At 41.6% G+C, this 71,303-nt stretch overlaps 5 protein-coding genes across 5 annotated transcripts; all 5 read left to right on the top strand.

Annotated features, from left to right (window-relative positions):
• The first annotated feature begins 7,151 nt into the window (after positions 1–7,151).
• On the top strand, positions 7,152–8,051 carry LOC129339930 (vomeronasal type-2 receptor 26-like). Its single transcript, XM_054994496.1, has one exon. It carries the CDS (start codon positions 7,152–7,154, stop codon positions 8,049–8,051), a length of 900 nt encoding a protein of 299 aa, XP_054850471.1.
• An 8,398-nt stretch (positions 8,052–16,449) lies between these two features.
• Positions 16,450–24,783, top strand: LOC129339928 (vomeronasal type-2 receptor 26-like). The gene is made up of 3 exons (XM_054994495.1): positions 16,450–16,740; positions 23,509–23,635; positions 23,882–24,783. The coding sequence occupies exons 1-3, from the start codon at positions 16,450–16,452 to the stop codon at positions 24,781–24,783; spliced, it is 1,320 nt and encodes a 439-aa protein (XP_054850470.1).
• A 5,570-nt stretch (positions 24,784–30,353) lies between these two features.
• On the top strand, positions 30,354–39,523 carry LOC129339927 (vomeronasal type-2 receptor 26-like). Its single transcript, XM_054994494.1, has 6 exons — positions 30,354–30,644; positions 31,221–31,371; positions 32,033–32,084; positions 34,612–34,705; positions 36,384–36,510; positions 38,622–39,523. The coding sequence occupies exons 1-6, from the start codon at positions 30,354–30,356 to the stop codon at positions 39,521–39,523; spliced, it is 1,617 nt and encodes a 538-aa protein (XP_054850469.1).
• A 5,621-nt stretch (positions 39,524–45,144) lies between these two features.
• LOC129339926 (vomeronasal type-2 receptor 26-like) lies at positions 45,145–52,671 on the top strand. Its single transcript, XM_054994493.1, has 3 exons — positions 45,145–45,435; positions 50,098–50,224; positions 51,770–52,671. Exons 1-3 carry the CDS (start codon positions 45,145–45,147, stop codon positions 52,669–52,671), a joined length of 1,320 nt encoding a protein of 439 aa, XP_054850468.1.
• Positions 52,672–62,620: 9,949 nt separating this feature from the next.
• LOC129339925 (vomeronasal type-2 receptor 26-like) lies at positions 62,621–69,953 on the top strand. Its single transcript, XM_054994492.1, has 3 exons — positions 62,621–62,911; positions 68,077–68,203; positions 69,052–69,953. The coding sequence occupies exons 1-3, from the start codon at positions 62,621–62,623 to the stop codon at positions 69,951–69,953; spliced, it is 1,320 nt and encodes a 439-aa protein (XP_054850467.1).
• Positions 69,954–71,303: the final 1,350 nt, after the last annotated feature.

Here is a 71,303-nt window from a genome sequence, read left to right as displayed (position 1 = left end):
CTGTTACATGTATAACTCATTGGAAAATAAAGGCAGGAACCTAAAAAATAGCTGACCACAGCAAGCTATGCAGCTGGCGAGCAGAACAATCGGGGCAGAGCACCTAGTATTATAAAAGTTATAACATAGATCACACATTTAAATAAACTAATTACATGCCTTCTGTTGTGTTGTGTTGCCCGGGAAACTAACCAATATGTGATCTTTCTCTGTTAACAAGGACTTGAAGCAGTCTATGGGTTCCTTAGCAGCAAGGACAGTGCTATAGCTGGAGCCCAGATCCTGTCTGCTGAAGAGCACTGAAGTCAATATTGCATTATCGGTAGCTGTGTCCAGACTTACAGTTACCAGAGAAGCATAGCAGCCCGGCAGAGCAATTGAAGGAAGAACATTCTCTGCTTAAATCAAGACTTAAGTATCCTGAAGAGCCACAGCTGGAGAAGAAACTTTGTCCTGTAAAGGGTTATAGATAACTGGAATCTGGGCTGCCAGCCTGGCATTTTGTCTTCATTGAGCTGCCTCCTCACAGGCTCTCCATCCCTGCCAATCCCTCCATGTCCTTGGGGTTGGTGGTCTGGGATCGGGTGCTGCAATCATGGTGCCGAATGCTGACATTGATGAAGCACCTGTGAAATGGTAATGCATGAGATAACGGTGGTAACTGGCAGATAAATTGTGTGCCCCTGAGGAAGCACAGTGTGAAGTCAGCACGTGTGAAACGGAAGCGGCCGAATGACCGTAGGGCAAGGACGTCTGGGAGCAGACGCCGGCTGAAGGACACAACACCACCTGCCGTCTACTTTGCACTTTCTGCACTTTATTGACTGTTCATTGACCATATACATTTGCAGATAAAAGTGGTTGGTTACTGTATCTGTCAGAGGCTGTATGAATATTGTATACTCATTTATGGATTATATATTTATGAATTTATACTACCAGCTGTGATTTATGCATTGCATGCACTTTGAAATTGAATAATTTTTGGTTGATTGGTTAATGTTGTAGAGGGGACTCTATTTTTCTCAGCTGACTGCACATCCCCTAGATTTGGTCTTTTTTCTTTGTCTTATAGCAATCATAAAGTACAGGGGATTGAAAAACATGACAGTCGAGGTGCCCTTGGATTGCAACACATTTCTGTGGGGCAAGAAAAAAATGGTAACTGTGTTAGTGGGAAAGTGACAGGGAGAAGGAAATGTTCTTTGAAATGATAAACAGTATTTCTGAAGTGATAAGCAATGTTAATTGGGAAAGCATGCATGGCTAATGATGTCCAAAATTGATCTAACAATGTAAGACTGCCAAGTCATTGGGGTGGTCACCTGCATGGACCAATGTGTTCGCCAATATTGTAATTTGTGCTAATGAACCAGAGGGTACAAAATGTCTTGCACAGCTGTTGGAGCCTTGATGAACGACGGGCACAGAAGGCCCTTTACTTTCTGTGTACTTGTCCTCCTCCACGTTTAAATAAACATTGTAGACTTGCACTCTCTCACAGGTCTCTTTGTGAGACTCTTGAAATTGGCTAAGGGACATTCGGTCCACCAGTTGCGTGGAACAAATCCAACATGGCCAACTCCTCTGGATCTCTGAATTCCACTGGACTCTTACTTCTGAATAAGCATGCTTAAGAATGCACTCCATATAAATAAATCATGTATCATATCAACCTAAGGGCTTTTTTTTTACTCTGTCAGTTGGTCTTTGCTCACCATGGAACTGTGAAAGCCAGAGGCAAGTTTGAGCCCCTTAGGAGCAGAGAAGACTTGCATGGTCAGATGTGCCAGAAAACACAGAATTCCCCTTAGAATTATCCAAATCACTATAATTTATCCATTTGAGTCAAATTGTGACTCAGTATAGTCAAGACTCTGTCAGTTTGATCTCTGGTGTTTTGCTGGCTTTAAAACCATTGTTGATATTTCAGAAAACTGGCATTACCAAGTGGCACTCTGTTTCTATTTCCGTCGATAAGAATAATGATAGAAGTATATTGACAATAGCCACCACCATGGAAGCTAAATTCAGACAAGCTGATGTTATAGATGGACAAAAGAGAGGCTACAATTGGAGGCAAAGGTTCAGATGTTGAGGCAACTGGTGTTGCTGCTGCTTCTGCCTCACACCACATGCAAAACAGATATAAGAAAGTGTACCATGAAGGAGATTCCTATTCCACATGAATGGCACCAGCCGGGGGACATCCTCATTGGAGGAATTGCTTCTCAGATCATTTACCATTTTCATGAATTGTCCTTCCAAGATTTTTCCCGGGAGTTGTTTGATGTTCCAAAGTAAGAAAATTGTTTTTTTCTTACTTTCTCATGACCCTAAAACCAAACGAGACTTGGTCCAATCTAGCACTTCTGTTTTTCCATGACTTTCTGAATCTTATTTGTCTTTTCTGTTGGCCTTCCATATGGATTTTTCTTTTCCCATAATGCCAGCACTTTGGTTTTTTTGGTGTACAGTGAGCAAGCAGAGATATGCAGTGTATGTGTGTGTGTTTAAATGCATTGCATTTGCATGTCATTAGATGGGCATATGTTTCATGATGCTGTCAACTTTGGGAAAAATTAGGGAAATATACGAGCTTCTGAATTCAAGTGTATGAAAATAATATGGACTTGTTGAGGACATTTTTTGAAAAGGATCCTCAGCTTGAAAACAATTACGTGTGCCCAGAGTTATGAAAGAACAGTCAGGTTATAACAAATCTATTAAGAATATTTATAAAGACTAAAAATTTGGGAGTCAGGGTAGGTCGATGGATGGTCTGTGGAAGAACTTGTGGAAGCGACCGATGTAAATAGACATTTTTTCTTAAGAGATGGTATCTGCTCCGCAGATTTCTAAGTGTTACAAATAACCTGGGAAAAGGGCTTCAGTCAAAACAAGACCCTATGCTTGTTCAGCATCATGCAAGCAAACTACTTCTAGAGAGAATATACTGTTTCGTGTTGTATTCCACAGGGATCCCACAATAATATCCAAGTCACTCAAAATCATTGCTGCTTTTTTCCCTGTGAAATATTAATTCCTTTCTAGATGTTCTAATCATTCTCTCTCCCTCTCTTTTCACTTGCATATCCTACTACTTTCTGGACAACTCTGTGTGCATTGTTACCCTGGCCAATTCTGTGTTCTCCTGCTCCGTTTCTGTACTTTTTCTGTTCTTCGCTCTGCATTTTGTTCACATTGTTTCCTTCTTTATTCTAACAACCATGACAGTTCAGGGTGTTTGTATATTTCTACATCAGACTTAATTAATTTTATTTATTCTTTAAAAATTAATAAATAATAAACTAAACTCATAATATTTATTTTAAATACATGTTTTATTTGCCCTAACCAATCCCAACTCCGTCAGATTTTAGAAGCTAAGCAAGGTCAGATGTAGTTAGTACTGGGATGGGAGACCACAAGGCAGTCTAGAATTGCTAGCCTTTAATGGCAAAACACCTATGAATATCTCCTTTGAAAACTCTATGGGGGTCAAAATAAGTTGGCTGAACCTTGTGGATAAAAAAATATCATATTTTAAAATATGAATTTGAAAAGTCTTTCCTACTACAATTAGATTTTAGTATTTATTACAAATACATATCTAGGAGAACTTTATAGAAAAGGGAAGGGCAATCGAATGGATTTTTTTAATGAGTGTTATTGAAAAAATGAATTTTGAATCATGAGTGTATTATAAAGCGAAAGTTTTGGAACAACAGATAAAAGGGGGCATGAACTGGGGCATGAAATGGACTGCTGACTATGAGTAACTAACTATTTTTTAAAGCATGGTGACAAAGTTTTACCAGCCTTTTACCTCCTGGCCTTGGCATTTGCTATTAATGAGATCAACACGAATCCCACGATCTTACCGAATGCTACTCTTGGTTTCCACATCTATGACAACTACTATGTTGATATAATGACCTACCGTACTACTCTGGATCTGCTCTTTAAATCACAGAGATATTTTCCCAATTATGAATGTGACACTCAGAAAAACCTAATGGCTGTCATTGGGGGCCTTGGTTCTGACAACTCCTTCCATGTGGCAGATCTTCTAAGTCACTACAAGATTCCACAGGTAGCCTGAGAGCATAGAAAATTGAGAGATTTCAATAAGTATATGCCTTTCTTTCTGGGAGTGACTCGAGGAGGGATGGATATATCTGAAGAATAAAAATCATGCCTGATGTATTAAAGAAACAAAGCCAAATACAGAGTTGCTCCAAAGTGGCAACAGGTCTGGGGGAGAACAGGGCATTTCAAGATGTTTTAGCAGGTTCCTTTCCTTTGACTAGTCTTCAGAAATTGGACTATATTCCTGTTACTGTATAAACAGGCACAGCCACTCCTGACAACTCATTTCTAAAATGTCTCACTTGTGCCTTTAGCTCACATATGGGTCATTTTCACCAGAGGACAGAGACAAAACAAGGTCTTCCTTTTACCGAATGGCTCCCAACGAAGCCCATCAATACACAGGGCTTGTGTTGCTACTTCAGCATTTCAGATGGACATGGGTCGGGCTGTTTGTATCAGCTGATGATAGTGGAGAACATTTCTTGAAGGTCCTGGAGCCGCTGCTTTCCCAAAATGGAATCTGTTTGGCATTCATAGAAAGAATCCTAAACCAAGCCCACTGGGACAACTTATTTGACATTTGTAATTTCATTTCAAATACTTATCGGCCTTTTACAGATACCAAAACCACTACATTTATCATCTATGGAGAATCCTGGACTATTGTAGCACTGATAACTTCTATATTTCTAGGTAATTCTGAATTAAATGAAAATGCTTCATTTAGACGGGTGTGGATTATGACAGCTCAGATTGATTTTGCATTGACAGGCCTTCAAAGGGCCTGGGGCCTGGAATTGTTCCAGGGTGCCATTTTCTTCTCAATTCACTCACTAGAGCTTCTAGATTTCCAGAAATTTCTTACGAACATAAAACCTTACTGGACACAGGGAGACGGATTTCTGAAGGAATTCTGGGAACAAGCGTTTGACTGCACACTTCCAAATTCCCAGCAAACAACTGAAGTTGACAGAACCTGTACTGGGGAGGAAAGGTTGGAAAACCTTCCTGGGCCTGTCTTTGAAATGCGCATGACTGGCCACAGCTACAGCATCTACAACGCCGCCTACGCCATAGCACACTCTTTGCACATCATCTCCACTTCTAAATCTCTCCTCAGAACCGTGGCAGGTGGCAAAAGAGATGTCCTTCAATGTCTCCATCCTTGGCAGGTAATGTCTCCACCATGAAATATTTGCATTGCCATGAACTTCAAAGTGACCATTTCTCCTACTTTCGGAGACCTGAAATCCAGAAAGTGTCTATTTTCTATGGTACTTTATAGGCACGGCCCTTGTCATGATCCAGGAAAGTCTTGTTGGGGCAGGAGTTTGAACAACAACAACAAAATTGTGTCCACCCCCTGATCTGCACATTTCTATAATTGCAGCATTTAAAAAAAAAAGACATTTGTGGTTAATTTTTCCCAGTACAGCCAAATACCAGGTTTGATAAGCTATATGGCAGTGAAACAGGATCGTATCAGAAAATAAAGCTGTCTCTAAATCTCAGCATGTTTCTCCAACTTAATATCTTTTCTCATTTTCCCCATAGCTCCACCGTGTTCTCCAAGGCATTTCATTTAACAACTCAGCGGGAGAAACAGTATCTTTTAATGATGATATGGAAATGGGAGGTGGATTTGATGTCATGAACCTGGTCACATTCCCGAATACCTCCTTTCATAGGCTGAAAGTTGGAAAGGTGGATCCTGAGGCTCCAGAAGGAGAAAAAATGGTCATTTATGAGGATATGATTGTGTGGCACCAAAGTTTTAACCAGGTCTGGGTTCTGGGGTGTTCTCAGAGGCTACTCCATTGTTGCATTGGGTGTTTTTCAAATTTGGGAAATTTCCCTTTGGTACACGAAGACACCATCATGGCGCTTTTACCCCCTTGCCCTCCAGCTTGCCAGTTCTGCCTTCAGAGCTGCAGTCTGCTTAGAGATGTCATAAGGACCTGGGACTGGGATGGGAAAGGCTGCTTAACTCTTTGAACTGCAGATTGTCATCTTTTTTGGAGGGGGGGGGGGCTCGTAGCTAATTTCCCCCCTTTTACAAGACTGTCATCTTGTCTCTGCTTTGTTCCCTGGTTTTGAGCCATGTTTTTTTTAAGCTGATCCCCCCCCCCTTGTGTATGGCTTCTGCTGGCATTTTTTTTAAAAAAAATTCTGTGGTTAACATGGGTGTGATCAGGATGTGTTCTGCTGTGACTGAATTTTGAGTGATTGTGTTCATCTTCATTTTTCTGTGGTGCTCTAAATTTTCAAACCATTTTTATTAAAGCTACTAAAATTTTGTAGGTTCACGAGAGTGTCAAATTACATTTGTTCTACAAGATGAATCAGACCATTAGTCTAACAAGGTCGGTAATGCAATAGGTTTCAGGCAGAACTTTTTGCATTTCCTATTGTGTGATAATTTAAGTGGTGTTTGCCAGAGGTTGATGCTTGCCCGACCTGCATGCAAAATATGTGGCCTCCCATTGAATTCTCATCCTGAGAATTCGGAAACAACAGAATAATATCATGTTGTTACAGGAATACTGTTCTTTCTTTTCTCTTTCACTGGCACCCCTTTACAGTAAATTGACAGTAAAATTCCTAATTTCTTCCTTTTATACTCACATTGTGTTTTTGAATAGGTGCCACCCCTCTCTGTGTGCAATGACTTCTGCCATCCTGGTTATCAGAAGAAAAAGAAAGAAGGGGAGAAATTTTGCTGCTACAATTGTGCTCGGTGCCCAAAAGGGAAGATTGCAAATTTCATGGGTAAGAATTGTACTCTACTTCAGTTTTTAGCATACTGATGATTGTTTACAAAACAGTAATTTATGAAAGTGTGCATAAGCAGTGGTCTGTGTCATTCTGTCCAAAATTTAGGGGAATAAGTAATATATGTGCAAAAAGTTTAACACATTTTATGTGATAGTATCCAAACACGTAGTGAGAAATGGCCTCAGAATTTTCTGCAACATCAAATGTAACTTGACCTCAATCTGAATTGTGTTGGAACTGAACTTTCCTTCCTTCCTTCCTTCCTTCCTTTCTCTCAAGATATGGAGGACTGTATCAAATGCCCAGAAGATCAATATCCAAGTAAGGACCAAGATCAATGTATTCTCAAGAAAATCAGCTTTCTGTCTTATGAAGAACCTTTAGGGATCAGTTTAGTTTCAGCTGCTATCTGTTTTACTCTAATTACTGTGTTCATGCTGGGAATTTTTATTATGCACAGGGATACCCCCATTGTCAAAGCCAACAACCAGGATATCACCTATGCTCTCAGTGTGTCTCTTCTGCTCTGCTTCTGTTCTTCTTTGCTCTTCCTGGGACAACCTGGGAAGGTGACCTGCTTCATTCAACAATCTGCTTTTGGCATTATCTTCTCAGTGGCTCTTTCTTGTGTGCTGGCCAAAACTATCACTGTGGTTGCTGCTTTCATGGCCACAAAGCCAGGGTCCAGCATTAGAAAATGGATGGGAAAAAAACTGACCAACTCCATTATTCTACTTTGCTCTCTTCTTCAAGGAGGCATATGTATGTTGTGGCTGGGAACCTCTCCTCCATTCCCAGATTTTGACATGCAGTCTCTGAATGAAGAAATTGTTGCAGAATGCAACGAAGGGTCTACCATCATGTTCTATGTTGTCCTGGGTTACTTGGGATTTCTCTCTCTCATCAGCTTGATTGTGGCTTTCTTCGCCAGGAAGCTGCCAGACAGTTTCAACGAAGCCAAGTTCATCACCTTCAGCATGTTGATCTTTTGCAGTGTTTGGCTGTGTTTTGTTCCAACCTACCTGAGCACCAAAGGGAAATACATGGTAGCTGTGGAGATCTTCTCTATGTTGGCCTCCAGTGCTGGTTTATTGGTTTGTATCTTTTCCCCAAAATGCTACATTATTCTTTTGAGGCCTGAGTTGAACAACAGAGAACAGTTAATACGTAGAATAAATTAATACTATCTAGGAATTTGCCTATGTTCCAACTCCACCATTATTTACTGTTCACTATTTCGAAGAAGCATTTGTAGACTGTAGCTAGGAACTTGTCTCTTTCCAGGTGTTGTCATATAGCCACTGAGAAGAGTAACTGGAGCACAATATAAAGAAAAAGTGGGGAACCTATAAGGACTTGCAGGAATCAAATTATTCTTCTCTGTATACCCATCCTACTCTATTTCCATTGTTTTCCTCCTATAGGCTCTCATATCCATTCTGTTTCTTTTTCTCCTTCCCACCTACCAACCAAAACTTTCTTATCTTTGCCCTATCCTAGGGCCAAACTACAAGTGATGCCTGACACTAGTTGGACACTTGTCAGCTTCTCTCAAGTTTTGATGGGAAATGTAGGCATCCTGGTCTTGCAGCTTGGCTCTTCGACTGCTGTCCAATGGACTTTTCAACTGTCACTTGTCCAACATTCTGCAAAGTTGCCTACATTTCCCATCAAACCCTGAGGAAAGCTGACAAGTGTCCAACTTGTGTCAGGCGTCACTTGTAGTTTGCCCCTTAGTCTGTGGCTTTATTGATCATTTTTTCACTTTCTTGATTACTTATTTTTCTCCTCAACAGGGACTCAAAGCAGATTACACCATTCTGCTCTTGCCTATTATATCCTCAGAACAACTCTGGGCCAGGCTACACATGATGAATGACACTTGAATGGCAAGTGTATTTCTCCCTGTTCACTTGCCCTCCACTCAATCCACTTGCCGTTCAAGTGTCATTCATCATGTGTAGCTTGGCCCTCTGTGAGGTTGATTGCCTAAGAAAGTGTGACTGTCCCTAATCCAGCAACATGGTTCTTAAGTGACATTGTCTTAATTCTTTTTTGCTGAATTTCTCTCTGAAATTCAGAAGTCTATTTCTATATTTCTTTTTAATAATCTGAGGCAGTTTTGAACCAATTCGTATTTTGTAATGAGGAAAATTGGATTAGACCTCAAAGATGTCATGTATTCTAACCACTATACCACACTGTTGTTAGCAGTTAGACTTGCCCCCACAATATTAGAAGGCTTATGAATGTAGTTATGCCATAAGCCCCTTCTCTAATTGTGCTTCTAACACTAAAACTGTTGTCCAAGCAGGCAGAAAACACGGAAGCCGGATCTCAGCTGGGAATGTATAAGGAATGAGAAGTGAGTATAGGGAATGACAAATGGGGCCAGCTCACCACCTCCTATGTCCTGGAGCTCTTCCACCTTGGCTGTTTCCACACGGCTTACCTTTGCTTGGAACAACTCAGAACATCGCGCAAAACCTGTGGAAGATCATGTTTTCTCGCGCGAGATTTGCGCAATGTTCCGGGTCATTCCGAGCAAAGGTAAGCTGTGTGGAAACGGCCCTTGACATATTGGATACTCAAAGCTCTCTCTCTCCTAGAAGCCCTCTTCTGGATGGCAAATATCACCCAATAACTTAAACTATGTACAACTTTCAGCACTGCTTTCCAGTTAACTCTGAGTATGTGCTTTGTGTGTTTTGTGTGCTGTTGATCTTTGTTATTCTCAATAAAAAATCCCCTTTTGTGGTTGAAACCTCTGTCTGGTCATTGAAAGAGTCCTCTAGCAAGGACAATCCTCATATATACAGGTGGAGATGCCTAAGTTACCCCCTGCCGCTGCCCTCCTTACACACTAATTACCCCCAACTTGCAAGGAAACCTTCCCATTGTTTTGACAATCTCGAACCCGCATGAGACGCTACAAATGTTACGGAACATCTTGCAAGATTTTGGACCTTTTCTGGATTTAAAGTTAACAGGACAAAAAATTAAAATAATTTCTAAATTTTAACAAGGCAAGAAGAAGAAAGAATTGAGGAAATGTTCGGATGGGAAATAGCAGCAAATCCAGTGAAATATTTGGGCGTAAACTTGACAGGACAAAAAGAAACATTATTTAGAGACAATTATGAAGCACTTTGGAGGAGGATTCAAAAAGATCTTGAAATAGGGTCTAAATTAAAACTGTCCAGGATAGGAAGAATTTCTACAATCAAAATGAATATATTACCATTTTTTTTTATTTCAAATGTTACCGATCAACATACAAGATAAGACACTGAAAAGTTGGCAAAGACAGATAAATCAATTCATGTGGAACGGCAAAAGACCAAGAATAAGGTTTAAGGTACTACAAGAGTTGTCTAGCCTGGACAATGCTCATATATATTGGTGGGGATTCCTAAATTACCCCCTCTCGCTGTCTTCCTTGCACGCTAATTCCCCCCAACTCACAAGGAGACTTCCTATTGAGTAACACTATCTCTGATAGCTCACTGAAGTCCTTAACTCACCTTTCCATGTTTTATCTCTGATCAGGGCTGTATATTTAGCCATCTCTGCTAACTCCGTTATTTTCTCAATCCAGTCCTTGATTAAAGGCAATATGTACTTTCCTATTTTTGCTCATATAAATGCCTAGTTGCCATGGTCACATATAGAAATAAGATACCATGTTTATTTTCCAACTGTTTATCCATTAGTCATGACTCCCAACAAAAAGGCTTCTGGTTTAAATTGTATATTTATCTTCAACATTTTTTGTATTATCATATGAATTTGTGACCGAACATTTTTAAGCAATCTAATTTCAAAAAGTTTCTTCTTCAAAAGACTCAAAGGTAATTTCAAGATCAATCATTAAAACATATAGATACAGCATGTTTTTTCTTGTCAAGAGTGTGAACTGCCCCTGTCCCTAAACCAGCAATGTGTTTCTTAAGTGGCATTGTCTTAATTGTTCTTTGTTGAATTTCTCCCTGAAATCCAGATGTCTGTTCCTAAACGTCTTTTTAGGAATCTGAGGAAGTTTTGAATCAATTCATATTTTGTAAAGAGGAAGATGTGATTAAACCTCAAAGAAGTCATGCATTCTAACCACTATACAACACTTCTCTGATAGCTCAGGAAAGTTCTTAATGCCCTCCCCCATCTTATCCTCACAACTGTGTGAGATTGGTTAGGCTGAGAATGTGCGACTGACCCAAGGTCACCTAGGAAGCTTCCATAGCTGAGGTGGTAGTGAACCCAGTACAACTTCTTAACCACCTCACCACACTGTCTCCATTTGTAATATCACAACAATGCTGAAAGGCGTAACGGTACATAAACCAACATTTTGTGATATAAACAGAAATGACACTGGTGGTGGAGAGTGCCCTCAAGTCAGAGTTGACTTATGGGGACCCCCTGGTTGGGTTTTCGTGGCAAGAGACTAACAGAGGTGGTTTGCCATTGCCTGCCTCTGCAACCCTGCTCTTTGTTGGAGGTCTCCCTTCCAATTACTAACCAAGGCCGCCCCTGCTTAGAGTCTGAGATCTGATGAGATGAGGTCTATCTGGGCTATCCAGGTCAAGGTAGAAATGACACTATCATATGGTAAAAACAAAACAAACAAACAAAAAAAAACCCCTCCAAAATGGATTAATGAGAATTCAAATTCTTTTTTTGAACAAGGAAAACAAGAATATGAGGAACCATTATATCTAAAAAAAAGAAAATTTCAGGGGAATTCACCCCCCCTCCCCCATAACAACCCTACCAAATAAGCTTCTTCATCAGAAGGGGGATTTTAACATTGGTCTCCAAAAACTTAGTCTGACAATCTAACCAGTACACCTCAGTATGTCTTAGTTTTCTGCCCCCATCCCTGGATATGTTTGTCCAAGTTATTGAAGTCAAGCGGTAGCTAGTTGCTTAGGCGAGTTGTATGGTGGCCGCTGCCAGGCTCAGTGAAATTGTAAAAAAAAAAAAAAAATGTGATGGCTGCCACTTGGCCCAGACCTACTGTCGTCCAGTCATATCCAGTGCCTCACGTGGGTGAATCATGCAAGTTTCCTGTTGGTTGCTGCAATGCATTCTCTGTCCAGGGCTGGAGAAAGGGGTTCTCTGCCCCTCCCCTGCCTCTTACTAACAGAAGACAAGGTTTAACTCTGGCAATATTGTGGTTGCCTAGTACCTTCAGAATGGTGACTGACAGCTCAGAGAGCCTAGAGTTATTAAAGATAGAGGTGCAGCGTCTATTACTTTCAGGGCTCATTTTGAGGGGGAACGTGCATGAACGCAGTTCCAGCAGATTCCCAAAGAGGTCACATGTCAAGTGGCCCCACCCACCTGACTCTCGGTCATTTTGGACCCATTTCGGCCTGGATTGGGGCCGAAATGGCCCAGATCGGATCTCTGATGGGTGGTGGATCACTCTCCCACTCAACAGTGACCTGACCTTGACCATTTTGGACCCCTTTTTGGCCATTTTTAGCCCGTTTGCCATTTTGGGCCCAATTTTGGCCCTGAATGGCCAGGATTGGGTCAAAACAGCCAGGATAGGTGATGTCAGGCGGTGTGGCATATGCAAATCAGTTATGCTAATAACACACTTCCAGTGATGGCAAAGGGTATTACATATGCTAATGAGTTATGCTAATGAGTTCCTCCAGCTCTTTTTCTTTGAAATGATTATTTTAGTTTGCAAACAATGATGGAGGGAGGGTATTTCTGGCTGATGCAAGTGCGGAGAATAGATCTCTATTGCCTGGGAATCACTTGCAATTCCAGCAGGTCTTTAGGCCCCATATGGAAGTTGACAACCCTATGACCAGCCCGTGCACTGCCTGCCAAGAGCAGACACCTAAGTGGTGCACCTTGTATTAGGAAGGCCTTTAAGGCTCCCCATTCTTTCCAAGTAATGCACCAGGGTAAATCAAAGACTGAAACCATGAGGGTCTTGCTTTTAGAATGCAGGTCTCAGATGCAAGCTAAAAGCCACACTTGGAAATTGAAAACAATCGAGTAACAGGACCTGGGTCCAAGAAGAAATCAGGAAGGTTTGGTGGCTGGGCTGTTGTTGTGATATATATCAAGATAAACTATTACGTGGACAGAGAGCTCAGAATCATCCCTGACATCTAGCATCCACCATGATCACAAAGATTCATTTTATCTTAAAGGTACAGCAGCCTATCCCCGTCTCTTGAGACATGCCTTCTGATTGGGTCAGCTCCAGTTTCTTAATGGAGAATGGAGCTCTTCTGGGATCATGTTAGTGGCTCTTTGGCCCAGATTTCAACTGATTTCACCTAGGATCTCAGAGACTCAGTTCAAATTCCCACTCTTCCATGGAAGCTTGTTGTGAGACATTTGACAACTCATTCTCTCATAGACAAAGCTACCTCACAAGGTTGTTTTGAGGTTAAATGGAGGAGTGGAGAACAATGTAAGATGCTTTTGGTCCCCATTAAGCAGAGAGATGGGGTATAAATGAACGAACGAACGAATTGGGGTATAAATGAATGAAAAAACGAATGAGCGAATGAAACATAAACATGCACTATCAGCAGTCTGACGTTAATGTCTCCGCACAAGAAAATGAAGAAGGCTTTCTCTCCAGAATGATGGTGTGTGTCATATTCAGCAACTGTGGGCAAGCTAGATTTAAATTTTTGAATTTAAAATGCTGGAATCATATGCACCCTGGCAATGTCACAGTGCTGCCATAAGAACATTTCTTGGGAGTACACTACATTGAATAGACCATAGCAGGATTCTGAGTAGACCTGCTTAGGAAAGCTCCATTAGTTCCTCTGAATTCCACTGGACTTACTTCTGAACAAGCACATTAGGAAAGCACTCCACATAAATGAAACGTGGCATCATGTACCTTATAAAACTTAAGGATTCTTCACAGCCTCTAAAGGCCAAGCTACAAAGTTACGAATGACACAGTTTGGACACTTGTCAGCTTCCCTCAAGTTTTGATGGGAAATGTAGGCATCCTGGTCTCGCAGCTTGGCTCTCTGACTGCTGTCCAATGGACTTTCCAACTGTCACTTGTCCAACATTCCGCCAAGCTGCCTACATTTCCCATCAAAACTTGAGGGAAGCTGACAAGTGTCCAACCTGTGACATTCGTCACTTGTAAATTGGCCCTAACTTTCTTGTTAGTGTTTGCTCACCATGGACTTGTGAAAGCCAGAGGCAAGTTTGAGCCACTTAGGAGCAGAGGAGACTTGTGTGTTCAGAAGTGGGGGGAAAACATGTTTGCTACTAATGTTGCCGCTGAGAGCCCAAACTCTGTAGACATAATTATTTCCCTCTGGAATTATCCAAATCACTACAATTTATCAATTTGATCCAAACTGCAGGGAATGTTATAAACAGCCAATTAACCAACTTGAAAAGTCCTTATTAAGTACCCTCTTGTCCTGTAGAGAGCCGGAATACAGGACTCTGCACGGTCTGGACTTTGTCAGTTTGATCGCCAACAGTTTGCTCTCTTGAAAACCGTTGTTGAAATCACAAAACTGGCATTACCAAGTGGCATTCGAAGCTCTCCATTTCTGTTTCCACAGATAATAAGACTGCCTCTTGCATTTTCCCTTCACATGTGTATGTGCAGATTCAGCCGCTGCCCAAGGAAGCCAAATTAAGGCAGACTGATGCAATAGATGGAGAAAGGAGAGGCTGTATTCAGAAGCAAGGATCGCTGTCCAAATGCTGAGGCTACTGCTGTTGATGTTTCTTTTGCCCCGCATCACATGCAAAGTCGATACAATGAAGTGCGCCATGAAGGAGATTCCTATTCCACATGAATGGCACCAGCCAGGAGACCTCTTTGTTGGTGGGATGGTTTCTCATATCGTATACCATTTTAATGAACAGAAATTTGCAGATCTTTCTCAGGAATTGTTTGACATTCCAAAGTAAGGACATTGTTTTTCTTGTGACGTTAAAAGCGAACAACACATGGTCCAGTCTTTCCCCGTGACTTTCTGAATCTTATTTTTTCCTCTCTGTTTGCCGTCCATGTGAATTTTCTTCTCGGATAATGCCAGCTCTTCATTTTGGGGGTGGGGTGGGCAGCGAGTAAGTAGAGAATTGCAGCGTGTGTGTTTCTTTGTGTGTCTGAGTTAAATTACATCACATTTTACATGTTGTTAGATGACTGTGTATTTTAGTCTATGATGCTGTCACAATGGAAAAAAATCAAGGGAAATATACTCGCTTCTAAATGCAAGTTTATGAAATTAATATGAACATACTGAGGACATTTTTTTTACAAGGATGATCAGCTTGAAAACAACTATGTGTGTAATCAGTTGCAAAAGAACAGTCAGAGTATAAGAACTCTATTAAGAATATTTATAAAGACTAATAAATGTGGGAGTCAGGGTAGGCCGATGGATGGAGAGTGGAAGAAGTTGTGGAAGTGACCAATGTAAATATTTATTTTAAGAAACAGTATCTATACTGCAGATTACAAAGTCTTACAGATAACCTGAAAACAAGGATTAAGTCAACACAAGACCCTCTGCTGGTTCAGCAATATACAAGCAAAATAAATCTAGAGAGAATATATTCTTTCAGAGGAGTTAGCCGTGTTAGTCTGTAGTAGCAAAATAGCAGAGTCCAGTAGAACCTTTAAGACTAACCAACTTTATGTAGCATAAGCTTTCGAGAGCCACAGCCCTCTTCATCAGATGCATAGAGGGTATGAAGAGACTGGCCAGAGATATACAGGCGGTGAGGGCAGGGGGGAGAGGGAGCAGGGAGTAAAGGTCATGTAAATGTAAATCAGTTACAAAAAGTCCTGAAAGAGGTGGAATGTGCAATCCAGACTGGGTGTGGCCCCTCCCCTCCATGGTAGAGTCTGAAAAGAACGCCTGAAGGCAGTTACTTTTGATAATGAGATAACCCTTCATAGTCTTTATTCAATCCAAGTCTGACTGAGTCAAATTTGCATATGAATTCCAATTCAGCAGCGTCGTGTTGGATTTTCTGTTTTCAACAGAAGTGGTTGGGCTATGAATCAGCACTCTGCTGGTTCGAATTGCACTACTGTCATGAACTCAGTAGAATGCCTTGGGTAAGCCATTCCTCTCAGACCCAGCTACACAACTGTATTCTGTGAATAATATTAACGTTCACTGCTCTGAGTGGTCATAAATCTGTCCAGAAGAGTGGTATTTAAGAACACTGTTGTTGTTACTGCTGCTGCTTTTCTTTTTATGATGAGATGACGATGATGCCTTTTTTTCAGTATGGCATGATATTTTAAACACCCAGATCCTAAAGAAAATATTGTTGAGGTACAAACAGAAGGTTTTTTCAACAGCCAAGGAAAGATGTCATCATTATTTGTACTTTCAAAGTAATCTTTACACCACAAATAGCTTTCTAAAGCATAACTAGGATTATTTGTGCAGAAGAGAGGGAAATAGTTTATTTTATTTCTGAAAAATGAACAACATGAAAGTGTATCCTTATAATGAAATAATTAACTTTGAAGCAGAATATATTTTAAAAAGCCATTAAATGAGTTGGTGCCAAAGAGCATTTCTTTCTTTCTGAAGTATGGCAACCAAGTTTTACCAGCACCCTCTGGCCTTGGCCTTTGCTGTAGACGAGATCAACAGGAATCCCAACATTTTACCCAATGTCACTCTCGGGTTCCACATCTATGATAGCTACAATGATGATAAGATGACCTACCGAACCACTTTGGATTTGCTCTTTAAATCACATAGATACCTTCCCAATTATGAATGTGACAATCAGAAGAACTTAATGGCCGTCATTGGGGGACTTGGTTCCAAAACCTCCTTCCATATGGCCGATCTTCTAAGTCTCTACAAGATTCCACAGGTAGGCTAAAAGCATAGAAGAATGCGAGATTTCAGTGATTATGTACCTTTCTTTCTGTGAGTGACATGAAGGAGGGACAGATTTATTCGAGATATGACATCTTGCCTGATGTACCAAAGAAACAAAGCCAAACAGAGTTGCTCCAAGGTGGCGACAGGGATGGAACAGAAGAGGAAGCTCAAGATGCTTTTGGCGGGTTCCTTTCCTATGACCATTCCTCAGAAATTGCACCACATTCCCATGTCTGGATAAAGTTCATATATAAACAGGAACAATCCAAAGGAAAACGTGACTAAGCTAACTAAAGAAAAACTCACTTCAAGTATTACAAACACACTCACAGAAATTTACAAAAACAGTGAATTTATATTGAAAGGTGATTAAAGGAATAAATTGAAACTCTAAATGGAAACCTAGGCAAAAGCCTGATGGCCCATAGCAACGTGAGCTCCTACAAAGAGGGGGCCGAAAGGAAACCACAGAGTTAAAGCTGTTGCTCTTAGCCAAAAGAACTTTAAATGTGAAAGCTGATTCCAAAGTAAATTCAAACATCCATTCAACAAAGCACCCGTTTGATGCTATTTGCCAAGGGGGTATAAACCATGGCGAAGGTGAGCCTTTCCTCCCGTTGCTTAAACTTCTGATTTAACACATCCTGCCTATCACGTTGTAAAGCCCGCTTTCTACAGTCCTTAATAATATGTTGGGGATAGGCTTTAGCCAAAAATTGCTCACCCAACTCCCCTCCACTAGAGCAAAAATCTTGTATCGCTGTGGAGTTTTGTCGCAAACGTAAAAACTGACTGTATGGTAAGTTGTGACGAAAATGGGGCGGGTGTAACCGCTTGGAAGAAGGGGAAGCCGGAAACGGGATGGTCATTTGCTAGCTAACCCGCTGCGGTTATATTTGAATTTTACTGATTTATGTATTCCATTCAGTGAGATAGACCAGTTTTCTGGCAGCTTGTAATCTTTGTTATTGTTATACAAGCATCTTTGTTTCCTGAATAATGCTTTGTTGAATGGATGCTTGCATTTACTTTGGAATCAGCTTTCACATTTACAGTTCTTTTGGCTAAGAGCAACAGCTTTAACTCTGTGGTTTCCTTTCGGCCCCCTCCCTTTTTTTTGCACGTTGCTACCTCTTTGTAGGAGCTTACGTTGCTATGGGCCATTAGGCTTTTGCCTAGGTTTCCATTTAGAGTTTCAATTTATTCCTTTAATGCACCTTTCAATATAAATTCACTGTTTTTGTAAATTTCTGTGAGTGTGTTTGTAATACTTGAAGTGAGTTTTTCTTTAGTTAGCTTAGTCACGTTTTCCTTTGGATTGTTATTGCTTTACGTGACTCTCTCTACCAGGCGTGCATATATAAACAGGCACAGCCACTCCTCACAACTCATTTCTAACATCTCTCACTTTTGCCTTTAGCTCACATATGGGTCATTTTCACCAGACGATGGAGAAAAAACAAAGTCCCCTTCCTTTTACCGCATGGTTCCCAATGAGGCCCATCAGTACATAGGGCTTGTGTTGCTACTTCAGCATTTCAGATGGACATGGGTTGGGTTGTTTGCAGCAAGTGATGATAGTGGAGAACATTTCTTGAAGGTCCTGGAGCCGCTGCTTTCCCAAAATGGAATCTGTTTGGCATTCACAGAAAGAATCCAAGACCAAGCGCACTTCACTCAGTTATCTGACATTTCTGATTTCATTTTAAATACTTATCGACCTTTTGCAGATACTAGAGCCGCTACAGTAATCCTCTATGGAGATTCTTGGAATTTCGTAGCTGTAATAACTTCTTTAACCCTTGGCAATACTGAATTACTTGGAAATGCTTCATTTAGAAGGGTGTGGATTATTACAGCCCAGATTGATTTTGCATTAACAGGCCTTCAAAGGGGCTGGGGCCTTGAATTCTTCCAGGGTGCCATTTTGCTCTCAATTCACTCACAAGAGCTTCTAGGGTTCCAGAAATTTCTTAAAAACATGAAACCCTATTGGAGACAAGGAGATGGATTTCATAATGAATTCTTGGAACAAGCATTTGGCTGTTTACTTCCAAATTCCAAGGAAATGTCTGAAGTTGACAGAACTTGTACTGGGGAGGAAAAGCTAGAGAGCCTTCCTGGGCCTGTCTTTGAAATGCGCATGACTGGCCACAGCTACAGCATTTACAATGCCGCCTATGCCATAGCGCACACTTTGCACGTCATGTACTCTTCTAAAACTGTCCTCAGAACCATTGCTGCTGGCAAAAGAGATGTCTTTCAAAGTCTCCATCCTTGGCAGGTAATGTCTTCACAATGAAATAATTGCATTGCTTGAACTTCAAAAGTGCATTTCTCCAACTTTCTCTAATGTGTACCGTTATCAAAATTATGACATGATTGACATTTGTTTCATGAAGTCTCATTCCTGTTCACCACTAGAGATGGGCACAAACCTAAATATGACCCGAAAACCCCCCACAAAACAGGCCAGTTTGGGGTTCGTGAACCAGGGCTTGTGGAAGCTCCTTTCCATGTTGGTTCGTTGGGTCATATTTACAGGGCAGTTTAAATGGCCATTTCCCCAGCCCCAGCCCCCCACTTACCTTATCCTGCATGCAGTGTCCTTCTTCTCCTCCCAGGAGGGGTGGGAAGGTCATTTTTGGCCTCTTCCGCCACCCTGGGGGCCTGCAGGGCAACAGAAGAGGCTGAAAACAGCCTTCCTGCTGCAGCTATTTGAAGGCCGGGAAGGCCATTTTCAGCCTCTTCCATCACTCTGCAGGCCCCCAGGGTAGTGGAAGAGGCTGAAAATGGCCTTCTCGCCCCTCCTGGGAAGAAAGGAAGGACTGTGCTGCAGGATAAGGTAAGTGTAGGGCTGGGGCTGGGGCTGGGGCTGGGGCTGGGGCTGGGGGGGTAGGAGGTAGGGGGGCTGGGGTTTGGGTTTGGGTTTGGGCAGTTTAAAGGGACCTGCTGCTTGCAAGGCAGGAAAGGGCCCTTTAACCTGTTAAAGGCCCCTTCCCCTGCCACAAGGCCAGAAAGGGGCATTTAAACCCCATGAACCATGAACTGGTTCATAACTGGTCCAGTTCCGTGGTTTGTGGTTCATTTTGTTGTTGTTGTTGTTGTTGTTCCGTGCCCATGTCTATTCACCACATACCACCACTTTCTTAACTAAACTGTATAAGTTGCTTAGCCTTGGAATCTAGGAATGCTTTCCAACCTTAGAAAAATATCATCAATGTGTGTTGAACTGGCTGTGCAGCCAAAATGTTTGTGAGACAATTTTGCACCTTGCATTGTCAATAGTGGATTTTGCACCCTGTGCATGCTCAGGGGTTAAATTCAAACTGCCTCAAGAAGTAGTCTGATCAATTGGGAACGGTACTTTCCAAGCTTGGAGAAAGGTGCAAAGGATACATTAATGAGGCGAAGAAAAATCAATATTCTGCCCTACATTTTTAGGCAATGGAGAAATCTTTTCCTGCTTTGGAGTATTTTGCGGTGGGAAGGAGATGGCCCTTTAAGAGAGGGGCAGCCATTCTTTGTGAGGTCATTCAGAATCAGGCTTTCAAGAGAGACACAATTTTTAAAGCCATCACATGCAGGCACGTTGCCCAAAGAGAGATGACCAGCCAGAGCAATGTGACGAGAAAATCTGAACCCGTTAAATTATATTTGCTTGTCTCTTTAACAGCATAAACTAAGCCGTAGATTTAAGGGGTGGAAAGATGCACTTGTAACTATTCAATATCTTTCTTTTCTCATATGTTGTGGTCTTGGGCCATTGCATTCAGTGTTCTCTTTGTGCTTTCTGCAAATGTAAGGGAAAGAAATCATCACTTTCTCCTCTCCCACTTCTTCAGCCACTCCACACACATGGGTTTTAGGGAATGGCAAGACCTCTTAGGGGAACAGATGACAGGGAAGATCCTACGATCCTTGTATCCTCAGGACCGAACCTCTTATTTCTCAAAGTTGTGCATACGCATTGCCAAGACAGCCTTGGTCCATTTCACTTCAAGGTCTCTTTTGCAGTCTCCTCAATTATGCAAAGAGAAAATTGGGCAAAACATTACAAGAAGTTCAAATAAGGAAGTAGTCAGTTTCTTTTCAATATGCCAGCAGTGGTTTTTGAGGGTATCAGGCAGAGCATGCTCCTCACCAGTTTGTATTGCCTGATATCCTTTGCCTAGAGATGACTGGGATGGAATTGTGGTTCTTCATCTATCTCTGAATCAAGCCATCTGTCCCTGAACCACATGCCCAACAGGCCAACACCATACCGATCCACAAAAAGGTATTTTGAAGACTTGAAATCCAGAAGGAGTCTTTTCCATGGTTCTTTACAGGCCTGACCCTGGACATGATCCGGGAAAATCTGGAAATGTGGGGCAGGAGTTTGAACAAAACAAGACTTTTGTGCCCACCCCCTGATCTGCACATTTCTATAATTGCAGAAGTTTAAAAAAAGAATTTAGTGATTTTTTTTTCTTACACTGCCAAATACCAGCTTTGAAAAGCTACATGGCATTGAAATAGCCAAGGATTTTATCAGAAAGTAAAGCTGTTTCTAAATCTCAGCATGATTCTCCAACTTGATCTCTCTTCATATTTCCCCCATAGTTCCACTCCGTTCTGCAAGGCATTTCATTTAACAACTCAGCAGGAGAAACAGTGTCTTTTAATGATGATATGGAAATGGGAGGTGGATTTGATGTCACGAACCTGGTCACATTCCCGAATGCCTCCTTCCATAGGCTGAAAGTTGGAAAGGTGGATCCCAAGGCTCCAGAAGGAGAAAAAATGGTCATCTACGAGGATTTGATTGTGTGGCAGCAAAGTTTTAACCAGGTCTGTATTCTGGGGTGTTTTCAGAAGCTCCTCTGTTGCTGTGCTAGGTGTTTATCAAATTTGAGAAATTTCCCTTTGGTACACCAGGGCTGAATACACACACCTGCGGAGCATCCTGGCGTTGTGCTAAATGTTCACTAAACACCCGGAAGTGTAGCGTCTTTCTAGTGCGATTTCTGTATCGCGCTAGAAAGATGCTACACTTCCGGTTGTTTAGCGAACATTTGGCACAATGCTGGGACGCTCTGCGGGTGTGTGGATTCAGCCCAGAGCACCATCAAGGTGCTTACCCCCTTGGCCTCCAGCTTGCAAGTTCCTCGTTCCACCTACAGAGCTGCAGCCTTGCCCCTGCCTGGAGATTTCATAAGGACCTGGGTATGGGAAGGGAGAGACTGCTTACCTCCTCGAATTGTGGATTCTTGTCTTGTTTTGAGGTTTTTCTTTCATAGCTGATTTTTTTTATGTTTGTGCAGTATCTTGAATTTTATGGTTGACATGTGAGCAGGATGTGTTCTGATGTGTTCAAATTTTGCATGACTGTGTTCATCTTGAATTTTCTGTGCCTTGGTCATTTGTAAACTGCTTTGAGTCCTGTTTTTAGCAGAAAAGTGGCATATAAATGTGTAAATTGAACGAATGAACAAATGAGATTGCACTAAGAACTCAGGGCTACATTTCACATACAGAAGCAATAAAAAGTTGTACATCTCCTGTCCAACAGTATGTGAAAATAATTGCCCTCCTAGTTGGAATGAAGAGGCAGACACAGGTGTTGGATCTAAAGGGCCACTTTATTACATTAACCTCAACACAACATTAATGTAACTGCGGCAAGGGTAAAGAGGTACAGGCCAAGCCAGGGGACCTCCGCTTTGACCTGTCTGGGCGAGCCCCGAAGCCTTGGGTGTGAGCCCTCCATGTGGATAGCTAGGAGACCCGGCTGGCCTGGCAAATTGGTTCCCCCCTTCAAGCTCCTAAGCCTCAGCTGTACAGCAGTGAGGGAAGGACTTGCACATGGGGTTCCCCCAGGCAGTCTGCCCATGTGCGCTGGCAGCCATCACAAGCAGTACCAGCCGCTCCTAGCAGACCCCTCCTCCCTACCAATAGGGAAGTGCCAAGGGTGCTCACCAGCCCGCTGCTTCTAACCAAACTCTATTCTGCCAGTGACTTTACTAACTAGCACCACCTCATGCCAATTTCCAACACACGAGCCCTGGTACAAGGTAGGTGAACCCCCCCCCCCCCCAACCCATCTCCAATTAGGGATAAGGGGGAAAAAATCCTACCTGGCTCCGAATACAGCAGCCGGCTAATTCTGTACCAATCAGGGTGAGAAGGGTGGGCCGAGCATCGAGAACAACTGAAGCCGGGTGAGCAGAGCTGCCTGAAACAGCTGCTGGCTCCACCCACCCAGAAAAGCCCCAGATGCCCAGGAAAGCTGTTCTGCTCTCCTCCTTCTAGGAGAGCAATGCACGGCCACCTCCTTGAGCAGCTTAAGCTGCCCCGAGGCATGGCCGAATTGCATGTATAATTCCAAATCTGCAAACTATTTCTAATACATCAACTGAAGTTTGGCAGGTTCAGGCAAGTGGCAGATTATAATTGTTCTATGAGGTGAGTCAAACCATTAGTCTAACAATGTCAGTATAGCCTAATCTGGCAATAGCTCTCAGCAGAGCTTTTTGTATGACCCTGGATTTTGCCAGGGTTTGATGCTTGGTGGATCTGCATGCAAAAACACGTAACCTCCCATTGAGTCATGGCCCATCCTGAGAATTCAATTACAACACAAAAAGCTTACATTGTTTCAGGCATACTTTTCTTAGTCTTCTCTTTCAAAAGCATCTCATGATATACCAGCAAATTGACAGTAAAATTCCTAATGTTTTCTTTTTATTTAAACCCACATTATGTTTCTGAATAGGTGCTGCCCCTTTCTGTGTGCAATAATTACTGTCATCCTGGTTATCAGAAGAAAAAGAAAGAAGGGCAGAAATTTTGCTGCTATGATTGTTCTCGGTGCCCAGAAGGGAAGGTTGCAAATTTAATGGGTAAGAAAAGTATTGTGCTTCATTTTTTAGCATACAAGGTGAATTCGGATGGCTATTTAGCAAACAGTAATTTATGAAAGTGTGTATAAGCCTGTCGGATAATTAAAATATGTGCAAGAATTTACTAAGTTTTTTGTAACAGCCTCCTGACATGGCTTCTGCAACATCAAATGTAATTCAATCTAAATCCAAAATGTGTTGGAACTGAAACATACTTTCTCTCTCTCTCTTTCTCTCTCTCTCAAGATATGAAGGACTGTATCAAATGCCCAGAAGATCAATATCCAAGCAAGGACCAAGATCGATGTATTCTCAAGACAATCAGCTTTCTGTCTTACGAAGAACCCTTAGGGATCAGTTTAGCTTCAGCTGCAGTTTCTTTTTCCCTGATCACTGTGTTGGTGCTGGGAATTTTTATTAAGCAAAGAGATACCCCCATTGTCAAAGCCAACAACCGTGATATTACCTATGCTCTCCTTGTTTGTCTCCTGCTCTGTTTTGTTTCTTCTTTGCTCTTCCTTGGACAACCTACAAAGGCGACCTGCTTCATCCGACAGTCCGCTTTTGGCATTATTTTCTCAGCGGCTGTTTCTTGTGTTTTGGCCAAAACTGTCACTGTGGTTGTAGCTTTCATGGCTACCAAACCAGGGTCCAACATGAGGAAATGGGTGGGAAAAAGACTGACCAACTCCACAATCCTTCTTTGCTCCTTTATTCAAACAGTCATATGTATGTCATGGTTAGGAACCTCTCCTCCATTCCCAGACTTAGACATGCAGTCACTTAATAGAGAGATTGTAGCAGAATGTAACGAAGGGTCTACCGTCATGTTCTATATTGTCCTGGGATATTTGGGTCTTCTCTCCTTCATCAGCTTGACTGTGGCTTTCTTCGCCAGGAAGTTGCCTGACAGTTTCAATGAAGCCAAGTTTATCACCTTCAGCATGCTGATGTTTTGCAGTGTTTGGGTGTCTTTTGTTCCAACCTACCTGAGCACTAAAGGGAAATACATGGTGGCCGTGGAGATCTTCTCTATCTTGGCCTCCAGTGCTGGCTTACTGGGATGTATATTTTCCCCCAAGTGCTATATTATTGTTCTGAGGCCTGAGTTGAACAAAAGAGAACAGTTAATACGGAGAATGAATTAATGCTGTCTAGGAATTTGCCTAGGTTCCAACTCCACCATCATTTCTTGTTCACTCATTTGAAAAGGTGTTTGTATACTGCAACTACGACTTTGCTCTCTTTCCAGATCTTGACATTCCATTACTGAATAGTGGAAAAGAGCAAGAGTCCAGTAGCTCCTGTAACACAAATAAAATTTATGGTAGGAGTAGGAGCTTTCATGAGCCACAGCTCACTTCTTCAGATACAGCTAGAATGTGAGTCCATCTGTCCTTGGAGAATGGAGTGATTACAGGAGTGATTACAGAAGCCAAATGATAATAGCTTATGAATGACAATGGCAGGTGTGATTGAATACGGTGAGGTATGCAGAGGGTTAGTGCATGTGGAGAAATCAGCACTGGTAATGAGATAGGAAGCTTAGATCTCGATTCAGTCCAGGAGGATGCATTGTCTTGAGCTTCATTACCAGTTGCAATTCAGCATTGCTGAATAGAGCGATTGTAATACATTATTATGAACAAATGAGTAACCCTTGGACTTAATAGTAAAGAGTTTAGTAGCACTTTTAAGACTAACCAACTTTACTGTAGCATAAGCTTTCATGAACCACAGTTCTCGTCATCAGATGCATCTGACAATGGATTTGTTTTTTTTGGCTGAGGGCCAAGCTACACATGACGAATGACACTTGAACGGCAAGTGGATTGAGTGGAGGGCAAGTGAACAGGGAGAAATACACTTGCTGTTCAAGTGCCATTTGTCATGTGTAGCTTGGCCCTAAGATCCATAGCCAAACTGGCGCAGGGAAAATTGCTTCCTGATCACCAAGTGGTGATTTGCATTACCCTGGGCATGTAAGAACGGAGCAAGTAAGTGAGAATCAAGCACAAGAAAGTGATTTACAAGCCTCAGAGCACTTGCTAAGCAACCAGCTCTCTGCAGTGAATCAACCTTCTGCAAAGCTTGTGTTTGTCTAGCTACACAGAAAAAGGCAACTGACAGCTTCGAGGGCTGTCAGTTGCCCTCGAAGCTGATTGCCCTCGAGGCGCAGATATTATTACTTAAGATTTCAACCGTCTTATGCTTTTTTAAAAAAGATCTCAGACTTTCATCCAAACCTCTATCTGATGAAAACAATGCAGGAAAAAAAGATATTTCATATTTTGGCCCTGGTTGGTGCATGCATGATTGATGAAAGTCAGTTGCTAAGAATCATGGTGTGCAAATTAGAGAAGAATTTGCCTGAAATATATAATTAGAAAAAAATCAGAGAACTCACAGGTGATCACAGACAAGGGGCTATTGGATGTACATGCCAATCTGTTCTTGGTAGACCCAGACACGTTGGCAACTGCAACTGAGTGCTGACTAATGAAAATGAGAGAACAGATATCCCATGTTTAGTGCCGAAGCCTGAGCGTCAAAATGTAATTGGATTTTGCTCCTCATCACATTAAAGACCTGCATTCATGAACTGAGTGGTGAATGGTGAAAACAGGAGAATGAATGCCTCATGTTTAGTGCAGGATGTCGAATGTCAAAACGTTACTGGATATTGCACGTCATCACATGCTAGCCCCATACACACAAACTTTTCTGCCCTTAGAAATGTACCTCAAAAACAATAAACAATAAAAATGAGATTTCTTTTCCTAGTGTGGCTCTCTAGCACAAGCAGGTGGTGCAGGTCTCCTGCCTGCTAAAGGTTTGCTTGGTTTCCCATGATAGGATTCAGTGAAACAGCAAGCCTGCACAGGTGTCAACACTCGCATACTTCAGGGTCCATTTACACTGACACTCTTCTTTGTGTGTGCTGAAAACTTGGAGCGTCAATGATGGTTCCAAGGGAGGAGTGTTATTTGTCTACAATTTGGATGCTGTTAAGTGCAAAAAGGGGTGCCTCATAGCCTCCAATTGGTCCCCCCTCCCCTTTCCCAAAAGAACACCCGTCAAAATCATGAGAGCAAAAAAAAAAACAAATGAATTCAGGGTCCGACCCTATAATGACCCCTGGAAAACTATCAAATTATGAGATCTATTTCACTCAACAGGCAAGAATTCAAAAACATTCACCAAAAATTTGAAATGCACACTCTCAGTATTAAATTAATTGAAGGGATAAAACAGCCTGTGCATGTATTGTCGAAGGCTTTCACGGCCGGAGAACGATGGTTGTTGTGGATTTTCCGGGCTGTATTGCCGTGGTCTTGGCATTGTAGTTCCTGACGTTTCGCCAGCAGCTGTGACTGGCATCTTCAGAGGTGTACATGTCAGTCACAGCTGCTGGTGAAATGTCAGGAACTACAATGCCATGACCACGGCGATACAGCCCGGAAAATCCACAACAACCTGTTCATGTTTCCAAATGCCTAGTATATTGACTGCAAATTCTGCAGGTCGTTAAGAGGAGAATTTGGGATATTGAGGCGCAGACTATTAATGCCGGCAGCTCCGGAGTCTGCTCCCCTCATTCACTGTCCCTCTATTCCTCGCACACCACCATGGCGGCGTATATTGCTGATCTGATAAACCCAGTGTTCAGGAAGGCTTTTATGTTAGCGAGGTTCAATCTCTTTCCCTCAGCAGTGGTCACAGGCAGACACGGGGGTATTCCGTATAGGGATAGGCTGTGTGACTGCACTCTGAGGGAACCCGATTCGATCTCACATATTCTTTTTCGCTGCCCCAAATATTCTGCTATGCGTAGTTTATTGATTCGTCCTCTTTTTCCTGTGCAGAGGGATTTTTTGGATAAGGATCTAAAATTTCTCTTAGCTGACAAGAGTCCAGCAATAACCCTATCCGTTGCTGAATTCCTGGCTTATGTGTGGAAGTCAAGGGTAACATTTTATAAAGCCCCCTATGACTGTGCTGTATCCTGAGATAATTTTGCTGTCTGGGGACACGATTGTGCTGCCCTATGAATTTATTCCACAACATTTCTCCTGTTTTGTCTGTATTATTTATGCCAATAAAGGTTGCTGTGTGCTGTGAATTCAAGCAGCTCAAGATGACTGCAAATGCAGAAGTCTCCTGCACACTCTGCTATCCTGGCTAGAACTTTTTAAAGGTCACGTATTTGAACCAGGCTATGAGCTTTGATTAACTCTCAAAAAAAGTTTAGACCTAAGCAAAGGGATTTTTCAGCCCCTTTCTTGTCAATGGCCAGGCAGGATTTGTCAAGAAATTACAACATAACCTGGAATGACAACTGTCTGCCCATATGACAGAGATCAGTTCCCCTGGCGGGTGGGATCTATGGCATGATACCCTTCTGAGGTCCCCCCCAAACCTTCTTTCCCTAGGGTCCCTAGACAAAAGTGTGGACAGCTTGGCAGCCACTTCCCTTGCCCATAGTTATTAGGATTGATCAAAAATATCTCATTGTTCTTCTTGAGCAAGAGGATGCGATTGGGTCAGCTCCCTAATGGAGAGCGGAGCTCCTCTGGAATCATGTGAGTGGCCCATTGTCCCAAATCTCAACTGTTTTCAACTAGGATCTAGAAGACTCAAGGTCCAATCCCCACTCTGCCATGGAACCTTGCTGGGTGACATTTAGGAAGCCCTTCTCTTTTTGAGAGATCGAAACCACGGAGTTGTGGTTAGGATAATCTGAAGGAGAAGAGAGCAATGTAAGCCCCATTCTTGCTTGCTACTCTTGAGTTCCCATTTGTTAGAAAAACAGAGAATGAATGAATGACTGAAATATAAACAGTGTAAGCAGTCTGAAATTAATGTCTCCTGACAAGAAAATGGGATCAGGACGGTAGGCGTCATGGTGTGAGTCCTATTGAGCAGCTACGGACAAGCTGGGTATAAATATTTGGATGAAAATGGCTCCAGTCAGAAGCATACTGACAAGCATATTGCAGTGCAATCATAAGAATATTTCCTTGGAGTAAATTGCATTCAATAGACCAGAGCAGGATTCTCTGTACACCTGCTCCTTTATTTCCACTGGATTTACTAAGTAAGCAGGCTTAGGAACACACTCCACATAAATAAAACATGACATCAGGCATCTTATCAAACTCAGGGATGCTTCTTCCACTTTAACTGTTCTGTTGGTGTTTGCTCATTACGTGAAAGCCGTAGGCACTTTTGAGCCACTTAGAAGCAGAGGAGACTTGTATGGTCAGATGTGGAGGAAAAAACATGTTTGCTACTAACATTGCCATTGATGGCCCGAGCTTTGTAGACATAATTCTTTCCCTCTGGAATTACCCAAATCTCTATAATTTATCCATTTGATCTAAACTTCAGAGAATGCTACAGTTTGAAAAGACCTTAATAAAAAAAACCTTTGGCCTGTTGAGAGCTGGAAGACTGAATTCAGCATAATCAAGACTCTGTTAGTTTGATCTCTGACATTTTGCTGTTGAAAGCCTCTGTTGAAATCAGAGAACTGGCATTACCAAGTGGCATCCTATGCTTTCCATTTCTATTTCAACACAAGCTAAAGATAGTAATTTCCCCTTCCAAAGTGTGTTGGAAGACTCAGCCACTGTCCAAGGAAGCTATATTAAGACAGGCTGATGGGAGAGGCTGCATTCAGAGGCAAGAGTTACTGTCCAGATGTTGAGGCTACTGCTGTGGTTGCTGCTTCTGTCTCATGTAACTTTCAAAGTAGATACAGTGAAGTGTACCTTGAAGGAGATTCCTGTTCCAAATGAATGGCATCAGCCAGGGGATATCCTCATTGGTGGGATTGTTACTCAGACCGTTTACCATTTTCATGAACAGAAATTCAAAGATCTTTCCAAGGAGTTCTTTGGTGTTCCAAAGTAAGAAAATGTTTTTTCCTCATGTTCTTCTGACCTTAAAACTGAATAAGAGGTGGTCCAATCTAGCACTTTTCCCATAATCTTATTGCTCTTCACTGTTTGCCATCCATGTGAATTTTCTTTTCCCATAATGCCAGATCTTCATTGTGGGTCTGGGCGGCAAGCAAGTAGACATTTGCAGTGTGTCTGTGTTAAATTGCATCACATCTGCATGTTGTTAGTTGGACACACATTTTACAGTGAAATCAGTGAGTTGGACACATATTAGTTGGACACATTTTACAGTGAGATATATATGTCTCTTTGAAAAGTCGCCCTTCCTACAATTTTATGTTACTATATATTTTAAAAAAATACATCTAGGAGAGCTTTTTGGTAAAGGAATGGGCAGTAGAATAGAAATATTTTTGTTGCAAAGGAATTTTGCATCATGAGTTGTGTGACAGAGTTCAACTATGAGAAAACTGGAAACCATTTCAGTCCCCTTCATTTAGCCCATGTTTTAGTTTGGCCTGATATCCTGATCCCCAAGATCTTAAATAAAATATTTGTAAGGTATAAAAAAGAAGGTTTTTCAGAAGCCACAGAAAGAGGTCATCATGAGTTGGACTTTCAAGATACTCTTTATACCACAAGTATCTTTCTAAGGCATAATTAGAATTATTTGGGTTGAAAAAGGGAAAAGGTTTGTTTTACTTCAGGCAAATCAGTTACATGAAAGTGTATATATTTAACTCTGAAGCAGAATACTTTTAAAAAAGTGATTAAATGATTTGGTGCAAAAAGCATTTCTTTCTTTCTGAAGTATGGCAACCAAGTTTTACCAGCACCCCCTGGCCTTGGCATTTGCTGTAGACGAGATCAACAGGAATCCCAAGATTTTGCCCAATGTCACTCTCGGGTTCCACATCTATGATAGCTACAATGACGATAAGATGACCTACCGTACCACTTTGGATTTACTCTTTAAATCACATAGATACTTTCCCAATTATAAATGTGACACTCAGAAGAACTTAATGGCCGTCATTGGGGGACTTGGTTCCAAAACCTCCTTCCACATGGCAGACCTTCTAGGTCTCTACAAGATTCCACAGGTAGGCTGAAAGCATAGAAGAATGCAAGATTTCAATTATTAGATGCCTTTCTTTCTGGCAGTGACTCAAAAGAGGGACAGATTTCTTTGAGATATAAAATCATATCTGATGTATTAAAGAAAAAAAGCCAAATGGAGAGTTGCTCCAAAGTGGCAAGGAGGTTGGGGAGAACAGGGCAGCAGGTTCCTCTCGTATGACCATTTCTCAGACATTGCACCAGGGCTTTTTTCCAGCTGGAACGTGGTGGAACGGAGTTCCGGAACCACTTGAAAATGGTCACGTAGGCAGGTGGCCCTGCCCCCTGATCTCCAGACAGAGGGGAGTTGAGATTGCCCTCCGCACCACTGAGTGGCACAGAAGGCAATCTAAAATCCCCTCTCTCTGGAGTTCAGAGGGGTGGGGCCCCCAGCCATGTGACCATTTTCTCCGAGGACAACCCACTGAGTTCCACCACCTCTTTTCCCAGAAAAAAAGCCCTGCATTGCACCATATTCCCATGAATGAAGAATGTTCATGTATAACCAGGCACAGCTACTCCTGACATTCATTTCTAACATCTCTCACTTTTGCCTTTAGCTCACGTATGGATCATTTTCACAAGCGAATGGAGACAAAACTAAGTCCCCTTCTTTTTACCGCATGGTTCCCAATGAAGCCCATCAGTACACTGGGCTTGTCTTGCTACTTCAGCATTTCAGATGGACATGGGTCGGGCTGTTTGTGGCAAGTGATGATAGAGGAGAACATTTCTTGAAGGTCCTGGAGCCGCTGCTTTCCCAAAATGGAATCTGTTTGGCATTCACAGAAGGAATCGTAAAACAAGCCCACTGGAAACACTTTTTTGATGTTGCTAATTTCATTTTAAATGCTTACCGACCTTTTGCAGAGAGCAAAGCCACTACATTTATCCTCTATGGAGATTCTTGGACTGTTGTAGCACTGTTAACTTCTATGTTCCTAGGTAATTCTGAATTAAATGACAACCCTTCATTTAGAAGGGTGTGGATTATGACAGCCCAGATTGATTTTGCATTAACAGGCTTTCAAAGGGGCTGGGGCCTTGAATTCTTCCAGGGTGCCATTTTCTTCTCAATTCACTCACAAGAGCTTCCAACATTCAAAAAATTTCTTAGAAGCATAAAACCTTATTGGACACAAGGAGATGGATTTCTGAAGGAATTCTGGGAACAAGCATTTGACTGCACACTTCCAAATTCCAACGAAATATCTGAAGTTGACAGAACCTGTACTGGGGAGGAAAGGTTGGAAAACCTTCCTGGGCCTGTTTTTGAAATGCGCATGACTGGCCACAGCTACAGCATCTACAATGCTGCCTACGCCATAGCACACTCTTTGCACGTCATGTCCACTTCTAAATCTCTCCTCAGAACCGTGGCAGGTGGAAAAAGAGATGTCCTTCAATGTCTCCATCCTTGGCAGGTAATGTCTCCACCATGAAATATTTCCACTGTCATGTACTTCAAAGTGTTCATTTATCCAACTTCCTCTAGTATGTCTAATTGTCAGAATTATGACAGTGTTCAAACTAGGGCCTTTTCCAGACGGCTTACCGGCCCCCGGAACGTCGCGCCACGTTGCGGAGAAAACGCGAAATATCGCGTTTTCTTGCGTGAGTTTTGCGCGACGTCATGGAACGTCGCGCAAAACTCGCATGAGAAAAAGCGATATTTTGCATTTTCCCCGCAACGTGGCACAACATTCTGGGGGCCGGTAAGCCGTCTGGAAACGGCCTAGTTTTGTGAATTCTCATTTCCTCCTCACCACAAACTCAAGCCTTTCTTTACTAAATTATATAAGTTGTTTAACCCTGGAAACTAGGAATACTTTGTCCTCAATGTCCAAATAAATGTCCTCAATGTGTGATAAGACTGCATTTCAACTATTTCTTCGAGAATTTTCTACCTTGCTTGATGAATGTTGGGTTTTGAATTCTGCACATGCTCATGGGCTAAGCTTAGGCTGTCGTGACAAGTAATCTGATCAGAAGGAAGAGCAAATTTCCAAGCTTGGAGAAATGAGCAACGAGTTTGTTAATGAGGCGAATAAAGAAAGTGAAGAAGAAAGAGGAAAGACATTTTCTCCTGCTTTGGAGCATTTTGTGAGAGGGAGGAGATTCTTTGTGAGATCATTCAGAAGAGGGCTTATGAGAGTGATGTTCTTTAGAAAGCTATCAGTCTCTGTTTCTCTACATAAGACATCTGATACATCCTCTTCACATGTCACAAGGCACAATGTTAGCTGTGAAGTGTAGTTTTGAAGGACAGAGCTGGTGGAGATCGCTCTGGAGATGATGAATTCTCTCACCCCTCCACCGCCTCTGGCATCTCCCCTTCCTGAGCCTTTGCCCTGCCATGGCTCAGTTAATTCAAAGTTTTAAACAGTGAGGGCATCAGGATAAAAGCTCCAGAAAGGGATACAGCCGGCATGCCAGAGGTGGTGGAGGGCTGTCAGAGAATCCGTCCCCCCGAAGCCATCTTCGCTGGTTCTGTCTTTCAAAACTATGTTTTTCAGCTAACATTGCATTGCCCAACACTTGACGAACACGTGCCCAGGCATCTTGTGTCAAGAGACACTCAGGCACAAGGTCTGAAGAGAAACTACCAGCTGGATTAAGGCAAACATAAAACAGAGGTTTAGGTATTGTGGACAGCAAACTTGGATCCATTAAATTTCCCTTTCTCAGCATAGATATAAGCTGTAGATTTAATGAGAAAAAAGATGCACTTATGCCAACTTGATTTCTTCCTTTTCTTATATGTTGTGGTCTTATGCCATCACATTCAGTGTTCTCTTTGTGCGTATGCCTGTGTATCAATTCTATGCTATGTTCTTCAAGATTTAAAAAAAAAAATGTTATTGAGATTTTCGTTATTGTTATTGAAATTTTCGTTATTGGGTCTCTTGACCCACAAAAAGCCACTTACTTTGACCCACACTTACCAAAACACAGACAACAAGCAGGGAGTTTGTGCTTATCTAAGAATACCTCCATACTGGGTAAAAGGAACAACGCTGCTCTTTCTGCTAATGTAAGGGAAAGAAATGAACTACTTTACCCCTCTTTGTATTCCCCACATGGCTATGAGGACATGGCAAGAGCTCTGGGGGGAGGGGAAGATGGGAAAGGTCCTGCGATCCTTGTGCCCATGGATCTCAGGATCCAAACCATTATTTCTCAAAGTTGTGTGTCACCATGGCCATGAAAGCCTTGGTCAATTTCACTTCAAGGTCACTTGTATGGTCTCTTCAATTGATACAAAGAGAAAATTGGCCAGAACATCTCAGGAGGTTAAAAAGTGGCAGTTTCAATCCACTAGCCATGGTTCATTAGGGCATCTGGTGGGAATAAGTAGCAAGGTCCACACCAGCTTGTGTTACCTGATATCCTTTGACGAGAGGTGACTGGGATTAAATTGGGCTCCTTCTTCGGTGTCTTGATCTAACAGTCTGTCCCTGAGCCAAAGCTCATCTCCAGACTGAACCACATAAAGATGTTTTGGAGAAGGTGCCTATTTTCTATGGTTCTTTCTATGCCTGACCTAGTCATAATCCAGGAAAATCTTGGGAGCTTGGAGCAAGAGTTTGAACAAAACAAGAATTTTGTGCCCAGCTCCTCGATATGCACATTTCTACAATTGCAATATTTTTTTTAAAAAAAAGGTATGTTGTTGATTGTTTTCTAGCACAGAATAATACCAACTTTGATAAGCTATATGGCAATGAAACAGCCAAGGATTTTATCAGAAAATAAAGCTGTCTCTAAATCTCAGCATGATTCTCCAACTTGATATCTTTTCATATTTTCCCCATAGATCCACCCCGTTCTCCAACATATTTCATTTAACAACTCAGCAGGAGAAACAGTGTCTTTTAATGATGATATGGAAATGGGAGGTGGATTTGATGTCATGAACCTGGTCACATTCCCAAATACCTCCTTCCATAGGCTGAAAGTTGGAAAAGTGGATCCTGAGGCTCCAGAAGGAGAAAAAATGGTCATCTACGAGGATATGATTGTGTGGCAGCAAAGTTTTAACCAGGTCTGGGTTCTGGGGTGTTCTCAGATGCTCCTCCATTGCTGTGCTGGGGGTTTCAAAGATGGGAAATTAACTTTTGCTATACCTTTGCTATACCAGGACACCATCAAGGTGCTTACCCTTTTGGCCTGCTGCTCATCAGTTCCTTTCCACCTGCAGAGCTGCAGCCTCACTCCTTTCTGGAGATGTTATAAGGTCTTAGGACTGGGGAGGGAGAGGCTATTTTCTTGCTTGACCTGCAGATTGCCATCTTGTTTTGAAGGGCTTTTCTCATAGCGGCTTCGTTTTTCCCTTTGTGGGTAGTTTCTGCTGGTGTCGGATTTTGAATTTTGTGGTTGACGTGGGTGTAAGCAGGATGGGTTCTGATATGATCGAATTTTGAGCGGTTGTGCTCATGTCGAATTTTCTGAGCATCAGTCATTGGTAAGCTGCTTTGAGTCACGTTTTTAGGAGGAGAGCAGGATATAAAAATGTGTTAAATAAATAAGTAAGATTGCATTAAGAATTCGGCACCATATTTCACATATAATAAAAATCTGCATGTCTCCATTAAGATCAATTAGTGTTTGAAGATGGGAGCTCTGACTCTTGAAAGCTTACTCTCTGAAAATCTTATTGGTTTCTACAGTGCCACTGGATGAAAATCCGGCTCCATTACGAACAATATGTGAAAATTATTCATTTGTTCATTCGTTTGTTCATTTATTTATTTATTTATATTTATAATAAGCCCATCCTCCCTGCAAGCAGGCTCAGGGCAGGCTACAACCAAAACAAACAATACATAATAAATAGCATAAAATATCATATGAAAACACAATTAAAATCTCACCATGGTATCTAATTTGCACAAAGTGCAGCTACTGTAACCAGAAACTCATAGTACAACTTGAGAGGAGAACTGCCAGAGAGTCATCATATCAAGAGCAGGGAGGCTGAAAGAAAAATGGGAGAGTGCTTATCTCAGCCATAAGCCTGGTGGAACAGCTCTGTTTTACAGGCCTTGCAGAACTGTAACAGATCCTGCAGGGGCTGGATCTCAACAAAAAGAGCAGTGCCGGAACTGAGAAGGGTCTGGGTCAGGTTGAGGACAGGCAGACATCCTTTGGGCTGAGGACCACCAGCAGATGTTAGCCAAGGGAACATAAGGCCTTCAGAAGGATATAAAGGAGGAGCCAGTCCCAGCGATATTCTGGTCCCATATTATATTATATTATATTATATTATATTATATTATATTATATTATATTATATTATATTATATTATATTATATTATATTATATTATATTATATTATATTATATTATATTATATTATATTATATTATAAAGTTGGTAAGTTCATGAGAGAGTCAGATTATATTTTTTCTAAGAGATGAGTTAGACCATTAGTCCATCAAGGTCAATGTTGCCTAAGCTGCCTGGTAGTGACTCTCAGGCAGAGCTTTTGCCTTTCCTACTGTGCTATCATTTTCAGTGGAGTTTTCTGGGAATGGATCCTTAGACCATCTGCATGCAAAACATGTGGCCCGTCCTGAGAATTCAATTACAACATAATATAACCTTGTTGCAGGAATACTGTTCTTATTCTTCTCTTTCAACTGCATCCCTTTACATATCAGCAAATTAACAGAAAAATTCCTGATTCCTTGCATTGAAACCCTCATTGTGTTTTTGAATAGGTTCTGCCCCTTTCTGTGTGCAATAATTACTGCCATCCTGGTTTTCAGAAGAAAAAGAAAGAAGGGAAGAAATTTTGCTGCTACGATTGTGCTCGATGCCCAGAAGGGAAGATTGCAAATTTAATTGGTAAGAAATGTATTGCACTTCATGTTTTAGCATACATCATGAATTCTGATGACTGTTTAACAAACAATAATTTATGAAAGTGTGTATAAACTGGTGATCTTTGTCATCCTGCCCTGTTAAACATCTGGGGAACTTAGTACTTTTCAGAACTACCAGCTCAATCGCTCAGGTAAGGATCAGTAGTGGTGAAAAATTATATATATATATGTCTCAATGCGTGGTTGATAGTAATGAAGGATGTAACTAATTTGATGAACACAGTCTTTTGATTTGTAAGTTCCTATTTCTGAAGTGGATATCACACACAGTCCTTTCTACCATTATGCAAATCTCTGGAGTTATGAGAGATTTTATATTTTAAAGAAATATATTTGTTAAAAAAAAAAAACTTGGGTCATAAAGCTCCAGATATTGGAGCATCAGCAAGAAAAGTAGATGGGATGAGACAGATCAAAGAGAAGGGGAGAAAGGGATTCTAATCAGATTACAGCTCAAGACAAACAAGACTCACTTTATATTGTCGAAGACTTTCACGGCCGGAGAACAATGGTTGTTGTGGATTTTCCGGGCTGTATAGCCGTGGTCTTGGCATTGTAGTTCCTGACGTTTCGCCAGCAGCTGTGGCTGGCATCTTCAGAGGTGTAGCACCAAAAGACAGAGATCTCTCAGTCAAAAGACAGAGATCTCTCAGTGTCTCAGTGTCACCTAAAGCCTCACTTTAGATTAAGAAGAAAGGTTGATGACGATCCAAACTTCACAAAATGAGCTTCAGAATACAGACTTCACGGTTATCATTATGTATGTGACAATTTCTTCTTTTTTTCATGGAATTTTTCTTTATTTAAACTATAAACAGTAACATAAAAGCTATAGAAAACAAACATAGAGGATAAAAAAATTCTAAAAAAGAAGACACACTAACAATACATAAACATGTGAAAAAAGAAAAAAAAGAAAAAAGAAAAAGAACCCCTTAAACTAAACTACAAATTGAGTTCCGATTTTCTACACCACAAATATAGATCATTTTCAGAGTCTCACTTATGCTAAGTTAAGAGCCCTCTTTTTCCTATTGATTATGATTCTCAATCCATAAATCCAGATGTCGGCCATTTTCACCCGCTGTTAAAGAGACGGGCCACTTACTGAATGTTGGCGGGTTTTTTCACAAATTCCAGATCACTCCAATTTCAAAGTGGAAGTAGCCAGTTTGGCTTCCGTTTGTTCAGCGTCTTTTAGCAGGCATAGGAAAGAGTGGGAAATCCCATTCTCAGAAAAGACGCTGAACAAATGGTGTGTGGAAATGGCCGTCATCAAGTCCTTATTATCCATTTCATGTAAAAAGCGTGTGGAAATGGCCGTCATCGAGTCTTTATTATCCATTTCATGTAAAATGTCTATAAACCGTTTCCATTCAGTCAGAAATGTAACTAATGTCTTTTCCCTAATCAATGAAATAAGTTTTGCCGGTGGCGCAAACTTGGCATTTTCCTTGCTGTTCCAAATGCAAGAAATGCTCATTTTGGAATGACATGCATAACCAACAAATGCATAATATTTTTTTCTGGGAAAAGAGGTGGTGGAACTCAGTGGGTTGCTCTCGGAGAAAATGGTCACATGGCTGGTGGCCCCACCCGCTGATCTCCAGACAGAGGAGAGTTTAGATTGCCCTCCGCGCCACTCGGCAGCGCGGAGGGCAATCTAAATTCCCCTCTGGAACTCCGGAACTCTGTCCCCCCGCGTTCCTGCTGAAAAAAAGCCCTGATCAGCCTAAACATTCATTTATTGGTGGTGGGAGGGTGTTGTTTGTTTTTCTACACAGTGACGCATTGAAATGAAAATTTAAGAAAACATCCTTCCAATAAATATTTCAATATAAAAGTTTAATGTTTTAAACATAACAAGTAACTAACGTGTTCGTAATAAAAAGGAGAGTAATAGTAAAAATCAAAATATGTGCACAAATTTTAAATTATTTTTTTTTTAAAAAAATGTGATGGCATCCAGGCAGGCTGTGAGAAATTCAATCTCAGAAGATTCTGCAACATTGACCGAAATCAGATGTGTTATCACTGAACTCTTTCTTTCTCTCTTTCTCTCCTTCTCTAAAGACATGGAGGACTGTATCAAATGCCCAGCAGATCAATATCCGAGCAAGGACCAAGATCAATGCATTCCCAAGACTATCAGCTTTCTGACTTATGAGGAACCTTTAGGGATCAGTTTAGCTTTGGTTGCTGTTTCTTTCTCCCTAATCACTGTGTTGGTGATGGGAATTTTTATTAAGCACAGAGATACCCCCATTGTCAAAGCCAACAACCGGGCTATCACCTATGCTCTCCTAGTCTCTCTCCTTCTCTGCTTTGTTTCTTCTTTGCTCTTTCTTGGACAACCTACAAAGATGACTTGTTTCATCCAACAATCTACTTTTGGCCTTATTTTCTCAGTGGCTATTTCTTGTGTGCTAGCCAAAACTGTGACTGTGATTGTAGCTTTCGTGGCCACCAAACCAGGGTCCAGCATTAGAAAATGGGTGGGGAAAAGAATTACCAACTCCATCATCTTTCTTTGCTCCCTTATTCAAGCAGGTATATGTATGTCGTGGCTAGGAACCTTGCCTCCTTTCCCAGATTTAGACACACAGTCATTGAATAGAGAAATTATAGCAGAATGTAATAATGGATCTTCCGTCATGTTCTATGTTGTCCTGGGCTACTTGGGACTTCTGTCCCTCATCAGCTTGACTGTGGCCTTTCTAGCCAGGAAGTTGCCAGACACTTTTAATGAGGCCAAGTTCATCACCTTCAGCATGCTGATGTTTTGCAGTGTTTGGTTGTGTTTTGTTCCAACCTACCTGAGCACCAAAGGAAAATACATGGTGGCGGTGGAGATCTTCTCTATCTTGGCCTCCAGTGCTGGTCTGTTTGGTTGTATCTTTTCCCCCAAGTGCTTCATTATTCTTTTGAGGCCCGAGTTGAACAAAAGAGAGCAGATAATACGAAGAACGACTTAATGAACCTAATCCCCCCATTATTTCTTCTGTTGGTCAGTCAGTATTTGAACTATCATTTATTTTTCTGAACTAAGGAGGTTGGTAAGAAAAGTGAGCAGGCACACCTCTAGTCTATCGATAATAATAAAAGGATTCATTCATCCATCTTTCCATCCATCTATTCATCTGTCTTCCAAGTGTGGCAAGGAGAACAGGTCAGAAAATAAAGCTTAGGGCCTCAAGATTGGCCATCACCCTCTGAATGTTTGTGGGAGTTGCAGGCCAAACATGAAGAAAATCAGAATGTTCTACCCTAGACAATCCCCAGATACCCTCCTTTTTGCTTCCGAAGCAATGGTTCGCAATGGCAGGCCTAACTCACCCCCAAACTAAAGGTAGGGGCCTCAAAATCAGCCATACACTTTAGTAATTCCTGTGATTTGTAATACTCAGGATGGAGGGAATTGGAAAATCCTGATGTACACAATCTCCAGAAACCTCCATCCCCTTGCTTTTTGCATTAGGGTTTATGGTTTCTTTTGGCAGGTACAACTCATCAGAAAATAAAGCTAGGAACCTCAAAATTGGCCACTAGTTTCAGAAGGATGATGGGAATTGTTGTGACCCAAATCCTGGCCTAGGTTACTTACCGACCACCACCACCCTGCTATTTGCAATGGAAGCTCTAGCTGTCTCTGGCAGGCATAATTCAACCAAAAATTAATCTCGGAGCCTCAAAAGTGGTTGTCGCTTCAGGATGATCATGTCTGGCACTGTGACTCCCATAATCATACTGAAGCAAACTGGACAATTTTAAAGACCCTAGCTCTGTTTTTAGGTGAGTTGTTCCTGCCACTGACAACTGTAGCCTCCTCTGCAAATGGAAGGGAGGGCTTCAGCATATAACTACTGCCAGGATCTTCTGATTCCCTTCATTTTTGGCTCTGCAGTTCCCATCATCATCTTGAAAGTGATGGACTATTTTAAACCCTCTAGCTTATTTTTGTGATGCGCCTCCCAGTGACAACCATAGCTTCCAATGCCAGAAGCACGGTGGCTGGGCATTTCTGGAAAATATGCAGGCCAGAATGTTCTGATTCCCTTTATGTTTGGCACTTCGAGCTCTATTTTCTGAGAAGTTATACATGTCACAGAAGATGGATGGACAGGAGGATAAACAGGTAAATGGAAGGATCATTTTATTATTATAGACTAGAGCATATAATGCCACTAACAACTAGAGATGGGCACAAACTAGAAAAAAACGAACCATGCTGTTCATGGTTTGTCAAATTTCATGAACCACGAACTTTCACAAACCTGCCCCTGGTTCGAGAACTAGCTCGTTTGGTTCGTGAAAACGTCACATCCGGGTCAGAAAATTGTCACTTGTGGGTCAGCAGAAGGTCACTTCTGGGCCAGCAGAAGGTCACTTCAAGGTCAGCAGGAGGTCTGCAGGAAGTCCATCCCCTGCTGCCTAGGAAACTGATTGATTGGTACCAGACTGTCTGCAGTCATGAACCAAAAACTGAACCAAATGAACCAGCCTAAAGTTCATGGTGGTTTGTCAGAAATGGGATCTGACGAACTTCCGTTTGCGAACCATGAACCGGCCTGGTTCGTGCTTAATTTTGGTTCGTGTTTTGGTTCATGCCCATCTCTACCAACAACCTTGACGCTCACTGTACTTGCAATATTTAAAGGTACTTGGAATACTGAAGGAGTAGCTTTGCCTCCTGTCCATAGTGCTGCAGCGATACCAGAAGTAACAGCAAGAGTGATTGTCCCTTTTTGCAAACTCTAGCCCAAATTTGGTTTATGTTAGACCCCACTATTGTCCCCAAAGAGAAAACAAAATGGCTTTCATTTTTCTCCCTCACTCCATTTTATACTCACAACAACCCTGTGAGATAGGACTGGCTGAGAGGGTGTGCAACTGGCCCAAAGTCATTTGGCCATCTTCTGCAGCAGAGTGGGGGTTCAAGCAGAATCTCCTTGATCCTATACCGCACCTCACAGAACTTCTGCCAGGTGGAATCTACAGCCCTGGCCTTGCAAGACCAATGGTCCTACTCTTGGGAATATATCTTCATGTATTCAAGGAACCAATGAAACTATTGCTTTCATTAAAAGGTAATGAGACCCTCATTAAGCCTTTTTGGGCAATAATTTGGGAACCTTTCCTTCTCTATTTCCTTCTCTGCCAAATGATCATTGGGTTGCCTGCAAAAGTAGAAGTTTCCAATACACTCTGCTGCCTTGGCTAGGATTTTTAAAAACAGGATCCATGTTTTGAATTGGGCTGAAATGCTTTGCTGACTGCTCGGTAAGTCTAAACCAGGGCAAAGGGCTCTTTCAGTCCCTTCAGTTGCCATGTGTGAACAGCCAGAGAAGCTTTGGCAGAATCTGACCAATTATTGCTAGTTGCTCTTCCTTGCTTGTCTCCTGCCTTTACTGAATGAGTGGGCTAGGCAAGAAGAGCAACTGCTTTTTGGTTAAACATTATGAAGAACTTCCTGACACTTAGAGCTGTCCCTCAGTAGAACCAGCTTCCTCGGGAGGTGGTTGTTCTCCTTTTTTGGAGGTTTTTAAGCAGAGGCTAGATGGCCATCTGTCAGCAATGCTGATTCTAGGCAGATCATAAGAGGGAAGGCAGGAAGGGTTACATCAGTTCTTGTGGAACCTTCATACCTGCCCAGGGTAATGCCAATCACCACCTTGGGGTCAGGAAGCAATTTTCCCCAGGCTAGTTTGGCCAGGGATCCTGGTAGGGTTTTGCCATCTTCTGGGCATGGAGCAGGGGTCACTGGGGGTGTGGGGAAGGTAGTTTTGAATTTCCTGCATTGTGCCGGGGGTTGAACTAGATGACCCTGGAGGACCCTTCCAACTCTATGATTCTATGATTACTCTGTACCCTTCCCATTCTCGTTCTGTGAGAACGAAATGCCCTTTGCAATGGCTTTTGCTTATGCAAGAGGAAGTGGCTCAAGTATATAACTCCACAACTTATTTTTTTTGCCTGATAAGGAAGGTCACATGATTGAAAGAATTAATAATCAATACATTAGTCAACCAGCCCTCAGTACTACACTGCTGTCTCAACAGTCAAAAGAGTTTCTTCCCTTGATAATAAGGGGCCTGAACAGTGAACTGTCTATTAGGAAAGATGCTTGGAGACATATTGAACAGCTATGGACAATCTAGATAAAAAATAGTTGAATAAAAAGGACTGCAGTCCTAAGCATGCTGGTAAAGAAAATGTTTCCATTGAATTCTACTGAACTTAATTCTGAGTAAACATACTTAGGAATGCACACCACAAAAGGAAATACGACATTGTGCATCTGCTTATCAAATTAAGGCCTTCTTCTTCAGCTCTGTCTTGTTGGTGTTAGCCCACCATAGACGTCCGAAAGCCAGAGGCAACGTCGAGCCACTTAAGAGCAAAGGAGAATATCACAGTCAGATGTGGAAGAAGAAAACATGTCTGCTGCTAGCGTGCTACCTACAGCCCATAATTATTTCTCACTGGAATTGTCCAAATTACTGTTATTTATCAATCGGGCAAAAGTGGCAGCGGCATTTCATGAAGTGCAAAAACAACAAAGAAGCAGATTTAGTAGTGATTATTACTACAACTCCCACGTGCAACTCAGTGCTGGAGGAAGACTCTGTCAGGTGGATCTCTGACATTTTGCCACTCTCCAGTGGAGCTCAATTGAGACAGCTTGATGCTATCTATCGAGAAAGGAAGGGATGGATCCAAAGACAAGGGGTGCTGTCCACATCTTGCAGCTACTGATATTGTTGCTGCTTCTGCCCTGCATTGCCTGCAAAGTAGATTTGATGGAGTGCACCATAAAGGAGATTCCTATTCCACATGAATGGTACCAGCCAGGAGACCTTCTCATTGGTGGCATAGCTTCTCAGTTCAACAACGAAGTATATGAACTACACTTCGACAAATATATTTCTCATGAGATGTTTGAAGTCACAGAGTAAATAATTTATATATTTCTGATGCTTCTTGTGATCCCAGATTCTTATAATAGTTGTCAGAGTTATCAAATAATCTGTAGGATTGATTCACTACAGTATCCAGATGTACATTTTCAGTTATTCTCTGAATCTTATTAATCCTCTCTATTTGCAGTATGTACAGACTTTCTTCTCCCACAGTGAGGGCCAAGCTACAAGTGACACATGACACTTGAACAGCAAGTGGATTGAGTGGAGCACAAGTGAACAGGGAGAAATACACTTGCCGTTCAAGTGTCATTCGTCACTTGTAGCTCGGCTCTGAGAGTGTTATATATTTTGCTGAACGGGGAGCAAGTAGAGAGACGGAATGTTGAAGCAATATCAAAAGCACCAAAGTTGAAATTAAAAATGTTCTCAAACAGTTGGTAGCTGCTGTGCATGTTTCCCAGTGATGCAAATGGATCAACTGGAAACAAAAATTAGCTCAAGAAGACTAGACTTGTTGTACATCATGCAAAGAAAATGTGTCTAGGCTAGATATACACTTGCCCTTGGGATTCATTGTGAAGGTTGGCTATGGAAATACAAATAGGCATCATTGGCATATTGCATGTCAACCCCCCCTCCCCCCATTAATAGAAGATCTCACTGTTGTGTCACTGATGTTATACACAGGATAAATCTCAAGCTGTTGACCTTGCATGTCCAGCAAAACTACTAAAACACCATACCATTCACCCCACTTTTATTCCTTAATGGTTCTACAAGATCCAATGACCCTGATACCACAGAATGGAGTGAGATCATGTTTTTTTTTTTTTAAGGATGGATTGAACTTATTCATTTAGCATTAGAGATCACCCACCTAAGGTACCAACTGCTATCTCTGTATTAAAGCCAGGAATGAGGCCAAACTGAAATGGGTTCAGAGGTGTCTTTATGTTTTTCTGCATGCATTTTTAGAAAATGTGTACTAACAGCAGGATGTGAACCCAGTAGCACCTTATAGACCAACAAGATTTTCAGGGTATAAGATTTTGAGATCCAAAGCTCCTTTCTTCATGTAAGTATTTGAAGAAGGGAGCTTTGACTCTCAAAGGTTTATACCAACAGAAGTGGTTGGGCTATGAATCAGCACTCTGCTGGTTCAAATCCCACTACTGTCACGAACTCAGTAGGCTGCCTTGGGTAAGCCATTCCTCTCCAACCCAGCTCCGCAATTGTATTCTCTGAATAATATTAACATTGTTCACTGCTCTGAGTGGCCATAAATCTGTCCAGAAGAGTGGTATTTAAGAACACTGCTGTTGTTACTGCTGCTGCTTTTCTTTTTATGATGAGATGACGGTGATGCCTTTTTTTCAGTATGGCATGATATTTTGAACACCCAGATCCTAAAGAAAATATTGTTGAGGTACTAACAGAAGGTTTTTTCAACAGCCAAGGAAAGATGTCATCATTATTTGTACACCACAAGTAGCTTTCTAAAGCATAACTAGGATGTTTTGTGCTGAAGAGAGGGAAATAGTTTGTTTTACTTCTGAAAAATGAACAACATGAAAGTGTATCCTTATAATGAAATAATTAACTTTGAAACAGAATATATTTTAAAAAGTCATTAAATGAGTTGGTGCCAAAGAGCATTTCTTTTTTTCTGAAGTATGGCAACCAAGTTTTACCAGCACCTCCTGGCCTTGGCTTTTGCTGTAGACGAGATCAACAGGAATCCCAAGATTTTACCCAACGTCACTCTCGGGTTCCACATCTACGATACCTACAATGATGAGAAGATGACCTACCGTACCACTTTGGATCTGCTCTATAAATTGCATAGATATTTTCCCAACTATGAATGTGACACCCCCAAAAACCTAATGGCCATCGTAGGTGGACTTGTTTCTGATTCATCCTTCCACATGGCTGATCTTCTAAGTCTCTACAAGATTCCACAGGTAGGCTGTGTGTGTAGATGAAAGACAGGTTTAGAAATACATTTGCTTTTCTTACTGGAAGTTGATCAGAAGGACAGAGAAATTTAGCTGAGAGAAAAATAAAATTGTGTCTTGTGCAAAAAGAAATAAAGTGAAATGGAAACTTGATCCAAACTGGCAAATGTGGCAGTGGTGGACAGAGTCCTCCACTTCAAGGTCTTTTTACTACTTTCAATGTCTTTTTACTAGAATTTTTTGCATTACAATGCACCATATTCCCATGCTTAAAGAATATTCAGCCATAAACAGCCACATTTAATAATGCATTTCAAACATATCTCTTTGTTTCCTTCTAGCTCACATATGGGTCATTCTCCCCTTTGGACAGGGACAACTCAAATCCCCCTTCCTTTTACTGCATGGTTCCCAATGAAACCCATCAGTATGTAGGGATTATCCAGTTACTTCAGCATTTTGGATGGAGATGGGTCACACTCTTTGCTGTAAGCGATGACAGTGGAGAACATTTCCTGCAGGAAATGGAGCAATTGCTTTCAAAGAATGGAATTTGTGTGGCCTTCACAGCACTGATTGTAAACCAAGGCCGTTGGAAGACAATAGGGAATGCTATGAATGTATTTTTGGATGTTTATACCGCTTTAACAGATAGCAAAGTCAATATAATTATCCTCTATGGAGAATCTAGGACCATTATTTCTCTGACCACATTCCTCTATCTTGGCGATCATGCATTACTGGAAAATATTTCGTTTAGCAGGGTCTGGATTATGACAGCCCAGGTTGATTTTGTATTAACAGGCCTTCAAAGGGCCTTTGGTCTTGAATTCTTCCAGGGCACAGTCTTCTTCTCAAGTCACTCACAAGAGCTTACAGCATTCCAGAAATTTCTTAGAAATGTAAAACCGAATTGGACACAAAGAGATGGATTTCTCAAGGATTTCTGGGAGCAAGCATTTGATTGCTCACTTCCAAGCTCCTGGGAAACATCTATGGTTGAGGGCACATGTACTGGAGAGGAGAAGATGGAGAGTCTTCCTGGGCCTCTGTTTGAAATGCACATGACTGGTCCTAGCTACAGCATCTATAATGCTGTCTATGCCATAGCACATGCTCTGAATGCTTTATACCTATTCCGCTCCAACCATAAATCAATTATGGGTGGTGGCAAAAGAGATGGCCTGCATGATATCCAGCCTTGGCAGGTAATTGTCTTCCAAAAGAAATGTTTGTGTTATCATAAACACGTTAAGTACAAAGTGAGACTATCTCTAACATGGTTATTTAAATTATCATGTTGTACACATTTGTGTTTGACAGAATTGATGGATTCTCATTTCATGTGCACCACAATGAGTGTTGTTCAATAGAGTAGCATTTTAGATATAGAGTGGATGTTTTGAGAGATAACCATTGATTCCTCTTATTCCTCTTCTTTTTCAAAAGTAGGATTCCTCTTTCATTTATCTTTGATGTCTTTTTGAATTTTTGTTATACCTTTATGTACCCTTTGATAACGTCAGATTTTGAAGGGGGGTTGGGGGAACTAAGATTGCGACAAAAACGCAGTCCTCCTTTGCACCAGGGCCAGTTCCTTAAGAATCGGCCCAAAACATAATGTGACATTGTGGCAGATCACGGAGGTGTGGGGAGGGGGTTGTAAAAAGGTAAGTACTGTACCCTACCCTCTCAATCTCCTGGCAACCCTTGGATACAGGAAAAAGTGACGTACCCCCACAAATTCTTGCCGGATCCCTACCACACAAGTGGGCCCAGTTCAGCCAGCTCCACCCAACTGTGCTATAGGGGAAAAGTGGGGGGGGTGAAGACTGGGGGCTAGACAAAGAGAGTGAGAAGGACAGGAGGAAAGAGGAATAGTGGGACAGGCTACAGGGGTGGTAGAAAAGGGGAAAAGGATATGATGGAGGAGGGGGAAGTGAGATGTCCCCCACAATTCCTTCCAGTTTTTGGGGGGAGCAGGGACTATCAATTTTGGGGTGCTGGAGTTGATGTGATTTTATTGGTTTTATTGTGCAAATGTATTTATATTTGTATTCACTGTTTTATCCTTGTTGTGAATTGCCCTGAGCCCGCTTGCAGGGAGGGTGGGCTAAAAGTTGAATAAATAAATAAATAAATACTTGTACATTGTGATTTTCCTATTTTAATAACAAACCATGTGGAATATCTTTTTAACTGTCATCCAGCCATGACACATTCTATATGTTTTCTCTTTGTGGTGCCTTCATTAATAATAACAACAGCAATATTAATAATATATTATATTAATATAATAATGCATTGCTGTTATTTTTGTTATTGTTGTTATTATCTAAACAGTTGTATGCTGCCTTTGTCCCCAAAGTAGGGTCCCCAAGGCATTGAACATCAAAAACACTAAAAACAATTAAAAACAAACGTTTAAAACAATTTAAATTTAAAATGATATTTCATAGATACATACACACAACATGGAGGAGGGCCAACAACAGCTCCTGGGGGGTATGCTAAGCAAAAAAAAAAAAGTCTTCACCCCTGGTGGAAGACAGCAGTAGAGGAGGACAGACAAATACTCCTGGGGAGGCAGTTAACAACAACGACAACAACAACAGCATACAATTTATATACTGCTGTTCAGGGCAACTTAATTCCCACTTTGAGCAGTTTACAAAGTGTGTTATTATCCTCACAACAATCACCCTGTGAGGTTGGTGGGGCTGAGAACTCCAACTGCGACTAGCCAAAGGTCACCCAGCTGTCTTCAAGAGGAAGAGTGGGGGAGTCAAACCTGGGTCTCCAGATTAGAGTTCTGCCTCTCTTAACTACTACACCAAAGTGGCTCTCACACCAAACTGGTTCCAGTGTTTTGGTGCCACAACCGAGGAGGCCCTTTCTCGAGTTGCCACAAATCTAGCCTTTCCTGCTGGGGGCACCTGAAGTAGGGTCTCTGAAGATGACCAGGCTGGATAGACAGGTTCATATGGAAGAAGGTGGTCCTTAATGATGGGAGTGATTTTTACATAGGGAAACAAAATGCAATTTTAAACATTTAAAACTACCGACTGCCTGAACAGGAAAACTAGCTTGGTATTCACTCTATCTAACCTTTAGCCACAGCAGGGGTTTGAACAGAATCTCCTACCAAAGATCTCAACATGATAGAACTGAATTGGGGTAGCCCCTGGATCACTTTATTCTGCTACAGAGTCAATGCTCATCTCCTGTCTCAACAACAGAAAGGTATTTTGGAGACCTGAAATACAGAAATTGTCTAGGTGTCTGTGGCTTTATAGGCCTGATCTTTTCCAGGATCCAGCAACAATCTGGGAGTATCAGACAGAAGTTTGGACAACAAAAATTATATATATGCACTAATGCCTGACCTACACTTGCTTATACTTGTAGCATTTAAAAAAAACACCCTTCATGGTACTTTTTTCTCACATTGGAAAATATCTACTGTGTTTAAATGAAATAACAAAGGATCAGCAAAGAAAGCTGTTTGTAAATCTAAGAATAATTCTTTGTGATACTCTTTCATTGTTTATCTCTAGCTCCACCCATTTCTCCAACACATTTCATTTAACAACTCAGCAGGAGAAACAGTGTCTTTCAATGAGAATAATGAACTGGGAGGTGGATTTGATGTTATGAACTTGGTCACGTTCCCAAACATGTCCTATGGTAGAGTGAAAATTGGAAAAGTGGATCCTGAGGCTTTGGAAGGAAAAGAACTGATCTTTGATGAGGACAGAATTATGTGGCACAGACGATTTAACCAGGTGTGTATTCTGTGATGTTCTCTGCTACTGGGCTGGGTGATTCAAGGTAGGAGAATTTCCTTTTCTACAAACCAGGGCCGTTTCCAGATGGCTTACCTGCACTCGGAACGGCGCACCATGTTGCGGAGAAAATGCGAAATATCACGTTTTCTTGCACAAGTTTTGCACGACATCGCACAAAACTCGCGCAAAACTCGCACGAGAAAACGCGATATTTTGCATTTTTCCCGCAACGTGGCGCATCGTTCCGGGTGCAGGTAAGCCATCTGGAAACGGCCCAGGTCTCTTATCAGGGACAATTGATTATGATACTAATTCAGGGCTACCTTTCACCTACAAAAGGCATGCAGCTATGAAGTATCTCCATTCTTAACTCTTTGAAAATAATTATATACGATCTCTGTATGCACGCACTGTGTTATTTTTCATATATTTATTAAAATATGGTAGGTCGATGAGAGAATCAGATCAATTTCTGCCAGGGGTGTAACATCCAAGCTGAGCTTAATGCTGTTTCCATTCCAGTTAGCAGATACTTAAAACATGGCATGGCTGGGGGTGCAAGTCCTTTGGTGCCAGCTCTTGGCCAGTGGGTAGAAGTAATCCAGGACCATCTCAGGAGTTTGTGCTATGTACTTGTTTCTTCTGATGGGTTAAATTATGTCTTTTTTTGTTGTTGTTGCTGTTTAAGTGTAAGCTACTTTGGGTCTCCCCTTAGGAAATGCCTAGAGAAATAAACACAGATTTCTTTTATGGGATGAACCACTGGGCTGAGTTGTCAACCTCGCTTTCAAAAACCATCCGCCGGAAATAACATCTGCCATGATCAGTAAGGCAGTAAGTAACATCTTCCACTGTAAACTCCTTTTCATGCTTTGGATAGGTGGTGCCTCTTTCACAGTGCAATGAGTACTGCCACCCTGGTTATCATAAGACAAAGACAGAAGGGGAGAAATTTTGCTGCTATGATTGTGCTGTATGTCCAGAAGGGAAGATTGCAAACCAGAAAGGTAGGTGATGTAATCCACCACATTTTTTTTAAAGTGTACAAGTTAATTCTCATGAGCATTCACGAAACTGATGAGGCTGTGCACAAGCCAACAGTTTTGTCATCCCATAACAACAACTACAACAACAACATTCAATTTATATACTGCCCTTCAGGTCAACTTAATGCCCACTCAGAGTGGTTTACAAAGTATGTTGCTATTATCCTCACAACAATCATTCTTTGAGGTGGGTGGGCTGAGAGAGCTCCGAGAAGCTGTGGCTGACCGAAGTTAACCCGGCAGACTTCAAGCGGAGGAGTGGTGAATCAAACCCGGCTCTCCAGATTAGAGTCCTGCCGCTCTTAACCACTACACCAGACTAGCTCTGACCAGTTTATTAAATAAATGTAACCTATAACACCACTTTACATTCTGAGTGGAAAACAATAAAATCCCACTCAAAAATTAGGGGGAATTTCTCCACAGGGCAAACATCTGGGGAATTCAGTGCTTTCTAGAACAGAAAGAAATTTTGTCAACTTTTCCAGTTTCGAGTGTGGGTTTTCCCTGCTTAGGACAGAACTACAGTCATCTGTTTTTCTGACCCTATAGAAATATTGGCTGGGATAGGAAGAAATAATGGAAGTATTAATTTCAGTAAATGACAAAAAAGCCATAAAATAAAGAAACAAATGGGAACACTAGCAATGAAAACTGGTGAAAAAACATTTGCAGGCTCAGTGCTAATGGGGGAGAAGCAGCAGCAAGGCAAGGTGACAGAACACACCAAACAACCTTGATGGAGTTGAAAAAGGCCACAGCCTTGTTGATTTACAGCTCATGGAGCACCACATATGGGATAGATCCCAGCATCAGCTGACTTGCCTGCCAATCAATGAGCTCAAGAAAGACCCCACAGACCACCTGCTGAGGAGGGGGGGGGAACCATGAGATGACAGTGGGATACCACGTGGCTGCTTACTGCTGTGTGGATCCCCTGCCATCTGGGAAGGAGGATGTCCCAACAGCTCCTGAGCTGGGCATGCACCTGTCATACCTTACTCCCCAGACCCCTTAAGCAGATCCCCATAATAGGGAAACAGAGCTTGCAGGCCGTATCCCCCCCCATGGATCCGTGCCCAATGCCCAAGCCACCTGTCCCTCAAGTTGTGACAAAATGAAAGCAAGTACAACCGCCACCAACATGCATCCCCACACCACGCCACAATAACTCCCATAGTCCCAGAGCCATGCACTGCAAACACATTCCATACGATAAAGTCCAAGGAAGGGCAGGGGGAATCTGGTCATGATGAGCCAAGTGCGGAGGGGCAGGGCCAGCCTGTCTAGATAAGCTCTGGCAGTGGAGCTGAGAGGAAATTGTGCCTCTCAAGTCCATTGCCTTTTCCCCACCTCCATTGCTCCAGCCAGCCAGCTCTGATTGGTTGGACTGGGGATTTGAATTGGGGCCACGTAGGCCATTGGGAGCCTCTCTAACTCCAACAAGCATGGACATCACCACGCACTTCGCTCTCCTCACCCTGTGGTCTTTCTCTCTCTCTCAAGATATGGAGGACTGTATCAAATGCTCAGAAGATAAATATCCAAGTAAGGACCAAGATCAATGTATTCTCAAGACAGTCAGCTTTTTGACTTATGCTGAACCCTTAGGGGTCAGTTTAGTTTCAGCTGCAGTTTCTTTTTCTCTAATCACTCTGTTGGTGCTGGGAATTTTTATTAAGCACAGAGATACCCCCATCGTCAAAGCCAACAACCGCAATATTACCTATGCTCTCCTTATGTGTCTCCTGCTCTGCTTCTGTTCTTCTATGCTCTTCCTGGGACAACCTAAAAAGGTGACCTGTTTCCTCCAACAGTCTACTTTTGGCATCGTCTTCTCCGTAGCTATTTCTTGTGTGTTGGCCAAAACTATCACTGTGGCTACAGCTTTCATGGCCAAGAAACCAGGATCCCGCATGAGGAAATGGGTGGGGAAAAGACTGAGCAACTCCATTATCCTTGTTTGCTCTCTTCTGCAAGCAGGCATATGTACATTGTGGCTGGGAACGTCTCCACCTTTCCCAGATTTCAACATGCAATCTCTGAATAGAGAGATTATAGCAGAATGTAATGAAGGGTCTGCCATCATGTTTTATGTTGTCCTGGGCTACTTGGGACTTCTCTCTCTCATCAGCTTAATTGTGGCTTTCCTAGCCAGGAAGTTGCCAGACACTTTTAATGAAGCCAAGTTCATCACCTTCAGCATGCTGGTCTTTTGCAGTGTTTGGGTATCTTTTGTTCCAACTTACCTGAGCACCAAAGGGAAATACATGGTGGCCGTGGAGATCTTCTCTATCTTGGCCTCCAGTGCTGGCTTACTGTGCTGTATCTTTTGCCCCAAGTGCTACATTATTGTTCTGAGGCCTCAGTTGAACAAAAGAGAACTGTTAACACGGAGAAAGAATTAATGGCGAGTAGAAATTTTCCTGAGTTCTGTCTACCACCCAATGCCTGCTCGCTTAGTCAAAGAGGCATTGATAGACTGCATCTAGGAACTTCCGCTGTTTCCAGATTTTGACATGCAGTCACTGAACAGATATACTGTAGCATGCTATAATAAATAAATGGGGAGCCCACAAGGACTTGCAGGGATCAATTGACCCCCCCGCCCCCCGTATTCCCATCCCCACCCTATTCCCTGCTTCTTTCCTACTGTTAGCCTTCATATCCTCTCTGCTTTCCATGCTTCTTTCTCTTCTTCCCACTTTCCAATCAACTCTTTCTTTTATCTGTCCTTCCCTAGTCTCCATCTATATTAATTATACATTCACTTCACTGATGACCCACCTTTGTCCCCAATGGGGACTCAAAGGAGATTATTCCATTCTGCTCTTCGCAACAAGTCTGTGAGGTAGATTGGTTAAGAGAGTGTGACTGCCCTGCTTCTCATTTGCCAAGGCAAAGCTCGTTACTCGTGTCACCATAAGTCAGTTGTGATTTGATGGCCTTTTACACACATACACAATCACACTCATAGCTTCCTGTCTGGCGAACAAATGAAGGGAAACCAAGGGAAGATTGAGGAGCTGAAATAGTTGATCTACAAGTTTATCCCAATGGGAAACATAAGAGACCTCTCTGATCAGGCCAAAGTGTCAGAGTGTATAATTTTAACTTTAAGAGTAAATGCCTTCAGCCAAGCCAGAGTTTCAGGAGATGATTGTCCCAGTTTGGCACAGGGAGCCACCCACCACTATACAGTTCAGAATTCTAGAGATGGAATGTAGGAATTTAGGGATAATTCAATCAAAGGACTTCCTTGTTCTATCAATCCAGATACTAGCCACATATAAACATATAAACTTTATGTGTCAAACTTGACATTGAAAAGTTTAAGGCAGCTGGGATAACAGCAACAGCAGCAACAACATATAATGAAACCCAGATGAAGAACAGAAATGACAAATGATATTTGTTACCATTGTAACCAATCTTTTAACATAAGCAATCATTTAAAATGCACTGTCCAAGCTAATCTCTGATCAAAACAAATCCCTAGGTATTTAAAACAGAGGACCTCCTCGATGTCATTCACCACTTATGATTAGACATGGGCATGAACAATATTATGAATGGAAAAAATCCACAAACAGTCCATTCGTCTGTTTGCGAACAAGCTGTTTGTGAGGCCCCATTCTAAACAAACAAGTGGTCATTGCAAGCCTCGTTCATTGCCTTTGTCAGCCGTTCGTCAAGCCAGACAGTCTGGCACCTTTCAATTAATTCACTTGGCAATGGAGGCAGGGACTGAACTCTGTCTGAACTCCTTCTGGCTATCCTTCTGGCTTTAATAATTCAAAGTACTCCCAGCAGAGAGTCCCATTTTTGCCACTGTGAAGAGAAAATGACAGCAAAGGGGTGACCTATGGATCATGCCCTTCCCAGGGTGCAATCTCTCTGAAACTAGGGAGGTCTTCGGAGGACAGTGAGGGCTATGTCGCCTGCAAATTTGGTGGGTATTGGACATTGGGAAAGTCAGTTTGTGGGGTGTTTAAACAGCCCTGCCCCTTGCACCTGGCAGGAAAGGGCCCTTTAAACTATCAGCTGGCAGGCAGCAGGGGGGGAAGGTCAGTTTGTAACCCCTCAAAGTAGCTTCCAGGAGAGAGTCCCGTTTTTGCCATTGTGAAGAGAAAATGACAACTAAGGAGGAGACCCATGCATCATGCTTTTCCTGGGGTGCAATCTCGCTGAAACTTAGGGGGTCTTCGGAGGACAGTGATGATTAGGTCCCCTGAAAATTTTCTGGGTATTGGACATAGGGAGGGTCAGTTTGTAACCCCTCAAAGTAGCTTCCAGCAGAGCATCCCGTTTTTGCCACAGTGAAGAGAAAATGACAACAAAGGGGGGCCTTAGATCATGCCTTTCCCGGGGTGCAATCTCTCTGAAACTTGGGAGGTCTTTGGAGGACAGTGAGAGCTATGTCCCCTGCAAATTTAGTGGGTATTGGACATTGGAAATGTCAGTTTGTGGGGAGTTTAAACGGCCCTGCCCCTTGTACCTGGCAGGAAAGGGCCCTTTAAACTATCAGCTGGCAAGCAGCAGGGGGGATCCCCTCTGCCACTTGCCAGCTGATAGTTTAAAGGGATTTTTAAAGGGCCACGAGCAACAAACAATGAACATGTTTGTGAACAAGGTAATGTTCATTACTGTTCGTTGTTTGTCGTTTGTGGATGGCAACGAACAACAAGCAGCTTGTTCGGGGTTTTTTTTCCCATTCATGCCCATGTCAACTTATGATATGAATGAGATTTTTTTTTTACCTTGCCTCATCATTAGGTATCTCTAAGCATTTTCCAGATTCTTTTAACAACAGACTAATCCCAAAAGTGGGCAGGAATCAAGTATGTTTCTCCTAATGGGAAATCTCTGAAGTGCATCTGGAAGTTAATTAGCACTCTAAAATGTATAATCATTAACTCTGGTTACAGTGAAGGCAGTTCTCTTTATCTATTTGGGAGGGTGGGTCATTCACTTTCCCAGGGAAACTCCTAGTAGGTTGCTGCCTTGAACTCCTATCCTGCCCACACAGTGTGGCTAGTGAGGAGGAATATGGGCACAGTGACCCCTGGCTTTGTCTTGCCAGCTTAAGTGCATTTGGTCAGAATAAGTTTGGTTGTGCTCAGCTATGCTGCATGTTGGCCTAGACCAAGTGTGCCAGGTGAGGGTTAGCACAGTCGTGCTTCCATTTTCTCTGGCCAGCTTTTCAGCCCTCCATCACTGGGGGCAAGAATGAGCGCCAGGGCGCTTTTCCAGGGCTGTTTTGGCCTCCCAGTCTGCCCCTGCTATCTAATAATATAATCTGTCTCATGTAATCTCTCCTATATCCCCACCCAGGAAAAAACATCTGGAGAAGATCTTGACTGTTGAAAATAGTAAGATCTCCAGTTTCCATGAAAGGTCCTAAAATGAACACAACTTCTACTTAAACAGAGATGGGACAATGGGGTGGCTGCATATTCAGGGCCTTCCTGGTTTGCAGGTATATGATTGTGGAACACACATCTCCTTCACTCCTTATCATCTATGCCCTTCCTGTGTTATTGTTTTGCCTAGGTTCTTAACTGTGAATGGAGAAGAGAAATAAAATCAGCTGTTGTTGTGACTAACTTCAACTTTTCCCCCATCTCTCTGGAAGGAGGAGCCTAGAAGCTGTCCTATTTCAACAGTCACTTGGACTATAAACCTAAGTAAATGAATTAAGAGAAGAGACATGGCTCAACAGGAGAGCAACTACATTGTATGAAGAATGCCCCAGGTTGAAACCTCAGAGACTAGTTCAAAGGCTCACATGGTGGATGATATGAAAACCTCTCAGAACATGTGGAGCTGCTTCTACTTGGAGTCGATAACACTGATTTAGAAAACTGCTGCCCCAACTTGTTAGAAAACATCTCCATGTTTTCATGGAATGAATGAGCCTAAGCCTTTCGTAATTTCACTGACACTTTTTGGGCAATATTTTACAAACTGGAGATGGTCCCTTTTCCCTCTGTGCCTATTTTCAAATAACTACTGAATTGCTTCCAAAGACAAAGAACTCCATGCTCCACTACCTTAGCATTAAAAAAATAAAAGAAAAACAAAATAGTAAAAACGTTTTCAATTGGGCTGAAGAGTTCTGCTTACTGGCTCTCTTCGCAAAAGCCTAGACCAGGGCAAAGGCTCCAACAGCTCCTCCTTCTGCCCAGTATAAACAGCCAAAGTGAGCCAGTTTGGTGTAGTGGTTAAAAGTGGAATGACTCTAATCTGGAGAACTGAGTTTGATTCCCCACTCCTCCACTTGAAACCAGCTGGGTGACCTTATGTCAGTCACAGCTTCTAGGAGCTCTCTCAGCCCCACCCACCTCACAGGGTGATTGTTCTAAGGATAATAATAACATACTTCGTAAACTGCTCTGAGTGAGTGTTAAGTAGTCCTGAATAGAAATGGACACGAATAGAATTATGACCCAAAAAATGCAGGAACCAGGCTGGTTCGTGGTTCACGAACCTGTGGTTCATGGAAGCTTGTTTCCACGAACTTCCACAAACTGGTCTACTGGTTCATTGGGTCATAGTTAAAGGGGCACTTTAAATGGCCATTTCCCCAGGGAAATGGCCATATAAACTTTTCCTGCCCCTTGCCCCCCCTCCCCCTGCCTGCCAGCTGATAGTTTAAAGGAACCTGCCACTTGCAAGGCAGGAAAGGGCCCTTTAAACTGTCAAATGCCCCTTTCCCTGCTGCTGCTAAGTGGCCAGAAAGGGGCATTTAAACCCCACGAACCACGAACTGGTTCGTAACTGGCCTCAGTTCCGTGCCAGTTCGTGGTTCTTGGTTCATGAAAAGTCATGAACCACGAACTTCATAGTTTTTTTGTTGTTGTTGTTCATGCCCATGTCTAGTCCTGATATTAATCAAATATTATTATTATTACCCATTATTGCTAGTCACTTACCAGTTCCTGCTACTCACACTTTCTCATCATCTGTTTTGGTTCAGTGACTGACATCCATAAGGACAGCAACTGGATGGAACCTCTGTCCCTGATTACTCTGCCCCCTTCCAGTTCTCATTCTGTGAGAATGAAGTGCCCTTTGCAATTGTATTTGCTTATGTGAGAGGAATTGGCTTAAGTATGCCATTCACCAACTTTTTTGCCTGCTAAGATAGATCGCAGGGTAGAAAGAAGGGGAGGGGAGTGCAGTCGAGTCAGAGCTGATTTATGGTGACCTTTCATGGGACTTATATGGCAAGAGAAGAACAGAGGTGGTCTGCCTTTGCTTTCCTCCATGTAGCACCCTCCATCCTCCTTGGTCTCCTCCCATCCAAGTAGTAATTTTTGCTAACCCTAATTAATGCATGAGCTCTGTTGCAGCTGGCTACATATGCTGGTTAATGCAGTGTAAACTAGATTCAAAACTAAGCAGGAACCCCTACCTTCCCCACTTGTCCATCAGAGCTGAGTTAATATTTCATGGTGGAGAGTGCTGCCAAGTCATAGTTGACATATAGTGACCCCTGCTGGAATTTTTAAGGCCAGAGACTAACAGAGGTGGTTTGCAGTTGCCTGCGTATAGTAGTGACTCTGGTCTTTCTTGGAGGTCCCCCATGCAATTACTAACCAAGGCTGACCCTGCTCAGCTTCTGAGCTCTGACAAGATTGAGTTTGCCAGGGCTATCCAGGTCAGGGCAAATTAGTAAGCAATACATTAATCCTTCGGTCATCTATGCAATATTGTTGTCTAACAGTATGAAAACATTTCTTCCCTTGATAAAATTGGGCTTAAAAATAGACTTTCGGTCAGGAATGATGTTTTTAATTGTTGAGCAATTGTGGATAACCTGAATAAAAAACATTTGAATCAAAGAACTTCTGTCCTAAGTGTGCTGACCAGCAAGTTCCACTAAATACTTTACAGGACTTATTTCTTAGTAAACACACTTAAGAATGCATTCCACAAAAGTCAAATATGGCATCATGTATCTAATCATCAGTTTAGGGCTCTGACATTTCTGTTGGTGTTTGTTCACCATGGAAATCTAAAAGCCAGAGTTAAGCTTGAGCCACTTAGGAGCAAAGATTTCTGTGGTCAGATGAATATGGGGGGGGGGGGGGGTCGACTTATGTTGTCAATTAGTGCCTAAACTTTGTGCAGATAATTATCTCTCACTAGAATTTTCTGAATCACTATAATTTATCTCCTTGGCCAAAGCTGCAGCGGCATTTCAGAAAACAATGAAAATAATAAGTACGCAAGTTGAATAGTAATTTTACTATATCCCCTCATGTACAATTGAACGTCAGTTGGATCTCTGACATATTGCAGTCTTAATAGCAGACTCGAAACTGGATGTTTGCTACTGTCCACTGACATTCTAAACTCCACATTTCTAAGACCAAGATGTTCCCATATGTGGAACATCCCAGATGTTCCCATATATGTGGAGATTCAGCCACTCTCCACGGCAGTTTGATTGAGGCAGTGTGGTTGCTACAGATGGATACAGGAGAGGTTGCTTAAAGAGATAAGTGTTGCTATCCAGATGTTGAGGTTACTGCTGTTGCTGCTCTTTCTGCCTTGCACTGTATGCAAAGTAGATATGATGAAGTGTCTTCTGAACGGGATTCCTGTTCCACATGAATGGTACCGTCCAGGTGATCTCCTCATTGGTGGGATTGCTTCTCAGTTCATTTACCAAGTTCATAAGCTTGACTTCGACAAATACGTTTCTCAGGAGTTGTTTGAAATTACTGAGTAAATCAATCATATTTTTCTCATACTTATTCTGATCCTAAACCCTAATCATTGTTGACAGGTGGATCAAAGAACTTGTAAGATTGATCCAGTCAACACCTCCCTTATTAATCTTCTCTGTTTGCAACACAAATATGCTTTCTTCTTCCACAGTGACAGCAGTGAGCAAGTGGAAAGATGGAGATAGTGTTTGTTTTTTGACCACATTTTCATATAGTATGATGGGTACATGATATGATCTTTGAAGTGATAAAAGGGAAACAAGTGAAACAGAGAGCAATTGTCCTTCAAATGTACATGTTCAAATGTATGTGCCATTGAAAATTAATTGTGAAAATGATAATCAAACAGAAAATAATCTTCTATGTACAGAGCTTTTCATGGGAAATCAAATTTTAATCAAGTCCCCAAAAGACTGTTAATACTTGCAAAGATGGTTTCTGAAGTCAGCTGATAAATGAAGAGGTGATGGAATTGTAAAAGTTGTGAAAATTTAGTACTAATGGTTGTACTAAAAATGTTATCAAATGGCAGAAAGCTGCTTTATAGATTTTCCAATACTGCAAATCAATCATCAGGAAATAAAGATTAGTTAAAGACTTGACCTTGCTTCACATCATGCAAAAAAAAAAATGTCTCGCAAAGATATGTATTTGCCCTTGAGGATTTAATTTGGCACCCCCAAAATATTTTTGGGCTGCACAAAAGCAGTTCTTGTTATCTCCTTTTTACAAAATATTCACTCCTTACTAGATGTTCTAATCACTCGTCTTTTAAAATGTTTACCTCCTCATTACTTTCTAATACACTGTCTCCAGTCACCCCTGAGCATTTTCTTCTTTGTCATATGGTTAAACATTGTACTTAATTAATCTTATTTAATCTTTAAAACCCAGTAAGCTTAGAAAAACCTCGACTCGACATACTTATTTTCAATTAAAGCAACATGTTTTTATCTTCATATGCCCTTGAATCTAAATGTTGAGAATACTATTGTTGCTAGAATAAGAAGAAAACAATGTCTCTGACACACAGAGAGAAAATCCCTTTAGTATATGTTGCTGCCATCTCAGTGTAGCACCATCACAAACAAGTTGGTGGCACTTCACAATCTCACATCTGTGGTGGCATCTTCAGGGGACAAGAATCCATGAAGCAGTCCATTATTTTGGTATAGTTTTTGAATTAGGAGAAAAGAAAAAAAATTGGTTGGCTTTAGAGAGTGGACTAAATGGTCGAGTAGCAACGTAACACTTGGTGTTCCACAGAGACAAGTGTGGGGCTTCTATCACACCCTTACTTGCATACCAACAATCGTTGCTTGACTGCTTAACTCCTAATATTACACCTAGGCTTTATGGAGAGTGTTAGAGTAATCTAGCATGGTGGTTACTGTAGCATGGATCCACAAACAAGACTGGTTATGTCTAATAGTGTAATAGTGGTGATGACCTTGGGCTAGTCACAGTTCTCTGGAGCTCTCTCAGCCCCACCCACCTCACAGGGTGTTTTGTTGTGTTTTGTTGTGGGGATAATAGTAACATACTTTGTAAACCACTCTGAGTGGGTGTTAAGTCATCCTGAAGGGTGGTATATAAATTGAATGTTGTTGTTGGTTGTTGTGGGTTTTCCGGGCTGTATTGCTGTGGTCTTGGCATTGTAGTTCCTGACGTTTCGCCAGCAGCTGTGGCTGGCATCTTCAGAGGTGTAGCACCAAAAGACAGAGATCTCTCAGTGTTTGAGAGATCTCAGTGTCTGACAGAGAAGAGATCTCTCTCTGTCTTTTGGTGCTACACCTCTGAAGATGCCAGCCACAGCTGCTGGCAAAATGTCAGGAACTACAATGCCAAGACCACGGCAATACAGCCCGGAAAACCCACAACAACCATCGTTCTCCGGCCGTGAAAGCCTTCAACAATACAATGTTGTTGTTGTTGTTGTTGTTGTTGTTGTTGTTGTTGTTGTTGTTGTTGTTGTTGTTGTTGTTGTTGTTGTTGTTGTTAAGAGTTCCAGGCCTTCTAAGCTCATGGACTTACAGGGTAATCCTTAGAAGAGCTACTCCAGTCTAAATCCACTGATTTCAAGCAGCTTAGACTGGAGTAATTCTTCTGAGGATTGCACTGTTAGTAGGGTGTAGCTCAACGTAAAGTCACCTTCTGAAACATTTTCCGCACCAGAAGTCATTGATTAAGAAGAGACTTCTTGCCACTGTGCCAACCTGCTTCTCCAAGGCTTTTCTTCCTCTCTGAAAGAGAGAAACCCACCTCTCCCAGGGACATCCAATCTAGTCCATCAGCCTCCTCAATGACCATTATCTCTGACTTGTCTGGATTCATTTTCAGCTTGTTTTCCCCCAACCACCTGTCTGCAGCATTCAAATACCAGCGACAGACAGGGGGAATGATTTCCGGGGCTTGTTTTTGGAACTAGGTTTCCAACTAGGTGTCGTTCGCACACATTGCATGCCAACACCTAACCCTGAATCAAAGTTTGATGTCATTCAGTATTTTGATGTCAAAGTTTGATGTCATTCAGTATATATATCTGACCAGTTTCTTCATACCCTCCATGCATCTGAGGAAGAGAACTGTGGCTCTCGAAAGCTGATGCAACAGTAAGGTTGGTTAGTCTTAAAGGTGCTACTGGACTCTTCTCTATTTTGCTACTGCAAACTAACACGGCTAACTCCTCTGGATCTATTCAATATTTTAACACTGATGTTATAAGCCGCATAAATCTCAGTCTGTTACCTTGGCAAGGAAAACTCCAGAGCAACATTCCTTTCACCCCACTTCTGTTTGTTAATGGTTCAATAGGATCTGGTGGCCTCTGTATCACAGAAGACAGTCAGATCATGTAAAACCACTGACCTTATTCACAGAGATCACCCAGCTACAGGGAAAACAGCTATCTCTGTACTTAAGCCGGGAGTGAAGCCAAAATGAAATGGCTTGAGAGGTACCTAGGTGTTTTTGTGCAGGAATTTATAGACCTGTATACTAAGGACAAGGCACATCCTCTACCACCTCCAAGATTTAACTCCTGAAGTTAGGGATGGAGCTCAACCCTGAAAAAGACAACTATAGCACTAGCTAAAATTTACATGATGATTGCAATTATGTGTTTCATCTGGATGAGGGTTATGTTGATAGTTACCATCTGTAACCATTGTATGGATACTTAATACTATTTCAGGGGCTAGTATCTGTTAGTATACAACACGTTCCATCCAAGCTCATTATGGCTATATTCTTAAGGGCACTGGTGTGGGAGAACCCATGGAATAACATGCAGATTTCTTTTGGGCTCAAATCCTGGTATCCATAGAACAGGCTGTAATCCTAAAGGCACCACCTCAGAAAGCCCATGGAATAACATGCAGCTTACATCTGAGCAGACATGCCTAGGAATACTCCCATAGCATTTCAAAGTACCATTAAAATAACTTTCTAATGCAAAACTACAATTGTTGGGCTGAAGGAAGAGTAATTGTTTTACTTCAGGCAAATCAGTAACATGTGAATGTATCTTTAGTAGGAAATAATTAACTTTGAAGCAGAATATATTTTAAAAAGTCATTAAATGAGTTGGTGCCAAAGAGCATTTCTTTCTTTCTGAAGTATGGCAACCAAGTTTTACCAGCACCCCCTGACCTTGGCATTTGCTGTAGACGAGATCAACAGGAATCCAAAGATTTTACCCAACGTCACTCTCGGGTTCCACATCTATGATACCTACAATGATGATAAGATGACCTACCGTACTACTCTGGATATGCTCTATAAATTGCACAGATATTTTCCAAATTATGAATGTGACACCTCAAAAAAACTAATGGCTGTCATAGGAGGACTTGGTTCCGATTCATCCTTCCACATGGCAGACATTCTAAGTCTCTATAAGATTCCACAGGTAGGCTGTGTACATAGATGAAAGTCAGGTTTGGAAATGCATAGGCCTGCCTTAATCGGAGCAGCTCAGAAGGACAGAGAGATTTAGATGAGAGAAAAATAAAAGGGAATAAAGGGAATAAAGACAGAGACATGCTCCAAACTGGCAGATGGGGTGGTGATGAATATTCAGTGCAGGGAGGATTTGACAGGTTTCTTTCCCATGACCATTTCTCAGAAATTACACTATATCCCCATGCTTTAAGAACATTCAGCTATGCACCAGTGTACCTCATAACATATTTCAAATGAATCTGTTTCCTTTTAGCTCACATATGGGTCGTTCTCCCCCATGGACAAGGACAACTCAAAATCCCCTTCCTTTTACCGCATGGTTCCCTCTGAAGCCCATCAGTACTTGGGACTTGTCTGGTTACTTCAGCGTTTTGGATGGATATGGATTGGCATCTTTGCAGTGACTGGTGATAGTGGAGAACGTTTCTTGCAGGAAATGGAGCAGTTGTTTTTCAAACATGGGATTTGTCTGGAATTCACACAAATGATTTTTAAGCAAGCCCGTTGGGATAGCTTTGAGGAGGCTGTTGATTTAATTTTTAATGCATATCCACCTTTAAAAGATGCCAACGCCACTACATTTATCCTCTATGGAGAAACGATGACCATTAATGCCCTGATCACATCCATATATCTAGATAATGCTGCTGCAATTCTTGAAACTACTTCACTTAGAAGGGTTTGGATTATGACAGCTCAGGTTGATTTTACATTAACTGGCCTTCAAAGGATCTGGGATCTCAATTTTTTCCATGGTGCTATTTTCTTTGCAATCCACACACAAGAGCTTCTAGACTTTCAGAAATTTCTTCACATCTTAAAACCTAATTGGGAAAAAAGTGGTGATTTTCTTAAAGATTTCTGGGAACAAGCATTTGATTGCACATCTCCATATCTCCGTGAGCAAACGCAGATGAAGGATGCATGCAGTGGGGAAGAAAAGCTGGAGAACCTCCCCGGGCCCGTTTTTGAAATGCACATGACTGGCCACAGCTACAGCATCTATAATGCCGTTTATGTCATAGCTCATGCTCTGCATTCTGCATACTTCTCTCGGTCCAACCACAGGTCAAAGCTGGGTGCTGACAAAAGAGATGACATTCAAGATCTCCAGCCATGGCAGGTAGTGTTTGTAGTGCCATGAAGATGTTAGCACAAAGCGATACTTTCTCCCAGGGCTCATTTCAAGGGGGAATGCACAGGAACACAGTTCTGGCAGTTCCCCAAAGAGGTCACATGTCAGGTGGCACTGCCCACCTGACTCTGCCATTTTGGGCCTGTTTTGGCCTGGATTGGGGCTGAAATGGCCTGGATTGGGCCTCTGACAGGTGGTGGATCACTCTCCCACTCAGCAGCAGCCTGATCCTGACCATTTTGGGCCCCTTTTCATCCATTTTCAGCCCCTTTTGCCATTTTGGGCCCAATTTCGGCCCTGAATGGCCAGGATTGGATCCAAAACAGCCAGGATAGGTGATGGCAAGAGACGTGGCATATGCTAATGAGTTATGTTAATGAGTTATGCTAATGAGTTCCTCCAGCCCATTTTCTACAGAATGACCCCTGCTTTCTCCAACAGGAGTAGTTGTAAAAATCATTCTGTTGTCCACATTATGCATTGACAAATTTTATGGATTCTCATTTCCAGCTTGTCAAGCATCCAAGCCTTTCTTAGTTAATGTATTAGAAAAGCTTGGAAACAAGAGATGCTAAGACTCTCACAAAATGCAGCCTTATTTCAATTTAATCTTTGGCTTGAAATATCCTCTGTCTTTAAAACCATCAAGTCCCTGGTATGGTAACATCAAAGTTTTGTTTGCAATTCAAAGCCAGAAATATTGTGAGGAATTTTGCATTTATGCAGTAGCATAATTCAGCGTGGCAACTGACCAGCTCTCAATTCACCACTTATGCTTGAAAGTCAGAATCTGCGTGCTGGGCTATGGGACAGTTATAGAGACATGGGTTCAGATTCTGGCCGAACCATGAAGCTTACTGCATGAACTTGGCCATTCACCCTCTCTCAACCGACACTATCTAGAATGGCTATTTTCAAGGTATGATAGAACAGGGGACAACCATGTAACTTTAGCTTCTTGAAAAAAATTGTGTGGAATTGATGGATTACTGGTGGCGATAAAGTTGCAGAATTCAATATTAGTGAAGTGGAAATAAATAGACTCCTGTATTGTTTAGCTCTAGAAAAATACTTCTAATATATAGCAGGGAAAGGGCAGATTTGGTGAGAAAATAAATGAACAGCTAATTAACTCCTACATCTTCAAACTTGGTTATCAGAACTGAAGAGAAGAGAGACTGGACAAAGAACAAAGAGCAATAAAACCTTAGATCCAGAGGAGTTAGCCATGTTAGTATGTAGCAGAAAAATAGTTAAAGAGACCAGTAGTGTCTGACAAAGAGAACTGTGGTTGTTTAAAGCTTATGCTACAGTAAAGTTGGTTAGTCTTAAAGGTGCTACTGGACTCTTTACTAATAAATCTTCGTATATGTTACTATTTAATCCCCTCCCCCAATAAACTGGTTCATCGAATAGACAGTCCTAGATCCCTTAATTAAGACTAAAGACTCCTCTTTCTATGACGGGAACATTTACTCGAGGCCTAAGTGGTCCTATGCTAACTAGCTATCTAACTAAACAAACAGAACAACAATTTAACTCTTTCATGACTGAACATAGGACACTTCCCAACAACTTGAGAGAAAACTTGCAAGAAACCTTTTTACTGGCATATATACATGAAATAGCCTTTGTCAAAGACCCTACTATTAAGGCTTCCAATTGTTTCATTTCTTTTCAAGTGGTCTCTTAATTTAATGTGCATTATATTCCTCTATAGTAATTTATCCCATGCCAAACCAATCCATTGGTGGGGATTAGCCAATATTCTCCTTCCATAAAATAATGACTTTTATGAGCACACCATGGAGCCAACCCGTGCTTCACACAGTCACACGGCAGCTCTGGGGAATAGTTTCTATTTGAAAAAAAGGAGAGCTGCTTTGTTCAGACAAACATGTTGAATAGTCAGAGGCTGACATGCATACAGGTTTGGGTGGACTGCTGAATTGAAGGACAATCTTTGTGAGCTTCTTAAAAGGTGTTCTGGAGACCTGAAATGCAGAAGTTGTCTACTCTCTATGGTTTTCTAGACCTGATTCTTCTCAGGATCCAGAAAAGTACTGGGAATATGGGGCAGGAGTTTGGACAAAGAAAAATTCTGTACATGTTTCACTTCCTAATTTCAACATTCCTAAGATTATAAGATTCACTAATGGTCTGTGGTATAGTTTTTCTCCTAAAAAGGAAAACAACTGCTTTGTCTAGCTATGTCTGCTTTGTCTAGCTGTGTCTAAATACAATAACAAAGAAATTTATCAGTAAAGAAAGCTGTTTGTAAATCTCAGAATAAATCTCCAACATGATGACCTTTCATTTTTATCTCTAGCTCCACGCTTTACTTCAACATATTTCATTTAACAACTCGGCAGGAGAAACAGTGTCATTTAATGATTACATGGAAATGGGAGGTGGATCTGATGTCATGAACTTGGTCACATTCCCAAATAAGTCCTATGACAGAGTGAAAATTGGAAAGGTGGATCCTGATGCTTTGGAAGGAAAAAAATTGATCATCGACGAGGATAGAATTATATGGCAGAGCCGTTTTAACCAGGTGTGTATTCTGGGATGTTCTCAGAGGCTCCTGCATTGCTGGACTGGGTGATCCACCATTGGAGAATTTCTTTTTTTGCATTCCAGGATTCTTACTAATTGATAACTTGGTTGTGCTATGAATTCAGGGCTATCTTTCACCTACAAAAGGGATGTAGCAAGGAAATATCTCCATTCCAAATTATCTGAAAACAATTGTATATAATCTCTATATGTACATACTGTGAATTATTTTTCATATGTCTATTAAAATAGGGTTGGTGTGTGAGAGAATTATACCCATCCACCAATGCTGAGTTTTTGAGTTTCCCTTCCAGTTTGCAGGTCCAGAGGAGAATCTTGTGATGGGGGGGGGGCAGAAATGGGGTCAAGTAACAACCTAAAAATATATATAGAAAGTCTTTATTATAGATGTGCACAAGCACAGATTAAAAACAAGTTTAAAGCATAAGGCCTGAATGGCAGGCTACATGTATATGCTAAAACTTGCTAAAACATCTCAAGGTACAGATGATGGTACAATGCAATGACCAACACAAACAGACCAAGGTACAGTAGAAAAACCCGACCACACATGTTTCAGCCCTAAGGCCTTTCTCAGTGGTTAATTGTAAACAATTTATAATCAAACACGCCCATACATATAGAAACCAATCACAAAATGCTCCCAGTGTTTTATCTAGAGCTAGGGTTGCCAGCTCCAAGTTGGGAAATTCCTGGAGCTCTGGAGGGTGAAACCTGGAGAAAGAGGGGTTTGGGGAGGGAAAAGACCTTGGCATGGCATAATTCCATAAAGTCCATCCCAAAAGTAGCCATTTCCTCCAGGTGAACTGATCTCTGTGGCCTGGAGACCAGCTGTAATTCCAGGAGATCTCCAGCCACTACCTGGAGGCTGGTAACCCTATCTAGAGCTCTAGTATTGTGTGATAAAATGCAAATATTGCAGTAGACCCAAGACTGCATTCACACGATGCTCTTCATTTATTGTTGTACTCTGAGGCTTAGTTTTCAATGTATACTGTACTAATGTTTACTGTACCTTGGTCTATTTGTGTTGGTCCTTGCACTGTACCATCATCTGTACCTTGAGATGTTTTAGCAAGTTTTAACATATACATGTAGCCTGCCATTCAGGCCTCATGTTTTAAACTTGTTTTTAATCTACACTTGAGCACAACTATAATAAATACTTTCTATATATATATTTAGGTTGTTACTTGACACTGTTTGTGTTCTCCTGCTTATTTGGGTTGAGTTTGTGGCGACCTTCCCCTACACCCCTTTTTTTCTTCCTTGTTGAGAAAGGGCATGAGTCAGTCTCATTTTCAAAAATCAGACTCCAGAATAAACACCCGCCATGATCAGTTTTTAAAAAAGGAATATCTGCTGTCCTAAAAAAAAAAAAATCTTGCTTTTGATAGGTGGTGCCTTTTTCACTATGCAATGAGTATTGCCAACCTGGTTTCCGGAAGCAAAAGAAGGAAGGGAAGGCATTTTGCTGCTATGATTGTGCGGCATGTCCAGAAGGGAAGATTTCAGACCAGAAGGGTAGGTGATGTCACTCACCACATTCTGTAGGGTACGAAGTAGGACAAACTTCACGGACATCATTACATATTGACATTTTAGTTTGCCGCACCAAGTACCAGAAATAGCCAGTTTAGAATGGCATGCATAACCAACAAATGCATAATTTTGAGTACAACCAGCCGGAAAGTTTAGTTATTTATGTACAGGGGGAAAAGTTTGCTTTTCCAGTATTTGCTATAAATGACACACAAAAATGAAAATCAAAGACAACATACTTCATAATTTCTTTTCTTTATTCTTTGTTCTTACGACTACAGTCTTGAGTGTCCACAATACAGAAGAACAGAAAGCAATTAGAATAAGAACAAGTAATGATAATGATAATGATGATGGATATAGCCAACACTACCCAGCTGTAACACTGAGTTGTCCAGATCTGGCTATCTATTAGATTTACTTACATAGGAGATGAATTTGGCTACTGCCACAGTAATATTTTAATCACTTCCAGCCAAAAGGATCTGTTGCTTATGGTGGATACTTTATAATTCGTAATTGTTTCAGCATAAAAGTTTAACTGGGATTTAAACACGAGAAATGACTAGTATGTGCATAATAAAAAAGAATGGTAACAACAATAATTTCAATGTGTGTAGGAGTATTAAAATGCCCTTTTACCTCTAGATTAGAACCACCACTGAGAAATCAAAATCAAGAAAATCTCAGAGGTTTCTGTAATAACTTATGTAAATGGGCCTGAATCAGATATGTGTTGGCAGTGATATTCTATTCTATTCTATTCTATTCTATTCTATTCTATTCTATTCTATTCTATTCTATTCTATTCTATTCTATTATTTTTTTAGATATGAAGGACTGTAACAAATGTCCAGAAGATCAATACCCAAGCAAGGACCAAGATCGATGTATTCCCAAGACAATCAGCTTTCTGTCTTATGAAGAACCCTTAGGGATCAGTTTAGCTTCAGCTGCAGTTTCTTTTTCCCTAATCACTGTGTTGGTGCTGGGAATTTTTATTAAGCAAAGAGATACCCCCATTGTCAAAGCCAACAACCGCGATATTACCTATGCTCTCCTTGTTTGTCTCCTGCTCTGCTTTGTTTCTTCTTTGCTCTTCGTTGGACAACCTACAAAGGTGACCTGCTTCATCCGACAGTCTGCTTTTGGCATTATTTTCTCAGCGGCTGTTTCTTGTGTTTTGGCCAAAACTGTCACTGTGGTTGTAGCTTTCATGGCTACCAAACCAGGGTCCAGCATGAGGAAATGGGTGGGGAAAAGAATGACCAACTCCATCCTCCTCCTTTGTTCCCTTGTTCAAGCAGTCATTTGTTTATTATGGCTAGGAACCTCTCCCCCTTACCCAGATTTAGACATGCAATCACTGAATACAGAGATTGTAGCAGAATGCAATGAAGGGTCTGTCATCATGTTCTATGTTGTCCTGGGCTACTTGGGACTTCTGTCTCTCATCAGCTTGACTGTGGCTTTCCTAGCTAGGAAGTTGCCAGACACTTTTAATGAGACCAAATTTATCACCTTCAGCATGTTGATGTTTTGTAGTGTTTGGGTGTCTTTTGTTCCAACCTACCTGAGCACTAAAGGGAAATACATGGTGGCCGTGGAGATCTTCTCTATCTTGGCCTCCAGTGCTGGCTTACTGGGATGTATCTTTTGCCCCAAGTGCTACATTATTGTTCTGAAGTCTGAGCTGAACAAAAGGGAACAGTTAATACGGAGAAAGTATTAATGAGGCCAATTCTATAGTTATTTCTTTGGAGTTAGCTCAGGGTCCCATGTCATGACAACGTTTCATTCCTCTCAAAGGTCCAAAGTAAGTGTAACAAATGTGTGGCAAATGTTTATGAATGACAAATATAGAATTAAATTGATCATTGTATGTGGTTCTTTTTTATCATGTGGATTGTAGGCAAAAATTCTCATTGTTGACCTCTAAGCCTCTCAATATTTGATTTATTTATCTGTATCTATATATCTATTTATCTATGTATCTGTATCTCTATCTGTATCTCTATATCTCTATATCTCTATCTCTATATCGATTGATCGAGAGAGAGAGAGAGAGAGATAAAAATGATTCTTTTCATTTTTGCAATGCTATTGATTGGTAAGCCCTGACCTGGATAAACCAGGTGAGCCTGATCTCATCAGATCTCAGAAGCTAAGCAGATTTGGCCTTGGTTAGTAATTGGTTGGGAGACCTCCGATGAAGATCATGGTTGCACAAGCAGCTAATAGCAAGCCACTTCTGTTTGTCTTTTGCCATGAAAACCCCTCTGAGGTTGCTGTAAGTCAGCTATGAGTTGAGAGTGCTCTCTACCACATAGATTGGTAAAGGATGGGAATGTGGGTACATTTTATGTAATAACTGCAGCTTCTCAAGGGACTCTTCATTTTATGAACCCAACTATTTTCAAACTGCAGATTGGAAGTCCCACATATCAGGATTACATTCTGACTTATTTGTGAGATTTGATCCAATCAGAATTCATAATTCTCTAGATTTTAAGTACTGATGATTTGATATGCATCAAGCAGCAGTTTGAAAAAAAAAAACCATATAAATTACTTAAATAAATGAAATATCTTTACGTCCCCAATCCCATTTATGGTTTGATTACAGGGCTGGATTTACTTTAAAAGAATTGTTCAGTATGGAAAACTAGAACACTTCTTGCTAGCTATGGTGCCTAGTTTCCTAAGAGTAACAGTTACTGAATAAAGGGGACTTACTTCTGAGCAGATTTGCTGAGGATTTGCTCCATCCACAGCAGGTCCACTCAGAAGTAAGTCTCATTTTATTCAATAGCTCTTACTCCCAGGTAACTGTTCTTAGATTTGTATCCTGATTGATTCATTGATTAAATCTATAATTTGCTCTCCCCACAAATAGGCTCAGAGCAGATAAAATTAGTATTAAAATTTATAGTAATTTTTTCTTTAAAAACCATGTAACATACAATCCAGTGATAAAACAGCTCTAGATAGAGGCCTAAGTACAGGGGAAAAAATATTCAAAATCCAAAGTCTTCAAAGATAATTATTGTCCTCAGTAATTATCAGCATCGTCTTTGGCCAC

Source organism: Eublepharis macularius, chromosome 12 (genome assembly GCF_028583425.1).
Source record: "Eublepharis macularius isolate TG4126 chromosome 12, MPM_Emac_v1.0, whole genome shotgun sequence".
In the NCBI taxonomy this organism is placed as follows: domain Eukaryota; kingdom Metazoa; phylum Chordata; class Lepidosauria; order Squamata; family Eublepharidae; genus Eublepharis; species Eublepharis macularius.
The sequence above is the reverse complement of the archived record's forward strand: the minus strand, read 5'-3'. Positions and strand labels throughout refer to the sequence as shown.

Coding starts and splice junctions, on each gene's coding strand:
- LOC129339930 (XM_054994496.1), top strand. CDS start 7,152: ATGGAGGACTGTATCAAATGCCCAGAAGATCAATATCCAAGTAAGGAC.
- LOC129339928 (XM_054994495.1), top strand. CDS start 16,450: ATGGCAACCAAGTTTTACCAGCACCCTCTGGCCTTGGCCTTTGCTGTA. Junction 16,741..23,508: donor GTCTCTACAAGATTCCACAG/GTAGGCTAAAAG, acceptor GTTTCTGAATAG/GTGCTGCCCCTTTCTGTGTG. Junction 23,636..23,881: donor GAAGGTTGCAAATTTAATGG/GTAAGAAAAGTA, acceptor CTCTCTCTCAAG/ATATGAAGGACTGTATCAAA.
- LOC129339927 (XM_054994494.1), top strand. CDS start 30,354: ATGGCAACCAAGTTTTACCAGCACCCCCTGGCCTTGGCATTTGCTGTA. Junction 31,372..32,032: donor GGTCGGGCTGTTTGTGGCAA/GTGATGATAGAG, acceptor ATCTCTCCTCAG/AACCGTGGCAGGTGGAAAAA. Junction 32,085..34,611: donor AATGTCTCCATCCTTGGCAG/GTAATGTCTCCA, acceptor CTCCTTCCATAG/GCTGAAAGTTGGAAAAGTGG.
- LOC129339926 (XM_054994493.1), top strand. CDS start 45,145: ATGGCAACCAAGTTTTACCAGCACCTCCTGGCCTTGGCTTTTGCTGTA. Junction 45,436..50,097: donor GTCTCTACAAGATTCCACAG/GTAGGCTGTGTG, acceptor TGCTTTGGATAG/GTGGTGCCTCTTTCACAGTG. Junction 50,225..51,769: donor GAAGATTGCAAACCAGAAAG/GTAGGTGATGTA, acceptor CTCTCTCTCAAG/ATATGGAGGACTGTATCAAA.
- LOC129339925 (XM_054994492.1), top strand. CDS start 62,621: ATGGCAACCAAGTTTTACCAGCACCCCCTGACCTTGGCATTTGCTGTA. Junction 62,912..68,076: donor GTCTCTATAAGATTCCACAG/GTAGGCTGTGTA, acceptor TGCTTTTGATAG/GTGGTGCCTTTTTCACTATG. Junction 68,204..69,051: donor GAAGATTTCAGACCAGAAGG/GTAGGTGATGTC, acceptor TTATTTTTTTAG/ATATGAAGGACTGTAACAAA.